Here is a 54,031-nt window from a genome sequence, read left to right on the forward strand (position 1 = left end):
GCAAGGCCTGAGCAACCAGCAGATGAGTGAGGTTTTGGAAAGTTGCAAGTTGCATAATCACAAGATTATATAAATTGTATAAATTATATAATCACAAGATTAAATTAATTGTTTCCTTCCTCTCCTATTTTCCATGTTTGAAGCTCAGCTTTGTGTGGCTGTGTAAAAGCTTTTGTCAAACTTGAAGAAACTGAGGAACAGCTCAATTAGTTGTTGCAAGATAAAATCCCAGGGAAAGGCAGGATACAAAGGCAATTAAAGAATGCTATGTAAATATGAACTATAAATTGGAAAAAAAATTTGTGTATTTCAAGCAGCAGGGAGAGAGTCAAGTGCTTAAACATCGGCATCAAGAACCATCTTAGATGCCCTAGAGGACCTGGAACCTCTCCATGTGGGAGACCCGTGCTCTGCTAACACGGTAGATGGAGCCGAGGGAAGATTCTCTGGGGCACCTAAAATGACATTTGGCACTCTGCATTCTTAAATCTCACCCTGACATGGAACTGGGAGGTGACTAGGATGTACACGACTAGGACTGCTGGGCTAAACATAGCAGTAGTATAGTAATTTTGAGTTACCTCAGTTTGAAGTTTAATTAAAAAAAAATTGACACAAAAAGAGATCTGACATACTACTAACTTCCAGATGCAATGAAATATTTGAGGTACAGCGAAGTGAGTTATAAGCTTGGGCCTGCTCGAATTTGCACAGTCAAAAACGTATCACGTCCTGAGTGTTGAGGCTGCTTGTGCTAGGCCATTCTTCCATACGGAGAATGAGTTATACCGGAAAGTAAGTCAAAAGTGTAAGGAAACAATGGAGTTAAGTAAAATGTTATTAGCTGAGAAAAATACAACCAGGTAGCACAGCAAAACATGGTTGCATTTAGTTGCACCACAAACAACGTTGCAAGAACAGACAGCTAAGCTTCCATGTGTGATTTTAACATTTTAATTCCACACATTTTGAATAATTAACAGTGAAAATTAACATTCTCTTGGATTTTAGGCAATATAATGTATTTTTCTAACTAGATATCCAAATCCAATCCTTGGTTGCCTAAATCTGTACTGGGACGCATAAATGTCCATTTTATGACCTCAGGTGTCAAAGTGAACAGCCAAACACAACTTTAGAATATTTTTTACAGACATTTTACAACTAGTTTGTTGAGGGTCTGGAAACACATTTGCTTGAAGGAAGTTGCACTTTTTTATTAACGAGTTGATAGCACTGTCAAAAGGAATAACCATTCTATTACTTTTACTTGTAAATCTAATTATTTTACAGAATCAGTGCTATGAAAAATTCAACATTAGAGAAACTGAAAGACAAAACCAAAAAGCATTAAGAGATTTCTGATGAAAGAGTCTTTCATTCATTTAAAGAGTACTTGTGAGCAGGGCATGTAATAAACAGTTTACTTTCCCTTATGTGATTTTTACTTTATCTATAAAAGCATCCTCAGTTTAAGAACTATTCTCCTTCGACACATTCCAGTATTTTTATTTGTAATCCTGAAAACAGCAAGGTCAACAAACAAATATTTAAGAACTTTTCAAAATAAGATAATATACCTAGAATTCCATAAATCAGACATCAATTTTGTTATTAACTACTCTATGCAGCAATCCAGCTATTGGTAAATAGGTATACAACAGAAATTCTCTTAACTGGATTTGAAGGCTTCGCTCTGTAAAAACAACTATAACTTTTTTTCCCCACCACTTCAATGTATTTTGTTTATATGTTTTACAAAATGCCATCAAATATTCCAAGAAAAGGCGTGACATCATTGATTTCATCATCAAGAAGACATCTAATGAAGATTAAGCAAACAGAAAAATTAAATCAGGTATAGTACATCAAAACCTATGAAATCAGGAACACTATACAAAGCATAGTCAAGAGATACCAAGACAAGCAAAATAATTTTAAAGTCGTCTTCTTTCTAAGAAAAGTTAATTGCTACCATTACTGTGAAAATTCATCTTTTTAAAATGAAAGTTATAAATTAACACATCACCTAAAGGTTTGTGTTCCATGAAGAACTAAGCACTGGAACACTAAGGCAACAGAAAAACATACAAAACTTTTTATTACCTGGGATCCACTTCTTTGTCCTGTTCTTTTGTGAAAATAAAAAAATCCTCCTTCCTAGTGAATTTAGAAGAATCTGAGATTATTTTTGAGATCGAAGAACACTGTATGTTTTTCAGCTCTTGTGAAGGATTTGAATGCTTTTTTTCTTGAAAACTGAACTGCAATGTAAATGTTAAAAAGTGTATATGGTTAAAATAACTAACCAAAAGAGAAACTGCCAGATTGTTGTAGTATGTAGTATAGATATTTATATTGATATTATAGTACTGGACAAAAACCAAACACATGATAAATATAATTTTATACTTGGATGACTTGCAGAATCACAATCAAATTGAGTAAATAGTTGCTATAATATGCTATATTAAAGTAAATTCAAGTCCTAGTTCTTTGTATCATGAATATCACACTGAACACAGGATGCATGCATGTTTGGACAACACAGAAAAGTTCAGAAATTCAGTGTGTCCAAACTGATTCATAAGTCAGATAAGGTAAATATATTTACATATGAAATACTCTAATATAGGAAATTCTGTTACTGAAATATTTTTACTCACCATATTTATATTTCCACTCTGTACAGATAAATTCACTTTTAATGTGCTATTAATCACAGAAACAACTGAGTTCTGAATATTGGTCTCATCTTGTAATGTGCATGAACTGCAAATATCAAGTTGAATAATTTAAGTATTTTTACAGAGTGCAAAATGACTTACTTTTCAGTTCAGGTTTTTCTATTTATTTCCCTCCGCGCTTGAATTTAAAAAAAAAATTCAAATCATTCAACAATTCGTACCTTTTAAAAGTTGAAATTTCACTCACTTTTATGAGTGAACAACCTTCTATACATTTAATTGTATAGATACATGTGAAATACAGACAATATTTTTAAGTGAATAAAATTGTAATAAATTATATAATGCTTACTCTTTTGAAATATCATTTGTGGCTTTGTTTCTTGTATAGTGGCAAAGTGGTTCACACTCATCTGGAATTTGAAGGCAGGTATTTCCATGTTCCATATAAGAATGAAAGTTTTAAAAACTTAGTCACAAAACAGCTGAAACCCCTTGTAAATATTTTACATAATATGCTAAATAATAGTTTGAAAATTATTCAAATGAATTAACACTTGAAGTATTTCTTCTATGGGTTATGAGCTAAAGTAAAGATAAGCAGAGATAAACAATCAGATAAGTTAAAAATATGCAGTTGCAGGCCATCCAAAAAATTTTTAATTATGACTTTTCTCAACTCTCCCTTCTGTATTAGATTTGTCTCAATATAGGTGACATTCAACGTAGAGTAATAAACCTGGCAGTCAAGTCAATTAACCAAAAAAATTTCAGGTAGTTCTATTCATTGTATACTATAATAAATTATTCTCAAATAACAACCTGTAAAATAATTTCTATGTAGGAAACAAAGAATTTTGTTAAAGTAACCCTACCTAATTCTCTACTGGCAAAGTTGCTAGCAAATACTAATTTCTCATCATCAATATCATCCCAAACATCATCTCTCAGTTCAAAGTCCACATCCAAAGCATCTGAAAAACAAGATCTGCTTTTATCTATATCAGTCAAGTTATGCATTAAAGATTCTTTAACCTTTTTTTTATGCCATTGTCTTTTGGCTCTTCTCAGTCACAAACACTGAATGTTTCCAAGAAAAAGCTGTAATACATTCATAATGGACAAGTACAACAGAAACTGTTCTATGTTTTACAACCAGTTGTTCAATCTGTTGAAAGGAGGATTGTCACATATGCACTTTTTCCTCAGCGTTATTTTGAGAAAAGTTATCCTCGGTGTAGATTCTAGAAAAACAGGCCTTATAAAAATCACTGCAATTTCATTCTTTCCCTTTGTCAGAAGCATCATTTGATCCCAAATTTAATACTTTTACTTCAGTCCTTTCTTCTCTGCATAGTTTTCTAAAATACTCTGAATGCTGTTTTCCTCCCATACATCTAATGCCTAAGAACTAGCCATGACAAACTCATTTTCAAGCATTGTTGTTAAAATTCTTAATTAAAATGTGATAGTTAATGTTTTAAAATACTTTTTGTCTGGTGCAAAGACGACTTTCCTGTTTCCTCTCTTACTCTCTTTCCCTTTTGTTTCTTGTATTCTCTCTTTTCATTACCAGTCCAATTCTCTCTGCTAATTTTTTTCATCTCTCTTCTGCCATACTACCCTCCAGCATCAGAAGGAATCTTCAGTGATGGAATCTTCATTCTGTTGTCATAGCCCTAATATGCCTAAGAAACCCTGATCCAGGTCTCCCTGTCAACAGAAGGGGAGCAGGACAGGTTCAAAGCAAAGATCCTGTTCCACAGACACTGGCAACACCAGGAAGGCACTGCTACTGTAATTTTGGATGTGCACAGTCAGCATGGTGCATTATTGCACAGACACACAGACTTTAAATAAATTATAGGTTTAGGTTACTACAATTTCACAGTATAGTCTTAATTACCCACTTTTTTCTTTAATGGAATGGAAAGATACCGTATTACAGATGCAGTTAACCCTATAAAAATCATATGAACTGACGCTTTACTTCATTAGAACTATTTTTGGTGCATTTTTTAAAATGCAGCCAGCCCAATCAATATGGCCAAGAGGTTACCTTTTCTACTATATTCAATGGAGATGGTTTTTAGTCAGCAATATCCATTACGTCCCCTTGATCCTGTATGATTTGCCTCAAAATGTTCTTGAGCATAGACTATAGCTATACTGGAATATCCATCTGTCTTCCCATGACCTTATTTTAACACAGTCATATCAAACACTAACTGCCCGCCCCCCCCCCAGCAACTGATGATATGGGTATGCAACAGCCTTCCATCTTAAGACTAGATAACAACTATAGATAAATTAGTATGGCAGGAAAATATGAAGCATTAATTTAAAGGAATAGGATTGCAATCCCATCGTCAAAATATTAAGTAAAAATGAAATTATGCAGTATAGCTGCCAATACTTAAGGCAGTATGAACTAAAAAACGTTTCAATTCAGTTCAGCACAGTGTTTCTTATATGTCTGAATATGATCTAAACATTGGAGCTGCTACTTATTAACCAAATTAATCAGAATCTGATTCACATCAATCTACTGTCACCAAATCCAACAGCAAAAGGCATGCAGTGAGAACATCATAGTTATACACTGATAACGAAGACTGATCATTTAACACCAAATGTAAAAACATTTGTGGCCTTTCCAGTGGAAGAGAAACAGAAAGAGGACTTTTTTTTCCCCAGATAGAGATGTTTTACTAGTTATGAACTCAGTTACTGAATGGTCACATTTTGACAACTACCAAAAAAAAGCTCGTATTTCACTAACCTCTTCCAGCAGAAAAGGAAAAGAAGAACATGTATAGATATAGGGGTAAAATACTTCTTGTATTACAAGCAGCTTCACTAGAAATACATTATAGTCATACCTTTCAGGAAGTATTTATAGATTTTGACCCTCATATACTTGATTTAGTCATTACTATTTTATTTAAAGGTACATTTAGATGCTTAGAGCTACATTAGAAAGTCTTACTGATACCAGAAAGAAAGCCAATCAAGGCCGCTATATTTCCCTATACATTCAGTGTTCTGTAACGCTATACTGGTGGCTTTAGTGATTTCAGCAAGTTTGAGTTTACAATATATTCAAATCAAAACAGTGAAAAATCATAATTTCAAACGTTAGCAATAACTTACTACTCTTTCCATAATTCCAGGATTGCAGTTGTTTCTGAGATCCTCCTAAGCTATTAACATTATCTACCTGGTCCACTGAAGGTGATGAAGATGACTGTTTATTGCTAGACCTATTTTTTTAAAAAAAAAAAAAAAAACAAAACAAAAAAAACACCAGTGACATTTCAGTAAAACAGTTCCAGAAAGTTGCAAAATAATTTTATTCAGAAAACAGTTTTTAGTTGTTACAACTTAACATACTATCTGAAATAAGACAGATTTCTTTTTTGTTACTTATATTAATCAGTACCTTGGCAATGCCGGCAACAAAGATTTAGGTGTAAAAACAAATTGTTTGAGATCCACATTTTGAGCTTGATTTAACATCTGCATCTAAAGAAAGCAGATTATTGTAACTGATAAGATAGAAACATATTGAAAACCGTTGTTTTTTAACAATCTTAATCATTAATCATCATTAATACTGTATCAATTAGCATAATTTTTAAAGAACATATATAAAATCTTTCTGATGTCTGCTTATCTAACGTAATCAGTTAAAAAGGTTTGAATTACATGCTTCTAGTGGAGTTATCCAAGTACCCTGGCAAAGTCAAACTGGTTATCCCTAACTCTCATCTGTATTAGCCATAGGCTAAATCATTCTCTATTGCAAACAAACATGCAAACAAAACTGTGAGAAGGAAATAAAACGCTCCAATATCTCAAATGCCATTCTTGCTGCAGAAAGAACTAGTTTAGTACTACATTCAAAGGGATAAAGCATAAGCCGTGAAATCTTTCAGAGGTTAAAAACTAACATGGTTGGTTTTCTTGATAAACAAGTGGATCTACCTGTCAATGCAAAAAGATCTCTTAGTAGCATTACTCTGATAGATACCACTATTTGTTTTCGTTCATGTCATATTTTGCCAAAACCAAGCCACAGTACAGTACCTTCCAACGATGCCTCTGTACCTCACCCACCACAATCTACCAAATGCCATAAAAGTAAAAACAAAGAGCACATGCACAGAAGTGGATCACTGGAAGCGTTCCAAACAGCAGCAGAACCTCTAAAGATTCCTGGACCTTTGGTACCTTTGTACTTCTTTGCTTTTTGCATTCCATACAGAAAAGAAAAACTTGAATGTTTGTATTTAGTTATAAAATTCTCTCTGCAAACAAATATATACAAATACATAACAGATTAAAATAAATCTATTAAATGGCTGACTGTATTCAAATGAACCTTTAACCGTTTTACTGGGAGTACAGATGAAATTGAGTTCCTGTTCCTTAAATCAGCTAGGTACAAAGAAAACTTTGAATCTCCATTCATCTCAGACTTTGGAGGTACTCCAGTTTTACCTGGGAAAAGGAATTAGAAAATCTTCAGATTAGTTTAGAAGGCATAAATCCTAATTCCTTCCAGATCAATAGAAACTTTGCCACTAAGCTTAGTATCTTTTATTAAAAGATCCTAAAAGATTTAACACACCGATATTTATATACGAGTGTAACAAGCTTGACATTACTCTTAAATCATATGCTAGTTGTTTTGAAAAATAATATTAATCATTATAGGCATTTATAGTGCCTATAAAAGTGTTATTGACAAAGCTTTTTATTACTGCTTTTATGACTGCATCATAGCAGCAACTCATGCCTGATTCTCTTGCTTACATTGCTTCTGTTAATGTAGCTATTGGTATGAAGCTATTCTAAATTATATTTGTCTAAAAGTAACAGAAATAGTAATTTTATGAAACTCACAGCAATCATGTCCACACATATCTTTATTTTTACAGCGATGGTTGCATTCTCTATTTCCATATTTCTTGTAGGTAATCTCTTGTTTAGATCTGCCTCCTAGATAAATATAATACAGAAATGCTCATTTTTTATTTCATATGTATTGTTGAGAGAGTACTTCATGCAGTAAAAGATGGGCTAGAAGTAATCTGGGTCACTAGAATTTTCTTGCCTTCACAAAACTATGGGCTGCTCCAACAACATAATTGGAAATAAATTAATCAATGCTACTGAAAAGAGAGGCACTACTACATTCCCGAATTCAAGCAGTAATATTAGATACCAAACACCCACGATTTTTCTTATTTTCAAATTCATGAAAGAATTGCACTGTAGTACTTGACAAGTGGAAGCAGCAGCATTGTATTTTTATTATACTTGAGAAAGGAAATAAAGATCTAGCTCTCTACTGAAAGCAAAATTCAATTTTCTATTGACTTTGGTATTAGCCAGATGTTGTGATCTGACCATTTACCTGTATCTACTTTTGCTGCTGGCAGACTTTGTGATGAGCCGTAATACATATCAAGTGAAGACTCAGCTTTCAGTTTTTGATTTGTAACCACTTTACTTCCCACTGTTTTTGGTGTTAAGTAAAAGGCTGTATATGCTTGCTGTATATCAAGGCCAACTTTGAAAAAAAGACAAAAATATTTAAAATTGCTATAAACTTTCTAAACTACTGATTACTTTCAGTTTTCTAAAGAGTTTAAGAAAGTATAAATGTTTATTAAAAGATCATGGAAATTTGTTACGATAATGTACCATTGAAAGCACACTATTATATGAACGGATTGTTTATGTTTGAGATTAAAAAAACCAAACATTTTCAGAATTAAAGACATGGTTACTAGATGAGTACAAAATTAGTCCCTTTAACAGAATTTTTCTGTATTGTTTTAAAACTACATTTATCTATGGCTTTGCACTGCTGATATAATTTTAACTTTAAAATTGTACTACAGTGTGTTACAGGAGTATCAGCAGCTCTGTATTGGCAAAGGCATAAAATGAGCATGTTGATAGTACTTTTGAAGTTGAATGCCAGTAACTAAGTTCTAATTAAACTAAGATTCATCTGAGACTACAAGAGACACGATTTGTAAAAAGACTATTTTTGTCATTAATTAAGCAAATATTCCTGGAAAACCAGACAGGCTTTTAAAAAATGAGAGATTTCCTTCACGTCTGAAACAGAAGCAGACTTTAAAATAAGTAGAGTCTAGGAAGACCTGCTTTTAGTCTAACTTCACCGTTCCCAATTTCAGAGAAATTAACTGTTGTGTTGAGTTTTACTGAACTCAGTACAACTTGTAGATAGCCAAGTAGTAATAAAAGGACAATTTTTTCTTCATCTCTGTTTGGTTAGGAAACCCTCCTTTTCCTGAGCCACAGGTTTAGCCATAGGAATACAGATTATTCCAGGCTTGATTATTCTAATAGTCTCAATATTCAATGTTTTTAATGGAGGTACCAAATATACTTCAGTTAATCCAGCACACAGCAATCTTCTTTACAGGTGGGGCATGATGACAGAATTTAATACAGCCAGTCTATTTTTAAATTGTATTTCAAAGTTCTATGTCTCAAGGTCATCACTATCTCTCCTCATCTGCTGCTATAGTTCCAATTGTATGGAAATTGACACTGAGGGAACCAATATTTAAATGTACACACGTTAAGGCACAGAATTTTCCACTGTAGAAATTTCTTGCTACTGAAGTGGAGATGAATCCATATCCAGTATTGTTTTATCACAAGGCAAAACCTAGCCATTCACAAAGACAGCTCTTCCCAGCATAAATAAGCTTTCAAGCTGATAGGTTATCCCTACTGAAAGTTCATTCAACTTGAAGGCAAAGGACAAAAGAGAATCCTAATCTGTACAGAGCAAAATACTGTCACCTAGTAACAGTTTTGATGTTTCCCAGTTCATTAATATGCTAGTAAATGAAACAAACAGATATGTAATTAGGACCGTTATGTAATACTCAACCCAGTAAAAAACATGTAATAGAATTTTGTTTCCAGATCAGTTCATTTTATTATATTTTTGGCTTGATATAAAGTGTTTTATTAATTTATTCAAAATTCTTATGCAGTTGTTTTTAAGTTAAAAGCATACCAATCAACCTACCATAATCAGAACTAATTAAATTTATACTAATGTTCTCTGATTTAAGAGCTCTTTTCACTTCAATTTTCTTCATCCAATTTCCAGTTTTCAGCAGCACAGAATCCCTGTAATGTATCAGTAAAGTTTTGTTAGACATAGAAAATGAAAACAAGACTGTATACTATAGCATATGTAAAGAAGTGAAAGAGCCTTTATTTGGTCTTAGTTCTTGGATTTTGCTTGGTAAGTGGCCTAAGAATAACCTTCCAATAATACATGATTTGCGGCCATAAGAGGGCCAGGATCCTGCAGATCAGTTTTAGTTCTGCCAAAAGTGCCAGACTTCGGCCAGAACTCATGTGAAGGTCACACGGTTGGAAAAGATTTTGTTTCTCTTTTCCCATTTGCTCCAAGCATATCTTAGCCAACTGGAGAATTTAATTCCATCTCTGAGTGAAAAACAATTTTGACAATATGCTATAATTAAAGAAATATAGCTAATAAGAGTAAGTAACAACTTCAGAATGTATCTTTTTAATAGGTATTTTACTTGTTTTATATTTATGTGGAAATTATTGACTTCCATAATATGACATCAGTGTTGTACAGATATTTCCACATACTCTGTACTGACAAGCACATTGGCATGTTTTTGGGGTTTTTGAATCTTGTGCAGCATTTTAAAATGACAACAGTGACTAGGAAATGCTGTAGGATAAAGAATAATTTTGTGCCATTTGGCATCAGTAGAAAGTATTGTAAAAACTGCAAGTCACAGAAAGGATTAAAAGCCAACACCCTTAAAAGATGCAAGGCAAAAAAACCTGATCATACATACATAATTTTCTGAATAAAAATGACCTGGTTGTCAGCATCTCCTATGACCAATGTAACATAGTGAAAGTCTGTTGCTGTTCTCTTTGTCTGTAGCTGCTCATAGTTTGTTAATTTGATGGTTACTAAGATTTCAGCCAATGTATCACTGTATTTTGGAAGCTAGAAAAAATAATATAGAAGAAAACATAACAGCTAAAATATGCGAAGTAAAATATATGCCCTTCCATAAATTTTTAGCTGTTGACACAAGCACAAAAACTCGATTCAAGCAATTTCAATTTGTGGTACCATTTTTATTTGTTGTTCTGAGACACTATTATACAGTACTAACTTGCCCATAGCTAAATATCCTAAATTTGATTAAGTATGGAGAATAAAAGACAGTCTACATTAAGCCCCTGAAAAATCCTCCTCTGTTCAATGCAAAGAGAAAGATGCAAGAAGAAAACTAGGTATATTTTGGCATCCCAACATTCCTCTATAAGAAATTTATAATTGTTAAATCTTTCTTCTAGAGTAACTTTAGAGATACTCATCTGGTATTATGTCAAATGAAAAACTAAAATAGAACTGATCATTATAACAACAGTATTTCACACATTTATTGAGTTTTTAAACTTCAAAGGTGTCTTCATTTGTACCAACTTCACAAGACACTTTAAGGCTATTTTTCAAATTCTGCATTTCAGAAAGGTAGAGTGGCTATTTGACCTGTTTAAAGCCAAAATGTGTATCTGAACCTCAAAGCTCTTGATTGCATATGGAATTGCACCCTTCTTTTGAAAGGGTACCAGCTAGGTTAATGTAATAATTTACTGTTCCTCTGTATTCCTAAGTGTGACGTAGAAAATAAACATGAGTTAATGCTTCTTCAGTAAGTTTTATATGGATGTTTTTCTGTCTCTAGGGTTTATTTATATTCAAGACAGAAGAGATCTCTCAGACTCACATATAGTGCTAGAATGTGGAATATACTGGTTTGCATCTGTAACATAAAATGCTATGAGAGAGAGCGAGCGAGAGCAAGGCCAATGTATTATAGGGAATGTCTATTCCAAGGCTCTCCTTTGATGTTTAAGAGTTTGATTATACATGCTAAGGTGGAAGGAGGCCACAATATTGTGTAATCTTCTATCAGTGAAGGCTCAAAATTTCTTTAAGTCAGTATTTGCTCTTTCATTTAATAATATCAGCATAAAAACATAAAATAAATGGAAAAGCATTTACCTGTTCAATGTCAAGTTCATATTTTGGAAGGTGCAAAACAGATTCTTTTATCTGGTTTCCAAAAGGAGGATGTCTGTTTAAAATCTGCAAAGATTTAATTTAATTTCTGATACATCCAGCTGATCAGACGTGCCAACAGATATGTAAATCCAAGGAATCAAAGTCACCAGGGTAATTATGCTATCAACAAAAGCCCTCATCACTCCTGGTTCTCTACTGTCAGCGATGCCCAGAATAGCAACATAACCAAAAGAAAATTCCAATACTTTTTATATTGCTACCACTTCTGTTCAGGTAACAGCCAATGAACTAGCCAATGACCTCAAAACCTGATTACTCAGGTTTTATATGAGATGACCCTTCTATAGTGCCCTAACTTTAGTCACAAAACAAGTGACAGGAAAACTGCAAAAGGGGGCAGAAAAGAGAAATCAAATTCCTAAAGCCAAAACAGGAAAACCCAAGTAAGATCAATTTCCTTTAGAAATCCGTTGTATCTTCCAGAACACTGGAAAAACAGTTTCCTCAGAAAAAAAGCCAAGAGCCGAAGAACTTGTCCTGGGGTAAAATCTAACTTCCCTAAAATAAGACGTGCTTTGTAGATGATTCAGAAGAATTTTCTATGACTATCTTTAAACTAAAACTAGCAACAGTAGAAATTCAGGATTCTCATCATTAACATGCATTAAGAGAAACTGTAAATACATATTCCCTTTCGTATTTTTTCTAAAACTCCTAAAAGGGAAAGGCATACTGTCCCTTGTTTCAAACCATGTTAGTGATTAAATTCTGCATATTTAAGCAACTGCTTTCCAAAACCAGCCAAATCAGTGAAATCATCCACATTAAATTTGCTAGAACAAAACATCATACACATTTTCAAGCAAAAATAGCAGTAGCCACATTCTTTTTTTTTAAATTCACTAGTATAAATGAATAAACCACTTAAAACATGCAATTTGTCTGACAATCATATAGCAGATATATATTAACCATATCGCTTTTACTGGTAACAGTATTAATACTCAATATTTTCGTTATCATTATTTATCTGCATACAAAATAATAAATTACCAATTCAAGTTCCCTTGCATTTGTGTCTTCTATTTTTTTAAATGATGTCAGCCCAGCATTTACCATAGCGTTTGACAGTGATACACCTGTGAAAAATTTAAGTTTTATGCTGTTAAATGACAATCACTAATCTCAAATTGTTCTCAACAACTGCATTATAGCAAGTAACACCAAAGCAGAAATCATTTTATAGTACATTTTTTCCAGCTTTTTGCCCAGCAAATCACTAAATTTCTTTTCAGTTGATTAAATATTTTAGGATTTAATTTCACTTATCCATTAGTAAAGAGAAAAAGAAATGCAATACAAATCAAATGTGAAAACATTGAATATTTCAATACTGACAATTTTTAGTTACATTTTCTAGAGTGAAACAGATTTTAGATCACTTTCTACAAGAGTCAAGAAATGTGTTCTGCATATATATGATGAAAAAAAGCACGTCACACAGCATTCTTTGTCTCAGAAATTTTTTCCCTATCCAAGGAATTACTTAACTATGTTAAAGTCATAAGGATAACTATGTTAAAGCCATAAAGGTCTCAATGTTTTTGAGCAAGCTAATAATGAAATTCACTCAAAAAAATATTTATTATAATCTAGGAGTCTTTCAGATTTAGCAAAAATTTTTCCCATGGCTTTATCTGCCACAAAAGCAGGCTGGCAGAGAATTCTATATACAATCTTATTCCTCTTCATGATTCCCAGTTCTTTCAAACTTCCAGTGAGATTTAGAGTCATCACAGCATATGAAAAGGTAAGTTCCCTTACTTGGAACTACAGCCTATTACAATAACTGCAATAATTTTAGGTAAAAGATAGTACCAAATACTTACAATGAATATGTGGATTCTTCATATGTAGTTCTGTAGAATCAGTAAAAGAGATCTGAAAATTAAGTAGGAAACCTCTCAAGAGAGTCTTAGATTGCTTCTTGGAAGACGTTACAGCAATCTTATAAGAAAAGACTCATTTCAATTCAAGAATTTAAAGATTTAGAGAAACAGAAGATCTTTCGTCCTTTTTTGTATATTTGGACACCTTTTGGGTCTAACTTAGGGAAAGCATCTTCTACCATCTCCCCTCTCCTTTGCAGAAGCTCTGCAAACAGTCTGAAGACTCGCACTTATGAATTCTGCAGCTACTTCAGTTAGAGCTGTTGCCTTGTTTCTTTATAAGTTCTTAAAATGGCAGAAGGGTTTCCACCAGTGAAGAAAATATGAGATATAAATAAGACTTTTTCTCTGTGTCTTCACCTATTTCTGAGCAAGAAAAAAAATGGAGGTGGAAATCGAACTGAACAAGTAGTAAAGGTGATAAAATCCTGTACGGCAACTGATCATTATCCTGACTGTCAGAACAAGCAAGCAGAAATCAAGCATATCATACAGCAATAAGAGGGAGTATGATTATTGGACAAGAGTAACAAATTGAGATAGTTGTAGAAATGCAGTAAGAATTCAACTGAATCCTCAATCTCAGTAAGGCCAAATGTCAATTAGAGAACAGTCACTCTTATAAAAGAAATATTGATTACTAAGGCTTTTTTAAGATTCAAAAAATAACATCCTGAGATAAGAGTTTAAAAATTAGGGATTTCTGAATATGTTACATGGTATCAGTAAATTTCTGTAAGGTCAAACAATTCACTTAACGTCACAAAGACATAGAGTAGGCTTAGCAGCCATAGCATGACAGAGGTCAAGAATCAGACATCATAATATACGCATCAATTCAATATTTGATTCAGGAAAAGAGAGTGAATTGTCAGCAGATGGTTCAAAAGAAGCCTGTGAGCAGAACAAATGGAACTTTGGAAATTAGCAATTCTTTGTAACATACGCTGCAAGAGCAATGACAGCATAGGAAAAAATACAAAAAAAAAAAAAGGAAAACAGGACGGAGATGTGTATATATAGCACTTTATGATTAAAAAACTAAAACTGACTTTATTCTATTGAATATAGTGTACAGGAAAGGATTTGTCTACACTGCAAGTGCTGTGTTTATTCCACTCATCCTAACGCCCTAGAAATGCTGAAGATGAGGCAGACTCCTCAGATGACCGTGTGTACATCGGCAGAGATCCAGAAGTAGTGGAAATGGGTTCGCACCACACTGTACTGTGCTGCACACAAGCTAATAAGCCCTGTCCCTTGCTTTGAATCCACATGAATGAAGCAATACAGCTTCTGCACCTGAGCTGGCAAGGCTCTAACGTACTGTACCATATGGATCTTCTTAGCTGTTCTCTAATTTGCACATCTCTCTACTATACTGTTCTGTACAGAGTAGATGTGTCTTTAAAGAAGAAATACAGAGAACACTGCAGTGAATTCTGAAAGCATGAAGGTATGATAAGACCAGACATCAAAGCAGGAAGCTATACAATTACCTCAAACAAGTATAACTACATTTTTGTAATACAGAGGACTCCAAATTTTCAAATAATTATGACAAGTCTGTACTTCCAGCCAAAATCTCATCCAGTAACAGGATACAGTGATAGGAAGATTATTAGAAACTTGTGATCCTCATGTGTATAAGAACCTAATGCACAGTAAATTTATTTCTATTTAATGATTCCTATCTATGTCAATGCAAATTAAAGGGCTTTCATGCATATAAGTAATGGTGACAGCTGTTTGGAAAGGAAGGCATAGCCGAGTCAGAGATATGCAATCACACAAATGTGGAATATGCTCAAGATACTGAGATGAACATTAAGAAAAAAGAACAACTCTGAAATACTTTGAAAGCCTGAAGAAAATTACTAAAGGGATTACTTTTACTTTTACCATGACAGACTATTCTGACAACTGTGGTACTCAATTGTAGCAAGTGAGTAATTAGGAGACTCATTTAATTATGTAACCAGACATTCCAGAAATTAGCAGGCTAATTACGAGTTTTGATTCTGTATCAAATTACACCTTTATCATTTCTGACTAGTACCTACCAATTTTTTCCAATTGTTTAGATACATGAAGTGAATTTTCCCAAAGTTTGCACCTGAAACACTTTGCTAAAATCAAAGAGTTTAATAAAGCAGAAAAGTTGTTCCTACATGATGCCAGAAAGTCAGATAACCCTGTAAAAATAAGATTGACTTGTATTAATCAAATAATATGTAGCTTATTATTATATGTACCAAAAAAGGATTAAATTTTACCATACATCTAGTAACTCTTAAGCCATTTCTAAATATTCTGCCAGTATCTTGTGTCAAAGTAAAGTCTTGAATAGGAATGCATCCTAGCTGAGCCTGAATAAGACTGGAAAAAAATATTTTTTGGTATGTAAGCCATACTGTAAGAAAAGTATAACAAAATAAAAGTTTCTACTGGAAAACAAAAGAAAATTCAGAATAGAAACAATGAAATGCAAGATCTGGTCCTCTATAAAATGATACAAATTTTAGCAGGGACTTCAACAGCCATAAAGTGACAGCTTTTCAATAAAAAGTAAGAACACAATATAATATTTACCAGTTTATTTTCATTTCTCTTGTTTTTATCTTCCCCTCCATTGGAAACCTATGCAAGGAAATATACATATATACAGAAATGTATATAAAATAAATAAATTTTATTTATTGCTAAAAAGATATTTTCCTTTTTCAATGTATTTATTTTTTATACCTGATAGTTATTTTGTCCTTGTCTTTATTCAAAGTGTTCAAGATTTTCTTTTCATTTGTTCTTAACTTGACATCCAGAAATTCTGTGCAGTTGGAGATCATTGTAATCTGTAACAATTTAAGTTTTTTATTAATTGTTTTTCTTTGCCATTTTTTCTACCACTTCAACTTAAAAAAAAAAAAAAACTTTTAAAAATTTTTGATTGTCTCAGCGCTATGACCATGAAAAGATGGTCAATCAGTTCTAATACTGACGAACTTTCTTTCATCTTCCTATAAAGGCTATTATATAACAAAAGGGGAAGATTTTTCTTTCAGTTTTTAGATTACTATTCCACTTGAAATTATCCGAAATCCACTGCTAACACTTTATGACATACAAGGCAAATATCAATAGTTTTTGCTATCTGTTACGTATTTCACTTTACTTTCTTCATATGTTAGTAACAAAGATAGCCATAGAACAGGCATTCCATTCTTTCATGGTCAATCTGTTCTACCATAGTATTTGTTTGAAAACAAAATGCCTTTTGTGACTTAACAGTAGCAATAACAACCTGTTATCTGACAGAGGAAAATGACTTAAAACAGAAAGACAATAACATTCCTTTAAAAGTAAAATCTGCTCTGCATGCAGCTGGTTTTTGCAATAAAAAATAACTACTAAACCACAAAACAATACAGTGTTTAATACATAAACAGAACAGCTTCAGCAACTTCACATCTTCATAACCAAAGTTAGTGAGGGGAGAAAGAGTTGGAAATTGAAAGATCTTAGAGTACAAAGCCTCAAAAATACTTCATATGGAATTTATTTAGAAGTATTTTCTAAAACTTTATACCTTATATAAACAAAGCCTAAGCTCTTTAAAAGAAAAAAAGTTCTGCTTATCATCTTTGATTCTGTTTAAAATCAATTCAACATATGTAAATTTTCTCTAAAAAGTTAAATTACCAATTCATTTAAGGTCTCTGTTCCCTTCATTGTGAAAAATTGTTTCACTGTATCAAATGCAATATAATACCACGCCATTAATCTTCCAGGCTCTGTAAAAGAAGAATATACACCTTAAAAAATAAACATGCCAAGTATTTTTTTAGTGTATCTTTTTTAAAATCATAAAAATGAATTAATTTTCTTATTACAGGGCTCTATGAGATTTACCACCACTGACTCAGTATGTTATTGCCCCCAGCTGTCTGGTGGTTATTACTGACCCCATCATAGAGTGGCAGACAGACATACACGCCAGTTACAGTTTTCTCCAATGGAGATGAATTCACTACTATACCAGACTGTGAATTTTGGTTGCTGAGAAGCCAACCACCTCTAGCAGAAGATGGTAGAGAAGAGCAGGTATTGATAAAACCTGTCTTTCATTGCACTGTGTCACATCCAATTATCCTGTGATAATGTTCTATAATTTTCTCCTAATCTGCCACAGAAGTTCCAGCAACAAGAGAAGATCTATTCATGGATCAACATTAAGAGAATGAAATCCCATGATTTGTTAAAGAAACTTGCTCATATATTCTAGTCAAACAATCTCTTAGATTCTACTCTCTACTACATTTGTGTACGCCTATTAATGGGTCACAAGAATAGTGGTGACTCTTTGTAGTTCACTACTATCTCAACATCACTTCTGCAAATGAATTTATTTTAAAAAAGTAGTACCTGTTGGTTTGAAATTATTTGCTTCATCCATCCTGATCAAATCAAAAGATGATAAATCATTTAAGTTCTTCAAACACAGTTCTGTTGACAATTTGAAAATATATGTATTTTTAGTACATGCAGAGAAACTTAACCTATGTACAAACCAGAAACATCATCATCAAATTGCAATGAATGTCTACCAAAGTAATGCCACTGAACTCAAGTAAGGGTTTTAGAATATGATCCTGCTTCTACTAAAGTTGGTGGGTAACTTCTGCCTGGGGGAAGCTCACTCAAAGATATTTGATACAGAACAAACCAACTCTTCTTCAGTAAAGCAAAAGCAGCAAAGTAAAAGAAACTAGATGCATGGAATGTAGGCTGCCACATTCAATTCTGAATGACAGATCGGAGAGCCCACAGTAGTTACATAGAAGATTTCCGCTAAAGTGTTAACACTTAAATGGTTGAAATTTCAAATAACCACAGGTATTTATGAATCCTTCATCAGAAATTTTCAAACTGCATCAGGTGCATTTGTATTTACTTCACTAAACCTATTTAGTCAGATATCTGCATGAGGATGACCAAAGTGTTTTCTTTTTCTCTCTTTCAAAACCAAGGTAATTAAACGGCAAAAATTACATTAATACAATGTTCAGAATTTAAAAGTAAGTTGGGAAAGCACTCAAAGCGATAGTTCCCACAGCAACCAGAAATCATTCATATTGTATATGAAATGTATGAGAACATACGAACTATATACATTACTACAAAATATTTTGTGTGTGCAGGGAAAAGGAGCTAGTTTCTGTAAGAACTTTAAAAAGAGGTTGTTTTTAAGATCAGAGCACTTCAAGGAAATATAATCCACACCTGAAAAGCATTTGTAAGTAAGTGAAGCCTTCTACCCTAGCACTATCTGTAGAGGTAATTTCAAACCATGCCTTCTCCCATAAAGGCTTATTTAGGTAATAACATGCGTCATTCCCTCCATTCCTTTCAACCTACATTCCAAAAATAGAAATGTCCTGATCTAAAAGACAAGAAAAGGTAGAAAACAACTGGAAGAGCATATGAACTAGGTAACTTTTCTTAGTATCTGCAAGTCACAGTCAAGGTCTCTCATATTTGGAGACTTCAAGCAGCAGTATATATACTAAGTGTATTCCTGGAGATGAGTCTTTGAAACCCTTACACAACAAACAGCCTCAGCATAGTTCCACCAAGCCCAACACCAATCAGAAGTTTTTCTACACAGTTGTGTAAAATTTAATAAATGTGTAAGTGGAGTTCAAGTATTGGCTCTACAAATTTCAGGGCATATATCAGTCTGTGTTTTCACATACCAGGCCCCCCTCCAGATATTTAAGCTCCAAATGGTCTAGTATACAAATATACAGAATTATGATGGACATGAGGACTTTCACTGAAGAGAGAAAACTGTATTTGTAGATTTGCAGAACTCCATTTACAATCTTAGCAAGTAGTCTTTTATTAATATACTTATTTTGGATCTACCAGAAAACTTACATTCAGAAAAAAAAAAAAAAAGGCATTGTATGCTATTTTCATATTTAAAGATGAGAGGTACTGATACCCAAACTATTTAGTCAGCTGTATGTTTTCCGATGGAATTGTAAATAACTGAAAAGCAATATTTAAAAAAAATTCAATAATTGGGTTTTATTAAAGTCTTAGCAAAAAAAGCCTCTTAAAAGTAGTCCTCCAGTAATTTTACAGTATTACAGGAAAAACATGGTGCTGCTAATTTTTTTTATTTTTTCTTTTTTCTTGGTATCTGTAAAGTTGGATGCCTCATTCTTACATTACTGCTTACTTGAAGAGCAAGTGCAATTTTTTAATTATGTATTTGCATTCTCTTAGTTCTTTGCTATTGTATTATGCATTTGCTATTCACATGCAAATTTTAAAACTAAATTTAGAATTAAAATAGCAAAATAATTCTTAAGAGGATCTACTGAATCCATACACCTGAGATATGACTGATATTCTATGGAATGCTTAATGCACAGAAATCTTCGAAAGACTGCAAGTCTTCCCTTGATGCCCCTAAGCAAAATGAGTAATTCAATCCATAACGGCCAAATTTCAGGTAACAAGCAAACAATACACTAGAATGTACATTGCCAATGCAAAACGTCATGGTCAGAGAGTGGAATTCTCAGATCATACCAGTCCAGATGTCTGAATAACAAACCTATACGAGTATTGTGACTTACCTGTACAAAAATACAGAATTTAAGATTCGCTCCTATCCTCCAATTCACCGAGTCCATCACTGGACAAGATGTGCCACACTCTGGAGTTCTCTAAAATTCCTTTTTCACATTATTTATGCATTTTTGAATGACCAATGTAAAAATATTGATCATGAAAAAGCAATGTGTTCTCTCTCTCTCCACCTGGTCTTTATTATTGCTGCCTAACATGCTATAATCATGCAATTTTAAACTGTTTCCGAAAAAGGTGAAGATGTTTACATTTTACATCCTTTGTTTTCAAGGCTAAATTTATCATGAAGGGAAAATGACAATTTCTGAAAAGGGCTTTTTTGAAAGTATAGTAACAGAAATTAATGAAACCAAATGAGATCAATCAAAGGAAAATTAGAAAGAATGACAAGCAATCAAAATTAAAGTGCTCTGTGTGTAGTTTTATTGCTGATTATGTATATGGAGATGAGGTAGATAAAGGCATTTAATTTTTTTTCTTTATACAAGAAAAACTTTTCCACCAGTCAAAATGTACTGATAGTGTTTCAAAAGTATTAATAATTAAATAAAATCAATAGCACAACATAGTAAATTACATTTGTTCTGTGAATGGATCTATTGAAATTAATGGAGATGTATAATAAACATGGATGAACCTGCCCTAAAATGTAACATTTTACTGCAAAAAGCTTAAAAGCCACTTACCTTGTAATTTTGCTTCAATTCCAATTTTATCCAATCCAGATGAAAAACCTTCATGAAAAGACAAATGGCTTTTTAATCTAATACAACTATATACCTCCTCCTCAATATCATTACCCATCAAAACTGATTTGCTGATTTTTGGGAGCCAGACAAATCCCCAAAAGTGAAAAATTTGTAAATATTTATTATACTGGGAACAAGTCAAAAGCACTACATAGTGTAAGTATCTAAGTATCAGTAAGTAGCTATTAGAACAGATGTGCAAAGGTAAAAGCTGCAGATAATCCCCCATGTAAAATATCAGAGCCCTAAAAGCTCCAGAAATGTCAGTGAGCAACTTCACATGTAGAGTTTTCCTGTTTTAGAATACAGGAAGCCACCTAAATTGTAACACCCATTCAAGTAATAGATGTACTATGTTCCAGTCCCAGCTATAAATCCTTAAAAAAATTGTCTCCAGCAAATGCCCAATGACTTCATAATCAGGTGAGAGCAAGTGGACAGGAACAAAGATATGGTCAGGGCTGGGGACTGAGAGGCTGTTCTGAACAAGACAAATTGAAGACACCAGCATTAAGATTATTGAAACTTTGTTTTAGAAAAACTATGAAATACTAGACAAATTTTTTTTCTGCAGCGCTGGAAAGTACATTATGGCTTGCATTAATACATGGTCCAGTGTATTAAGATCAAAAGAAATAGCTCTTTATGAAGCTGTAAATGTCCTCTTCATAGTTTTTAAATGTTATACCATGCTGAAACTCCTATGACTTATACTAAAGCAACTGAAACTGTTGTTCCCAAAAATGTTATAGGCCATATTACACATCTTGTTTTCAACCCCTTATGAAATAATAGTCCGTAAGAAAACAAAAGAAACAAATAATATGGATCTAACACATGCTAGTGCCATAATTTAGATCAATTAAGAAAAAACCAACAAACCATAATGAGTTGGATTTTTTAAGGCTCTAATGTACAAGAATGTTGATCGTATCCATTCCAAAGCTACAGTGACATCTGTGACAGTATGTAGCACTATTTCTGCATTTAAGTGCTCGACAAGATGCCTGTGCAAGCTAACAAAAGAAGAAAAAAAAATGGTAAGTACATTTACCGATTATTAGTACAAACAGTGCTAAAACTATTTTTTTGGGAAAAAAGCAGAACAAACCAACCCTTTCCCCAAAACCACAACAATCTTTTTTTTTTTTTTTTTTTAAACTGTCAATTGTTCACTTTACTCAGTGAAATCAATAGAAAACAGTAAAGAATATGTAAATAATCAACGACGTAATTTGTTTGTTATGGCTTAATGTCCAGCAAGCAAAAATAAAACAAACCTCTGTCAACTGCGAAGTTTCACAATTATTTAGAAAACAAAGCTACATACATTTAAAAGTTACAGCACAGTGTTGATATTTTGAATATATTTGAAAAATTAAACCTTAACAAAATTACATACGCAAAATTTTCTGGTTTACCCTTTAATGTCTTAAATTTCCTACATATTTCTCTTGATATTCTGTTCCTATCAAGTGAATTCTGTAGTCTGGTATTTTCCAGACTCTATCATCTAAAAATTTAGAGACACGATCTGGATTCAATTCTTGCTTTTTGTTTTTGCAATATGTACTATTTCAGTTTCTTCAGTTTTCCAGCAGGAATCTACAACTATTTTTTTTTGTTAAGTTTAAGATGTTCTAAAGATGTTTTTAGCTGATAAAACAGAGGCTGTTAACTTCTGAATAGCTGGATTTGATTTTCCTTAAATTTTTCTTAAATTTCTTCTAAATAGACCAAAAAAACCACCCCAAACCCACCTGAAAAAACACATTCTGTAGAAACTATGAAACATGGCTAGCATCTATATAGTCTTATAAAAAAATACTTAGTTACCTGCTCTCTATTATATCAGCACTATTTAACATCTGTATATACTTCTCCCTTGTACTCCACCGAGTCATAATAACTGCTGTAGCTGTAGTGTCAAACTGAAAATAAAGCCACAAACAAAAACTGCTCTCCAGTTCTTAGCAAAAAAAATCCAGTTGAATATACATCATATATGTGTTGAAACGATTAAAACTGTTTTCTTAAAACCCTTGTTGAAATGGCTGTTGAATGCCAAGGCCTCTCTAACTTAAAGGCAAGTTCTAACTCATTTGAGTAGCAAGCAGGATTCCAGCCATAGCTGGCAGGCAGTTCAGCGCACCAGCCTAGATGTGCTAATGTACATATAACAGACACATGTAGAGAAACAACACAAATGTGAACCGTTATTGACCTCCTTACAAGGTCCACAGCTAAGGAAAGGATTCCTAACCACAACCACAGAAAATAATTTACTGGTACAAATTCTCATCTAATTCCCAAACATTAGAAAGTCTTGAATGACCAGTCAAGCCTTTTATAGTAATTTCTTATAATCATCATCATCTACTCTCAAGCCATCTCACTTAGATTATTTTGTTTTGTAATGGAAAAAATACTGTTAGACTGATTTGTTGTTTTTTGTATGAGAAGTTTCCTGACTTTTGCATTTTTTAGATTAAATTAGTATGCAATACTGAAAGGCAGATCTTGGTAAATATTTCACATATTGACTCAGAAAGTTAAAGCAGCTTAGGATTCTGAGTCACAACTTTAAAAATCTTACTGAATTACAATCTCTAGTTTAAAAAAAAAAAAAATCAGTTAAAGTTAGGAATATACAAATTTCTGTACTAGTTTAGATCTTAGGTCCAGATAAAATACTGTCATGTACACAACACACCACGGTGGCTAACACAGGCAGCCTCTGGAGACAAATGTGGGGTAAGATATCTCCCGTATTAGGCTTTATCTGTATTTATGAAAATTAAAAGACTTAAAAGTGTAAGATTTAACATAAATGATTCAGAGATTTTCAAGAGGTATAATTAAAATAACCATTTTTAAATTCTGGCCTCCCCTCCCCCCCTTTTACAACCAAATTGATGTCTAAACCCTTTCTTAAATTCTGGCCTCCCCTCCCCCCCTTTTACAACCAAATCGATGTCTAAACCCTTTCTAAAACACAGCATTCTTAGCATCAGCAACCTCTTGTGGAAGCTGTCCTGGTTTTGGCTGGGATGGAGTTGATTTTCTTCCTATTAACTGGTATAGTGCTGTGTTTTGGATGTAGTGTGAGAATAATGTTGATGACACGCTGATGTTTTGGTTGTTGCTAGGTATTGTTTACGCTAGTCAAGGACTTTTCATCTTCCCATGCCCTGCCAGATGTGCAGGGGGCTGGGAGGGAGTGTGGCCAGGGCGGCTGGCCCAGCTGGCCAATGGGCTATTCCATACCATATGACGTCATGCTCAGCATATAAGGCTGGGTGAAGAAGAAGGAGGGGGGGTGTTCGGAGTGATGGCGTTTGTCTTCCCAAGTAACCGTTACGCGTGATGGAGCCCTGCTTTCCTGGCGATGGCTGAACACCTGCCTGCCGATGGGAAGTGGTGAATGAATTCCTTGCTTTGTTTTGCTTGCGTGCGCGGCTTTTGCTTTCCCTATTAAACTGTCTTTATCTCAACCCACGAGTTTTTCTCACTTTTATCCTTCTGATTCTCTCCCCCATCCCACCCGGCAGGGGGGGTGAGCGAGCGGCTGCGTGGTATTTGGCTGCTGCCAGGTTAAACCACGACAGAAGCAAAATGAATTATAGCTTTTTGAAGGCAGTGTTTCTGACCCTCCCCCTCTACCCCACTTCTAACTTAATTAGATGTTTTCTTGTTCTGATGTTATGAGAACAAAAGCACATTGCTCTCTATACTATTCAATATTCTAGAATTTTTATCATGCAATTTATAAGTTGTTTGCCAGCTTTCTACTTTTTCTCTAATCCCCATTCATTATGCAACCCAAATGTAATCTTTAGATTTTTTTCCACAGCAAGGTGAAGCAGTACTTTTTAGTGGACAATACAAAAGCAAACAGATTTCCTTCTTAATTACGAAGTTACCCAGGAGTAATTTAACTATTAATAACAACCCTTTAAAAACCAAATGCCGCAGTAAAATTGCTGGCCTTGTAGTTTCTTTGCCAAGAACAGTTTCTAATCATCCGCCTATAGATAGCATCAATATAATATAGCATTAACTTACTTGAGGCCTTCCTGCTCTCCCAATCATTTGCAGAATATCAGTTTCATTGTACTCCTGGAACACTCCTCCAACATAGTGCATCGTGGATTTTATAACCACCAGGTGTGCAGGTAGATTGACTCCCATAGCTAAGGTGCTAGTAGTAACTAGATCAGATTAAAGTATATTGATTGCAAGATGAACACCATTGAAATGCCTGGCAGACATTAAACAAGCAGCAAATAAGTGGCTAATTCTGATTCCTAAGAGCTCTTATTTTCTAGTGAAGTCAGTGGGCATTCTGCACCACAATGAATAAGACCTAGATTACAGACATGTATTTGCATAACAATTTCTGTGTATCTGATCATCAACATTCATTTACTATTGAGTATTCTTCAACAAATTACATCCCAGATATTTTTATGTAAACACTCCTTAACATTTGAAGATAATCCAGAATCCAATCCATCTTCAATATAACACACACACACACTGAAGAAACATTATGCATATTTCTTTGTGGATAGATATTTGAATACAGCCATGACTTTATCTTGCTTTGTAGTGATCAATATCTTTAAGATTTTAAGCCATCAGTCATTAGCATTGTTTATATCCATGGTACCAAACCAGAATCACCACCAATTATATCACAATACTTTACCAATACACACTCTCACATGGAAAACAACAGTGAAGTTTGCAGCAAATTATCTCACACATGTTTTTTAATTCACTTTCTCTAACAAATATATAGGGTGGCAGGCATTGAACGTGAAAAGCCAGCTATACAGGCCAACTGATACAACTATTTCACTGGAAAAACAAAGTATTAATTAATTTTCCAATTATTTTTTGAAATGAAAGGAGAACTAAAATTAGTAATTATAGGTATATCAGGAAAGAAGAATCCGATCTGAACTAAAGGCATAACGATACCATCTTGTGAGAGTATTGTTTTTCATATTGTGATGGTATACAAACTGGGAAATTTGTCAAAGCAAAATGACTTAACCATAAAAAAGTTGCAAAGAAAGGTTACTTACCAGTGCAATCAGATCTTCAGTCCATGTATGCGTGTGTGTGTGTAATACACATATGTATACACACACACACTGTGAGTATATGTACACTCTATTTCAAGACCAAAGAATTTTTCCCCTTTGCAATATCTGTGAAAGATGTGTAAAAACTCTACCCCCCATCATGCTCACAGACATATAAAGTGGAATATGCTGCATACTCTTTCAGTTTCCTGTCAGTTGTGGAAATGTAATTCAAGTATCTCAGATGATTCTTAAATACTCATACAAACTATACATTTCAAAGGACTTAAGTACCAATAAGCAACTTTGCATTCTTTCAGTGGTAGTCCATATGTACATTCACATTGTGCTCAGCTGTGGCCCAGGCTCTCAAAGTTATTTTTGCAAAGAGCAATTGTAGAACCACGGTCTCCTCAGATTTCAGAAATGGCACTGCAGTTGGCAAAGCCATATACAGTGCACCAGGCAGCCAAAGCACAACAGACTGCACGGATACAGAGACTTTTTAATACCATGGACATTGCAACTCCAGCAAGGTTGCCACATCACAATAGGGGTGTCTACCTTAAATTTTCATAGCGAGTCATGACCATTGTACAGGAAAGAAAAAATTCATTAATCTTTCAGTGTTGTATATGAGCCACACAGACAATTCCCCATAAAGTCTGAATCTTTTGAGACCATCATATCTCAAACAGATACCTTCTCATTTCAGGTAACAGCAGACAGAATATTTCTTAGGAACCTCCCCGTCGGTCAGAACACCTTGCATGCGAGTTTGAAAATACCATCCTGCCCATCTAAGAAGCATAAATGTAAAAGATTACCTTCAGGGAAGCCATTGCTGCAAAGGATACAAACAAAGAAAACATCATGTGAACTCTGAGGAAAGACACACTAGCAGAGAGCTCCACCTCAACAGGATGGCTCAGTGGTATGAAAAGGAAATGGACATGGCCAGACCTATATAGACATGTGAGGGAGGATGTCTTCTGTGTATGCTGAAAAGAAGAAAAGTTCTGTGGTCTTTAGTAACAGTGCATATGTATACTCACAGGGTAAAAGTGCATGTGAAACACAAACACATCTTTATCTGGATTTCACGAAGTAATTCCAAAGGTTAAACAAACTATACAATCATAAAATATTACCACTTCCAAACTGTAATCTTCTCAGGATACATTAACATTTTGACTTCAAAGTTAAATTTACTTACAAAGTACTGGTAAGTCTCCTACAGTAAAAGCTCTTTCAATTATTTTTCTGTCAGATATCTCCATACCCGCGTGATGATAAGCCACACCATACATTAAAAGATCTGATAACGAAATAATTGTATCTGTCACTTGACTAAGTTTACTCAAGCAAGTATTCATTCACAGAGCAGAGAAGTAGTAGGTTGTAATTACCTCTCAGTTTGGAATCTTTCAGTGAATTTGCAGACCTCTGTAATCTACGCAACACACAAAAAAATACGAATACTTCAAAATCACAAAACAGATTCACTAATGTAAGTAGAATATACAAAGAAGCAAGTATGTTTTTAAAATGCAAAAATAAAGCTTCACATGAAACTAGATACACAATTACCCCACTAAAGATTGTAAGATGTATTCCTTGACATGTGCATTTTTTGCATACTTTCCCATAGTTCTACTGCATTTGTGCTTTTTAAGGATGTTCTTAGTTTTCAACTACATTTTAGACTATCAAAAGGACATAGTCTTAAAATAACTTTTTAAATATACATCCTTTGGATATTTTCAGCCACCACCTTTCCCATCTTCGCAAAGGGAACAAACTGACTCTCTGGGGCAGCTGTTGCAGCCTTTCCAGCCCAGTCATCTTTCCAAATCACGACCTACAATCTAGATGTGCTGTTCACATAAGGCAAAGATGACCATGTTTGAGGTCCAAAATCAGGAAATAGCTTCTGCAGCTGCGATAACTAGGTAACCATTAAGTAAATAATAATTAATATGGGTCAGGGCTGTATTTATTAAAGGTATGTATATAGATATATGCAAAGATTTCTTATGGCTTAACTTAAAACACAAGCAAGACCACATCCAATTCAACTATTCATATGCTTAATCTTTGCACTACAAGGCCTTATAGGTCCACAGGAATTAACATTTGTATATTGAGAAAGCAGCTTTTAGAAACAACTTAATGTTTGTGAAAAGTATCCTACAATCTGAGAAGCAAATAAAACTTTCCAAGAGTGCCACTTTACCAAAAAGTATGTCAACTGTGATGATGATTTAGTTGCAGACACTCCTCTGCTAGAAATTGTATTAGCTCAACAGCTTTCTTCACAGATGTCACAGGTTTACTAAAACACACAAACACTTATTAACAACTCAAATATAAAAATACCTTTGTTTCTGTTCTATACTCAGTAGAAATTTAGCATCTTTTGCAAGAACAGAAGCGGCCTGCTGTACTCCTTTTCTTGTGGCACAAAACTATAAATAAGAAAAGATTTTTTTGCATCAAAACTTTTAAGAAATAAACAATTTCAAATGTAATGAAAAAAAAGCTGTTGTACCACAAGTGCTGGTTTTTGTTCCGAGTATGTTTGTATAATACTAGCTATCTTGTAGTTAAGAGTTAAGTCAAATTTGAATTCTGTCAGATTGTCACTGCAAGGAAAACCAAGAACAATTTTGCGTAGCTTCACTGGTCGTTGATCCTCATCTATTTTCAGACATACAGCAGGCATCTTACTATCTGAAAGCCATTCTGCAATCTTTAAAAAAGAAGAAATAGAATGGAAATGATAAATTTCTGCTTTTAATCATGCTCTGCTTTAACTGCATCACACAATAATTAACTTAGCTTTTGTCACCTGTAAACTATTAACACATTTGACATTGCTGTTTTCATTAAAATCATAGGTGAAGTTCTGTTTTCTACAGGACCAATATAATATGGACTGAAATCTCAAGTCTATTGTGATTTGTACTTAGAGACAAAAAAAACAATCAGAAATCTAAAACTGAAGCATGTCCATACTTGGCTGATAATTCCATATGGTTGTAGGTAATTTGTTACATTAATATCAACCTCACAGCTGTCTTCAGCTGACAGCTTCAAAATGACAACTTTGTTGTCAATCTGAATTTATAAGTCCAGGTAAATTTTATAAAATACAACTACATTAATTAAAATACAGTTAAAATGTAACTCTTACATCTTCAGCATTTGGGATTGTTGCAGAAACAGCTACAAATCTCAAGGGAGGAACAGCATCATGATTCTCTAAAAGACGCCAAAGAGAAGACTGAATGGTCTTCATCCGACTGACTACAACTTCTAATGTTGCGCCTCGGCTTTCATCCTTTATAACATGCACCTATTAGGAATTTTAAAAGATTTGCAAAATATTTCTCCAGTTACAATCTATACATGCATTAAATAAACGTTACATTTTCTAAGTTTCCTTTTATCTTCAAGAACAAAACCAGTGCATATAAAATGTTAATTTTCTTACCTCATCAATGAGGAACAGTCGTACAAGCTGGACTATAGAGTTGTCTCTCCACCTTCTAGTCATGCTATCCCATTTTTCCTAGGAGAAAAAACCAACACAACAAAACAACAACAGAAGGTGAAAGGTATTTTAAAGGCCAACTTATGCCAGAAGTAGAGTACAGGCAGACATGCCTAAACTTTGATAAATCTTTAAATAAAAATCAGTTAAATTAATTCAAGCTAATGTCACGTATGTTTCATCTGGCACATTATTGTATTATTAATTATTTATATGAACTAACAGTATGCACAGCAGTGTGCACGCAAGCATAAGGATAATAAAATTACTACTTATCAGAAAAAAAGGAGCAGTCGTAGTAGCATACAATTAGACAACTACTAACATCTGCTCATTCTAGGTTTTTGTAAGAATTGGGATTGAAACCTACAGGTGTAGTGATAATAATGTGAGCATGATGTATTTCAAATAAATCATCCATCACTGTATCTCCTGTCAGTTCTTTGCAGCTGAGTCCTATAGGTCCAAATTTTTCTTTCCAATCATCAAAACGCTGACTGCATAGAGCTTTTATTGGAGCCACTAAAAATAACACAAAATAATCAGTTACATCACGAAACCCAAATCTTCAACTGTATTGCTAAAGATGCTAAAGGCATACATTTTCAAGATGTCTTCTTGAATTTAATTTCCCTAATTTTCAGCTTTGCTCCCAGAACCATAAAATTTCTAACTGGTATTATTATTCTTCTTATCCTATTCCATGTACATAGATCAATGTTGAGCTTTGCGCCCCAGTTCTTCCCTATCAGCAATGAGAAACAGAACCCTTTAATTAAGGTTATTTACGCCCTCTCTTAATCCTGATTTTTTCCTCAATCCCACATGGAAACAATCATTCAGTTATCAAACATTTTCTCACAGATGGAAGAAACTACAGGAAATACGTCTTTTCTAATGAAAGATCATCCAAATACCGACCTTTTTTCAGTTCAGAATGATTTGAGTGCTCTGTATTCAGAAAGAAAAGCAATTATAAATGAGAAAGAGATAGAATTCCAGAAGAAATCAAAGTCTATCTAAACCAAATGTACAGTTAAGTGTAGTCAGGGTCATACTGAGCAGCTAACACAGCAGGTAGCAGCTGACACGGCAGATAGCAGTTCTGATGCTGGTCCTCATGAACAGACTCCTAAAACAATCTATTTCTTAATTTTTTTTTTCCTGAGGATACATACTATACTTTTGCAGATAGAGGTTGATTTCTAGAAATCAGAAGTAATGCTCTACAAGGACTAATAGTAGCAACACATGTAAGTCTATATTGGATGGGTCATCTATATGAAAAATGCAGTGATTTAAGTGAAAGAAGAAGTGATCTACACATGATCCGAAAACAGCAAATCTTGCAGTGATTACATTCTAGGCTAGTTAGAGCCACCTGAGTATGAACCATTTCTGCGTATCAGCTGACAAGCAATCCCTAAGATGAAAGAACCAGTTTCTGCTTCAGAAGGAGGTGTAAAATCTCATAAGCATATCAGTGGCATATAAAGCAGGGGAAAACACTAGCTCCAAGAAGTTGATTAAGCTACCAGGAAGTAACTCACAAAATTGCAAAAGTAATAATCTTCTGCTATGCAAGAAGCTAGTGATTGCTCCCGAACTTCAGTCACCAATCCTTAGGCATGTGTTAAAGCTACTGGGAAACAACCCTAATCCACACAACTACTGCAAGCTAATTCACATATACTGGGCCACTGATGAACCAAAGCATTCTCCGGCAGTACATAATATGATTAACACCCATGTTCCAACATTCAGAAAACTGACATGTCTCCTTCTCCATCATTGTCAAACCTGGAAAGGTCAGCAAGATCTAATTCCACCAGCAGGTAACTGCTTCCTTACTGAAAATTTCAACCAGCTAATTTGTATCAATTCTACCAAGGCAATCAAAAAACATTACACTACACTGAAATGCTCCACCTCGATCCGCTGACAGAGAAACTAATACATGCCTGTTTATAAAAGATCTGTTTACAATACATAGTAAACTCTGAATCAACACTAGCTTCATTGTAAGGATTTGAACACATTGGAATTTAGAAAAAAAAAATTAGGCTGAAACTTTTGTAAATTTAAAGATTAACCATTAATATACAAATATATCACTGTATGAATTAATTAAAACTGGGACAAACCCACCAATTTAATCTGATTTACGTGATATGAACTCAATTCTCAAGGAAGGAAAGAAAAAAAAAGTGTAACTGTTGTGACTATCTTCAAGTATTTTCATTAGTTCCTACATAGATCAATTAAACTCATGAAGACCCCAGCTCTGTTGCCTCTGAACTGGAAGACAGAAAGCAAAACTTAGCATGAAACCTTGCCAGGTAAGTGAATATTGGAAAATTTGATCCTCATCTTAGAGCAACAGACAGGCATAAAAAAAAAAAAGATACAGCATGATTTCTGGCTCTGCCACCAAGAATTTGTTTTAGTTTCCTTTGCTTCCTTCTTCCCTTTTCGTGTACATCTTGCCTTCTTAGAGGACAAACCCTTTACAAGATTTTTTGATTTTTATTTGTATAGGCAATGCTGAACACTACAATTACAAGGTGCTGTTAAATACTAATAATAGTTACAATGGTATCACAAATAAACAAACCCTAAAAGAAACAACTTTTTAAAGAATGAGGTAGGTCACAATTTCTTAACATCTTTAATTTCAATATTATTAAAGCACTCACTCCAGATCTCCACATTTACAGAATGACATTTTCTACTGCTGTCACCAAAATGTTTAAAACTGCGTAATACTTACTGTAAACAACTTTAATATTTAACCAAGGCAGTGGGGCTTCCATGAGTAATCTGGTAATAGCTAGCTCAAACATTACAGTTTTTCCAGAGCCAGTCGGAGCACAAATCACAAAATTCCTATCTGTATAAAGAAGCTAGGAAAGAATTGCAAAATAGTAAATACAACACAGCTATCCGTTGTACCTGTTCATACATTACAAAAACATTGTCTAGGGGAAAACGACACAAGGAAATTATTATCACATTGATATATGTAGTCCTCTAAAAAATTTTCTATTAGATGTGAACTTTAAGTTACAGCAAAAGAAAGAACATCATCTGCTACACATCTGCCACAGAAATGTAAATGAGATACTGTTCATCTAAGGTTATCATGTAATGAAGTCTACCATTCTGCGACAAACAAAAAAAACATATCTAGCCTTAGATGACATTGATACAGAATCACTGCCAATGTCCAACTGCAATCAAACATAGGCTCATCAGAAAGAGGTATTCTGTGCTCAAATTCAAAATGCAATTTGTTTTCCTTCTGTAATTCAATCTGCATTCAAAATTCCAACATTGCTGAATATATATAATTTTAAAAGAACGTTAAGTTTTCAGTAATGATGAAAGTAGGTTTTGTTATGACTATGCTTCCTTCCTTCCTTCACCCACATTCCATCCTCCACCATCTTAGAAGCCAGGTATGTCCATGTCAGGTTCCCTCATATTCCTCTGACCAGGTTGACTCTACCCTCCCTCCTCCTCTGCAGTGTCACTCACCCACCCTCCCTTCACGCAGCATGCTCTGTGCAGCTTTACTTACTTCCTTCCCTCCCAACTCCTCATGGATTCTACTATTCTCATTCTTTTTTCCTTTCCTTCTCACTGTTAATGCTTTAAAACTATTCTATGACTGTTAGGAGCTCACAAGGATGAACAGGAATCACCTAGTACTTGATTTATAAATAACTGTAGCAATGACTGACACTGACAGTTGATAACTGAACAGCTGCAGGAATTACCTGTGTTCTTCATCTACCATTTCCAGTTTTCTAATGCTCACAAAAATCAATGAAGTATGAATGCTGTATGAATACAAAATTTTCCCTGATTTTTGTTAAATAATCCTTTGTAATATTCACTGTGAATCAACCAGAGAAATTCTACCAAGTTGAATGCTTACAACTTATTTCTTAGAACCAGAGTTGCTACCAAGTTGAATCTTGCAAGCTTAACCAATAAAAAAAAACCACCAACAAAAACACAAGACCATTATCTTTTTAATATGCTGATTTCTCTTAATTTTTAACAACATGTCATGTCTTATACACGAGTGATAAGCAAACCTTGTCCTTCCTGGTACCGTACAAACAACTTTATATTTAGGAGTACTAATAAATGAGCCATTAAAAAAAAAACAAATTTTTTTTTAATAACTATTGCTTCAAGAACTCTGTTTTTGCAACTTTTATGAAAGTAAACCTTGCTTACAGCTGCGATTTTCCATTTTTCTAGGAACAAAGTGTCATAGAAGATTATTTTACAGGCCAATATGATGTATAACTCTCATCAGAAAATAAACACAAATTTGGAAGTAAGGAAAAATACCCCAAATCTACAGATAAAACTAAAAATGTAAGGAAAAAAAGCAAAATACAGCTCCCCATATAATTTAAATACAAGATTATTCTGCTTATATAAGCACTGTTCTTAAAATCTTCTCTTTATAGAACATTACTTAGTGGATAAGAAATTCAAATAAAAACATTTACAACATAAAAATTAGCTTAAAAAACATACTTAGAAATGTTTGTGAATGACACTGAGATTTCCCCTAGAGTTGAATAAAAATTTCAAATGCTCTGTTGAAAACCCTGATGGAACCTGTATCTCCTCTCTGCAATACCTATAGTACACTCTTTCTCAAATTGGTTGCTTTCAAAATAAGTTTCGGGTTTTAAAGAAAGAGCATAGCTGATAAAAAGGGCAGGGACAAACATCACTTCTCCAAAAGGACAACCTTCTCTAAAGTTCTGCTTTTCTTAATCTTCCTGTGAAAATCATTTAAAAAAATATTACTCATCTGTATGCATAAATACACATATAATTCACATCTTCACACAAATGTATTTAAAACTGAGAAAAACGTTTTTAAAAGTACTTCTGGTCTCTTCTCCCAGCTAAGCAAAACCCTGCTCAACTATTCCAGGAAGAGGTTCTAGATATATTAGAGTTTTCTAACCCCTTTGAAGTTCTGAATATCGAAGTATCATTTAAATTTATCTACAACATACTACTTGCAGCTGCAGCTAATGTTTCATACTTACATCATCCAAAGCTTTTGACTGTGCATAGTTAAAATATGGGAACTCCTTAAAAATACTTCTAAATTGGGTTGCTTGACAGCATTAAGGAATTGAAAACAACCCAGTGAAAATTATAAAATTTATTTTAGAACTGTTCAATGCATCTCTTTCTTGTAATTTAAATGCAAACTTAAAACACATGCAACAATCTTTCGCTGATACAGGCTTGTAAAAAAATATCAAAAAGTAACTTATTAAATGATTCAGTAGCTTTATGTAGATTCTTGGTGTGCCATATATTCCACTTCACCAAAAAACCCACTACTTATTTGAGAGGTCTCAGGATTATACCAATAATCAAAAACCTCATCCCTGGCATAGACTTCATAGAATGTCTTACAATTATGGAATGTGAAACTGAAAGGGACAAAAGCTTTATTTTACATGCAAACAAGAGCAAGCAGAGCACTGCTGTTAGCATATTTAAAGTGTCAATAAGTCATATTATATTTGTAACGTAACACAAATTAATTAGCATAACATTGTACGTCCACTCGTAACAGCAGCAAACAAATTCACCTGTCACAATCTCTTAGTGCTGACAGTGGTTTTAAAGATATTTTCAATTCCTAATATTATGTATTCTTCAGACAACAACATTCTTATCTAAAACATGAGTAAGAAGGAAGAGAGTATTGTAACATTACAAATCCAAATGAGTGAATTGATCCCTGTCTGGACTTGCATTGAAGCCACACAAGCAGACTAACTGTAACCACCCGATCAGGCTGAGGATGCACACACAGTCAGACATAACACCAACAGTAACAAGAACAATGAATTGCTGAGGCCTCAGATTGATGTTACATTAAAAGACTAAATAAAAAGGAAAAGAAAAAGGAATAAAGCAAGAAATGGGTAAAGATAAGCAAGTAATATTAGACTAGAAAATAAGGATTTTTTAAAAAAGACTTCTCTAAAATTACTTCTCTGAATAAGTGATCTATTTTCAAAATGCACAACATTGACTACCTGTAATTGGCAGCATCAGAACAACTGAGTCCTTACTCATTTTGGAAATTATGACACTTCTTAAAGCTATTCACATGAATTTAAGTTGCCTAAATTTAGACATTTCCTCTTCCCGATATTTAACCTGCCATTTGACAGGTTACTAGAAACAAAATATTGAAAAGACAGTGTAAAAAAAAGAAAAAAAAAGTTTGACAGATATAGATGGATGGTTAATTATGTTATGGATTCAAGGCAGGGTCAAGAAGGAAAATTATTGTAAAATCTGCTTGAAGAATGGAAATACACTGTATGCACACTACAACATAAATACAGACCTAAAAGGAATATATAAAGTTTATTTTCTCCTGAGAAAATGGGACAAAAAGTAAGATTCCATTTTATTAATAAGCCTAAATACTGACTCACTTTTCCTTTATTTAAGGTGTATGGGGATGTATGTGTATATGTGTCTTTGCATATAAAATCTGGCCTGAAATATATTATGCAAACTAAAAATTTTACATTTCAAAAATAAACAGTTTTGAGGATAAAATTTGAATGTTTGAAATAAGAATAAATTTGCTTAGCAATGAATGATCTATAAGTTGTCTTATTTTTGTTCTAGCTTTGGAAGTTCAAAGGGTAAACACTTATTCATCATTTGATTCCCATTACGTTACAAATCAAAACTATTACAGTGTAATGCATGAGTTCCTATGGCTACAAATTAAAAATATAATTTTGTAAATGTAAAAGCATTGTAATAAAATCAGTAAATCAGATAGAGCAAATACAAGGATACGTATTTCTGTAACGGCCCTCAAAATTTCCAGTTTTCTTCCTGTAGTTCCTAAAAAAATAAGAGCAATAAATTTATAAAACCAGATTTGTTTTCAACCATGAAAAATATCTTCCTGACCCAAAGCTATGTGTTCTGTAAGGAGCTGCAAGGCTATAACAAGGTTCAGGTGATACAAAAGGAGCTGACAGGAAAGGACAGGGAGGTCACAAGCTGATCATTTGAAAGGACCATCTTGGTGGCCCTTTGCTGAACTCGCTCCATTTAAGGATGTCTTGACTGTACCAGAGGCTCAAAACTTGATGCAGTATCTAGACGTGGTCTCAGAAGTGCCAAGAAGAAGGGGATAATCACTTCCCTCAAGTTCCTGGCTTTGTTCCTGTTAACAAAACCCAGGATGCTGTCGGCCTACGTTACTGCTGGGGCACGCTGCTTGCTCACATTCAGCGAGCCGTTCACCACACGCCAGGCACTTTTCTGTAGAGCTGCTCCCAGTCAGTCCATCCCAGGGGAACCCCAGGGGTTCCTCTCTTTCCCTGGGGTAGGACTTTGCATTCGTCCCTACTGAATTTCACGAGGCCCCTGGCAGCTTCCTCCTCCAGGTCAGACCCCTGCAGTACCTCACTTGTGGCAGGCATGTGGGCAGAGCGTGATGCTCTGAGCCGGACCATCCAACCATTTTTTTCCCCATGCAGTTGTCCATCCATTCCTAAAGTCCTAACTTGGATACAAGAATGTTGTGGAAGACAGTGTTTCTCAACCACTCTATGATTCTGTGAAAAGCCTTGCTGAAGTCAAAGTAAATGACATCCACTGCCTTCCCCTCATCCACACCGTTGCTCAGAAGGCAGTCAGACAGGAATTACATTTTCCATTCCTGACTAGCCTCCAAATCTCATCTTAAGCCACAGCTTTGCCCTACAATTTTCTGCTAGAACTATTTTTCTATTCCGTGTTTCTCTAGCAGTTAGTCAGGTACACAAGGTACATTCCACAGATGCAATAAGTCCCTGTCCCAAAAAGCTTAAAATCTAGAAATAAACCACACGTATTTAAAAACTATTAAAAAACAAAAATAATTTCTAAAACGAGTATTTTATCATTTCATCAAAATTCTCACCACTTTCCTCCATTTTCCAAATTTTTCCTATTTAAAATCTATTTCTACAAAGATACAAGTATGAGCCACATCACAAATAAACACTCCATTTTCAGTTTCTGGTTCCAAATGAAGATGAGACTATTTACTATATGAAGGGATGAGGCTGCTCTTTTTCAAATTGTTTAGGGGACTGATTTCAAGTGCCATTTTCAAAAAGGTTTACATGACTTGGCACTTTTAAAAATGTGACGCTTCTTCACAAATTGTTTGCCCAGCTCATATTAAACAACAATGCAATTAAGTTCCATAGAATTGCAATATCTTCTATCAAGTTTAGCCAATTATTTCACCTTCAGCTGGTGGGAAAATGTTCTTCACTCTACCTCAGATTACGGATATCCTTTATTATTATATAGCAAAGACAGACAGTGGACTATTTTTCTTGAAATAAAGTAATAATAATTACCTGTCATATCCAGAATCTCTGAAGCATTAGAAAGTGATTTTATTCCATTTTTAGACACCATGTCCCCATCATTTACCCTCTGCAGAGTAAAATCTGAGTCTTTAGTTACTGGAGCATAATGATTATTTCTCCATAAACCTTCTTTTCTCACTTCTTTCATGTCTTCACTTGTATTTAAGTAAGTATCAATTTCTTTCACATCCATAGAACTATCTTTAAATTCTGTATTTTTATACATATAACCAGACATTTTAAATAAGCTGCAAAAGATCCAGGATTTTCATTAGTTTGTTGTAATGTTACACAGTTTCTCTAATATTTGAAAAATATGTAAGCAGAACTAGTAAGATACAATCATAAGAAAAGTTTGTATCTAATTTTATTTGATCTGACACTCTTCTACCCGAAGACAACTCTTTTCAAAATACATTTTAACTTTACTTTCATTCCAGAAAAAACCTGGAAGAATAAGCTGCCTGCCCAGATGGGCTCTGAATCCCAACAGCAGATTAACTGTCAATCTCTGCATAATTAAAAATAGAGACACACAGGTTCTGAGGAATGAGAAGAGCTGGGCATAGAAGAGGAGTTTATCTGTAAAATCCTTCCTCCCAGGCAGCACTGAAATCATGTTGAGAACTACTCAAGGTATTCCTGGCTGACTGACCTCTGCTCTGAAAAGCAAGTGATCTTAGCCTTCTTGCTTGTTACCATGTGGATAAAGAACTCAAAATAGTATTTTGAAAAACCTTTGTTATCTAACAATTTCTTTAAAATTAAAGCAACAAACCTCATCCTTACTTTTATCATAAAAGAGGCTGAGCTCAGGACACATTTAATTACAGTACTAAAATATTGCCAAAAGGAAACATCTTTTTTCCTTATACTGAAAAGAATTAGTGTCTGGAGCCCTCTTCAAGTCCTTAAATTGAAGGATCCAAAACTCTGCATTTAACAAATGTATCTAAAATAATAATATGATTCTGACAGTTGATAAATTATCAGAATTGTCTAGACACATACCTTTTTCTTAATGTTGAATGGACGCTCTCATCATCACTGTTTTCTGGAAGATTACTTAGTATTTTATTTTGTGAAAAATTTGCACCAGGTTGCTGAGAAACCCCTGTTCCTGTTTTAGATTTATCTTGGTCAGAAGAGAGAAACAGTGAAACCATTTTCAGTCTTTCACGCTGAAAACTAATTTTCTCTCTTTCTCCTACACTTAATTGGAGCACTTCTTTTTCAGAGGCTATGCCAAAATGAACAGGTACTGGTGATTTATCATTTACTTCCTCAGTGTTACTCTTACATTGTTGTATAAACTTCTGGTGCTTTCTCCCTCCTACAAAAACAATAAATTATTATTTCTATTAATATTCATATTTCTATTCATAGTAATTTTATTAAATATCTTCCACATAGAATAAGCCAAATTCACATATATTATATGAACTGATATTTCTATCTTATTGCAAGAACCTTATAGCGTATATTTTATGACTCTTGCTGATGAACGCAATGCATCTGTTGTCAAGTAAAAAGTTACAAAAACAGGGTCACTTTCTATGCTTCCTATACAAAGTAATGGAGTAAAACTATTCCTCAGAACTACAAACTAGTTTGTAAGACAGGAAGTCTTCACCCTGTCCTAGAATAAAGACTGTCATTTAAAAAAATGAAACAATGACCAAGCTTGAAGTTCCTACTACAAACAGCTGTGAGATAAACCCTGCAATCTCAGCAATCAAAATTCGTAATGATGTAGGTGATAGGCTGGTTTCATAGTCATCTTGGTTAATTACCACATTTTGCAGGGTTAATTCTCAGTAGGATCGGTGTCCTGATCTGGCTGACCATACAAGCATTGCTGTCAGCAAAGGGAAGGCAAGAGCAGAACTAAGCAATTGAATGCAACAAGATTACAGAACAGCTCTATTCTGCAGCCTATTAATTTCAGTGTTATCCAGCTAGAAACTTAAAATTACAGTGGCCTGTTTGTGACATAACCCTAACAGTTCTAATTCTACAAACACCAGAAAGCTTATTTGAATGAGTAGTTCTTAATGGAATTGCTCTTGCATAAAATAGAAAAAAACCTGCCTTAACAATAGAATTCCTAAATAGAGAATATCATAAATCAATCACAGCAGCTAAGAAATGCAGAAATCTACCTGACAGAGATAAAGCGACCGAATTCTTTAAAATAAATTTCCTTAAGGTGATCCTTAATGTCTAGATGGAAGGAATACTCGACTTAGCAGCAATTGATGGCGAGATTCAAATTTGGCCTCCTGAATAGCAATTTGAAAATTGCTTCTTCCCCCAAAAGGGAAGAAGAAAATTGGGTTCATATAAACTCTCTGTTCCTTGGGTGGGAGACAGGTCATCAGATCCATGTGTTGCATTATGCTCTTACAGCTGCTTCCCACTGTGTTATGATGCTTCATGGAACAATGTGGAGTAGCTGAAATTTTGGTCATACTTCTTACCTTGCCCACTTCTGCACAGTAAACTTGTAGCTTGTATATGCGCAAAGAGGACTACTAATACTCCAAACATATGTAAGACCATCACTCTCAACTAAAATACATTGTCTCTATTTGCATACCTAGAATATTTCATATTTCACAACATTAAAAGAGAAAGGAGGAATTATCTGTCAAGCTAACTATTTGTTAAGCAATTCAAAATGAATGTCAAATATTATGGCTTAGTGGGACTTGGCAGTGTTAGGTTTATGGTTGGACTCAATGATCTTAAAGGTCTTTTCCAACCTAAATGATTCTATGATTCTGTTCCATGATATTTTACCCATATGAGCATTGGCTGTGTTTTTTTCCAGTTCCCTCTGTAACTCTTCTGCAGCTGGAATTTCAGCAATAGCCGGAGCAGGTGCAATACACCAAATCTTAGGCTCTTCATTTTCTAGATACCTATTTTTAACACACAAATGTAAGGTAAAAGCATTCTTTAAGCACCCTCCACAACATCTAGCTCGAAATCACTAATAATAAAAAACCCACTGTTTCTCCTGCTAAAAAATATTCTTATTCTTTAATTCATGTGATTTTTAATCAGAGAAAATTTAAAAGGCAAAACTTCTGCTAACCCATATTTCTTATAGCCCTGAGATACACCTGCATCATTCAAACTTCAGTGTGCTTAGAAAAACATTTCAAAGTACAGGTTATGAACCTGGAAATTTCTAGCCCCACATTTTTATTGGTAGACAGAAAAGGGAGTTACAAAAAAAATTTCTGCTGTAAAATGAGTGTGGGAAAACTTGGAAAACAATTATATATAATTAAGAATAAAGATTTACCTTTGTCTTGTATCTGGTCTTTCATAAAATAAATTATCCAATGAAAAGACCATGTCTGCAGAATTGAACATTTTTAGATCAAATGTGAAGTCTCTTAATCTGCAAAAGGCAAAAACTGAAATTACTAGAATTGAACCTGTGTAAGCAATAGAAAGTTTATTAGTTGTAAGTGCCAATATTTAATTTCTAGATTTTTTTCTTTTAAAGGTCTTGCCTGCATCCTTAATTCTTCTTCATAAAGAGAATCTCTCTGCTGATAAAATATGGTTCCTATTACTTATGACCAAAAAATCCTGTAGGACAGCACTTTAAACCACCTTTACATCACCACAACATGTCAGGAGGGAAAAAGTGGGTAAGAGTGAAGATCCAGATAAAGTTTATGTTAAATTATTTAATTTCTAAGAGTAATGCTAAGATTCTTTTATACAACTGCAGACTATATATTTTTTTCTCAGATTGTTTCTGTTCTGATGGAAAAATACGGTCTGTATTATGATCAGATTCTGTCAATTCTTACAAAATAAAATTATTCTGTTATCTAAAAAAACCCAATAATTACTTTAATTTACAAGCAAATCAGATTTTTTTTTTTTTTAGCCTACAGGCAAATTGCTTACCTGGATAATTGGAGTATGGGCCCAACTCCTCAACGCTGTTAACAGGTTTGTTCCAAAACACCAGGACCAGAAATTATTTCTAAATTATTTATCATATACACCAGTTTTAAAAATACTCCAGTTAATTTAAGTGTTTTTCATTTAGCACCAACTCTAGGCATTAGAAGACACGTTTTCTTTATGTGTTTCACAGCTCTTAATTTTGCTTAAGGACAACTTTAAAAAGCAAAGATCTCACTAAAAGAATACCACAGAAAGGATTTTATGAGTCAAAAATCTTAGATTCACTGAAACAAATGGTAAAATACCGAATCAACTTCAACAGAGTTTCTAAAACTCAGTTAAGGCCAAATCTGATGATAAAATAACAAAGCAAAGTTATCTTCTTCACTTAGAGATAAACCAAAGGCAACACTTCTTTTGTATTCCAGTTAGCAACATGAAAAAAACCCTTTTAGAGTGCTTTGCAAATAGGATTCAGGTTTGCTTAATTACTATATACTGTCAGCTGTGAATCAAAAAATTTAAAAATATTTTTCTTCCACAGAAGCTCTAAAACTTCAAATATTCCAGAGAAATGTTTCCAATTTAAAACAGAAAACATTTCACAATACTGGCAGAATATAGAGCGTGTAATCAAAACTGTCTGTGAAGACAGTGAAGAAGATAGGTTTTAGAACTTCAAACAAGAAATCTGTCAATGCCCCTTTTACACTCCTTTTCAGAGTAAGTCTGCAACACCACTTCTACCAATTTCTGCCACTCCCCCACCGCCAGGTTTTGCCACTTTTTCCTTCACACTAATATAGAAAGAATTTAGAAATCACACTAATAAATCTAACAAAGCTGGTTAATTTTGCCACCATGCTTTTGCATGCTTTTAATGTCAGTAATCTAAAGCAGGAGTTCTCAGGCTTGGGTATCAGTAGTGGTAGCAAAAATCATCTGTCAGGAGTACTATCAAGTTGTTGCTATTCAAGGAGTAATTATCTGCATTAAGTGCTTATCCAACTGAATAACCACCACTCCATCAGCTTCAAGGAGCTGCAAACACTGCACACCAGTGTGAAATGGTTTTCATACCTCAGGTGGGGAATCATCAATCTGAGATTATGCAACTGCCATTTAAATAATTTGGATTTATGATTCCCATCCTTGAGCAGTCTTTGTTATACACAATATTTAATCTCCCAGACCCTTCAAGCCGCCACTCTCTATACGTCATTTATTCTTTGACTGGCTCCATTAATGCCAATTGCTTGATAATGTAAATAAAAATTATAGATGTCATGGTCATTGTAAGAGACAGGAAAACCCTGGCACAACAATCCTTTATGCAGTTCTGCATTCATCCACCTGCTCACTGTCAGCTGGGACATCCCCCTCAAAATCCCCAGCCAAGAAGTAGTGAAAAGTCTCTCAGACTTTTAAAGGGAAAAAAAAAGAAAGGGGGCTGGGGGGGGGGGGAGGGGGGAGAAGGAAAAAAAAAGGCAAAATACGTCTCCAAGATGGACAGGAATCAAAGGGTCTTCTCCATATTCTCAATGCTGTTTCACAATGCTGTTTCATAGCACAGGGAAAATGCATATTCAAGATGACAGAACGAAAGAGATGAGTAGGTGTTTGCAGCAGCAGCTGCAGACCATTGATTCAAACAAAGAAATGTTTGCCAACTCCTGTAAGCAAAGACCTCTCATGTATGTGCTTTAAGAAACAGCTTACTACAGACTTACTACAAACACTGCAAGCCACAAGGGGATTTGCTCAGTTTTGAAGCCCCTTTGCTTTTCAGCTCTCTCCTAAAACCAAATCCTTTCCTCAGACCTTTCACCTCAGCGCTCTCTCCAGGGGGCCCAAAGTGAAGATTGCAACCTTCAGGGGTGCAGACCCAAACAAACTGCAACTGCTTGCTCCCAGCTGTGGACCAGGTGCCCTGAAGGGGCAGAGGGCATCCCCACCTCACAGCGCTCCTTCCCCGTTCCTTGCGAGCCCGTAAGGCCCCCCTCACAATCAGGCTCCCTCTCGCGCCCTCCTCCCTCGACTGAGGAAGGAAAACCTGACAGAGTCGCTCCCACCTCACCAACAGCGCTTCCCGCCACCACCGCGCAAAATGGCGGCAACGGAGAGGGCCAAAGCGGTGCCACAGGACCCCGGCAGCGCCGCGCGGTTAATGCCCGTCGGCCGAGCCGGCCGAGCAAGCGGGAAGCGGCGACTGCCACGCATTCGTTTCCTAGCACCGCCTCAGGGGAGGGCCGCCCTCCAGAGCTTGCGGAAGCCGGCCGGCGGGGTCTGCGGGCTCCAGCTGGCACGAAATGGAGGGCGCCAGGCCCTCTCCGCGACGCCTGCTTTTCCTCTGAGGCGCGGCCCGGCCGTAACACCTGACAAACCACCTACACTCACCAATCCTGAAACCACTGGGAAAGGAAGGGGCTAAATTGTCCTTAAAACGGTAAAAAAGGAATGCGGAGGGACTCTGGTGCCAGATTTAGAGCTTGTCCAAACATGGATTCATTGGGAATTACTCTCACTGTTGTAAAGTCCTTATTCACTTTTACCCTGGTATAAATTAGAAAAGGCAGCCGATTCCTGCGCCATATGACTCTGTTATCAGAAGGAATAAATAAGTATACTGAAAATATTGATCCTTAAAATATTTTCTAGTGGATTTTTGAAAATCATTCATATATATTTTTCTTGCTGCTGAACTAGAGCAACAAAGCTGCCTCAAACAATTTATATGAATTGAAAGAATATCACATAAAGTATTTTTAAAATGCAGAAGTAGGTTGCTATTTTTTTTCCACAGAAATACTGCAACTTATAATTCTGGACTTGCCATTACAGCATAGCTTTTGAACTATTAAATTTAAAATAAATTGCAGAACTGTCTCAGAAAGACTAAATTTTAAGCTGGTTCAAAGCGTCATGCCATTCAACAAATACTATAGAGGCAGCTACTGTAAATATGTATTTCCTCATACATAAATAGATGAAAAGGAGACAGAATATTTTCTCAAGTATTGATTGATTTTAACATAAGTAATTTTTATTTAATCAACTTTTTTGTTTTTCTTTCTTGAAAATATTGATTAATTTTTAACTTTCCATTTCACATTCTTAGACATTGTATGTTTACATAATGCAAGTATATTCTCTCAGACTGTACAAGCCCAGGTCAATTAAAAGCATGCAGTAAAGGTTATGCTCATTTTTACGATTCTGTGTATATGAGGTCTTTCCTGTATTATTCTTACCTTAAAAAGACTCACATCAGAACTGTGTTATATTACAGTATTCCAAAATTTACACCACATGTTTAGATGCTTTAATCCACCTCCCCATCTAATTACTGGGCAGACAGCCAAGGGTAAGAAGCACTTCATTCCTACTTCCAACATGACAGGATCTTGGCCAGCACAGAATAACAAAATATTTTACGGTAAAGAGCTTAGAATACAATCAGGATGGCTAATGAACCCATTGTCTGAAATTAAATTCTGAAGCCACCAATATTATTCAGTAATTTGAATAAAAGTGGGGAAATGTTTGTGCTTATAAGCATACAATAAGCATTCATTTTGTGCTTATGATAAATTCTGAAACCAGAAAGCATTTTTACTTCCTACTATTAGAGAATGCCTTCTTCGATTCTGGCCTCAGGCAAGTTTCCATCTTAGTTCACAACATCTGGTTTTGGCTGACCAGACTTTAAAGTTTAAAGCAATAATACAAACAGTTCATTTTTTTAAAGCTATTTTTTCTTCGATTCCCTTCCCCAGATGACATCTCCCTCAACACACACACAAATCACATAAAATATATAGCAAAGCAGTCTCTCAACTGCTCTGAGACAGTTTAATTTTTTATTTTCCCCAAGCCTAACATCTGATCTGCCATATGTTTTGAGTCTTTCCAGCTCATGGAGATCACATACTAAGTCATAAACCTGCATGTTCTGGAGCAATGCAACTAGAAAATCACAAACACCAGACATTGGTCAGTGTTCCATGGGATAACAGAATAATACTCATACTTGGTAAATACAAAGCTGTTAGAAGATTCAGTTTCCTCCAGAACTTACAAATTGAAGAAATCAGCTACAAACAAATTAAATGCAGAGAAGTGTCAGGACATAAGTGGCCTGACAATAGTCGGTGTCTTCTCTCAGTTTCCTTTGTTTGGCTTTATCCACAATTTCAGAGATGTGACAAAACCATTGGTCTCTAAAAAGCACCCTACCTCATAACAGAAATCACTATGAAATAGTAGAAGGTCTTAAAATCACAGGCGACCCCATAAGTGTATGATTTTTACCATACGCTTGAGATGGTTGCAATGATTCATTTATTAAAGAAATTGTAAGATTCAAGAATTAAAAAAAAATATTTGCAGCCGTAACCTTTTCCAGTCAAAATTGGGAAATAAAAATACAGCAAAACGTAAGTTGCTTAGATGAGGAAAAGGAGCTGTTGGCTAGCATTTACAAATGTGGGTCTGATGTTGCACCACCCTTGCAAAAACTTAAAACAGGTGAATAACTTGATTTGTGGCAGCTGAAATTACTCATGTGCATAAGTGTTTGCAAGATTGGGCCTTAAGAGAGCTAAACGCAGCTCCCGCTGGGACCTGGCAATACTGCTCTGCATGTCCGCCGGAGGGGATCTCCCAGACCTGATACAAGGCATTGCTCCCCAGGGCTGCAGCAAGCAGCCTGCTCCTGCCGTGCCCCTAACATATGCTTCCCCAGAAGTTTAGCTCTTGAACTTTGGTTGTTATGTGGCTAAAGTAAAATATATTTAACGCTATTTTTTTTCATGGTGAGGTGGGGAAAGTGTTCTTTTCTGTACTTTTTTACCTTTGTATCCTTTATCAGTTTCTTACCCATACTTTTTTTTTTTTTAAAAGAGATTAACTCCTCCCACTGAATCCCTCAAGCATAGACTAACCACCAAGGGCCATTTTCATTATGTATAGTATTAGCATCTTACTTCAAATTAACAAAATGAGCACATTTCACATTCACAACTCCACCCTGAACAAATATCATTATGTACAAACACCTTATTTTATGTCACATGCTACTTAGAGACATTAGCAATTTTGCACATAGAGAAGGGAGATACTATATTGTTGAGTATAGATTTTACAGTTCACATAGCTGATACTTTTTAATTTTTGTGTATTTAAATCATAGACTCATTTGATAAAATGAGACATACATGGAAGGAAAGGTGATGAGATTAATGCGGTGGTGATATTTACTCCTTTGGAGCGTACCTCCTAGGAGGCAAGTCATTGCTGCTTCCCTTAAAAGTAAAACATAAAGAATGTCCTATTGATACAGTGTCATTTATTTTGAATAAATGACAAATAAACCTGAAAGTCACATCTGCAACCACTGTTTTGGAAAATGACTAACTCGGCTATTTTCATCTTGTCAGTTCCAACAATGTACTTTTTTAAAGGGAAGAAGGGAATGGATGTTTTTTAAGCCAGAGCTATTTTGTTGCAGTCAGATCTCAACAGAAGTATAAGGTACAACAAAATGCTCTTACTTTATTAGCTTTTTGCTCTAAATTATTATGAATCAATGATATTTACTACTATACAATGGCTAACATCTGGATTCCAGATCCTCTGATAGTTCATTCACTTTGACAAGATTTCCTGTCAGCATAATTTCTTGCTTTGGATTGAGAAACTATAATTCTATCATTGAGAAAAATTATTCAGAAACCTCTGAAAAGGAATACATTTGTAGATTTCTTCTTTTTATTAGATAAGCGTATTATAAAATCTACAGATTTTTCCTAGAATAATTTTCTCATTTGTAAAAAATATAAACAGTTCTAATAAAAATTAATGTTATTAATAATCCCAGTTCTGCAGTGAGCTTTGTGCAGGAATAGGGAACTTAAGTGATAATGTTTTCTTATTGCAGTGTGAGCGTATTAATCGTTTTATCAAACTAGTTCCCTGGAGAAAATAAAGTCTCTTTCTGCCCATGTTTTGAAGTAATATGCACTGTTTATGAATTTCATTTTGTGTACCATTTTGGCAATTTAAAAAAAATTTCCTCATAGTAGTCTTCATGTATCACTCTGAATCACTGAATAAATATATGTCCAAAATGTTCCTCTTCCAAATTCTCAGTTCTACAAATACTCCTCAGTAATACTTGCAGACCAGTTGACTTTGAGTTAGGATTGTAAGTGAAAGCCTGCTAACTTGCTGCTGCTCATTAAACCTGCAAGAAAATACATTATGGAAAGAAAAGGTCCATAGAGTAAGTCAGGAAATTTAATTCTCAGGAAAAGTGATGTTTCTTACCTTGGAAAAGCTGCTTATACAGAAATCTTAATATGACTGAGGTATTTGTCCACATTCAAGGGACAGAAGAAAATTTGTGAGTTTCGAAAATATGGGTCTGATATAAGATGAATTTTTAGAATATATTTTATTTTACACGTAGCATTTTTATTCACCAAGAGAGTTTATGTCTGTTGAAATGTTTTTTATTTTGGCAGACAATGGTTTGAGAAGCAGACGAGAGGTAAGGAGACCTTGATTCTTTGTGTGACACTATGGCCACTTAACATCTATATGTCGGATTCTTCCTTAAGGGAATTTATTTTCTTGGTTTTGTGTCCACTCCATTTTCTTTAGGAAAAAAAAACAGAAGCAAATATTTTAGCTGCTGTCCTCTTTGAAGTGCGCATCCAAAGTTTTCTAGAAAAGCTCGTCTTACTCACTTCCTGTTTTCCTTCCCTGGTTCCATCCTAATTACTAAACTTACGTTGATTAAGGTGGAATAAAGCGACTCAGCCATATAAACCGTGTTTAAAGAAGCCATGTGATCCACATGTGAGGTCAGTGGGGTCCAGCCAATATGATTAATGGCTTGATGTAGTCAGGACTAAGACACATATGTATTCTAGAGATAATTCTGATAATTTTAAACTCTTTCCTAGGATGACAGCCTGCTTACTCAGTTATTTCTAGTAATCTTGTGTACTGTAGCTATGCTGTGCATTTTAAGTTAAACAGCAACAATATGCCAATTAAATTTCTGCAGACTTTATAATCTGAATACCCTACAGATCCTTAGCTTTTTCAAAGTAGGTCCATGTATACAGATTTTGTTTGATCTCCGGTTCATGTCAACCTGGTTTTGAAACATACCGCAACTAGAAGATATTTCTTTATGATACGTTAGTTACCAGGAATGCGATCTATACTGATAGAGGGGAAAAGAGTTCATGCAGTGATCTTTCTTCAGAAATGAAGTTTATTCTCCTTGCATTAAAAAGCATACATTCCTCAAAGTTTGTATTTTTTCCCATACTTATCTGTTTTAACTTTTATGATCATAAAGAACATTGCCTTGAGCCTTATAATTTTAAGTTTAATAATTTGATGCTTGGTAATATAGTAGTATTTACTGATTGCATCATAAAAAGGTTAAGTGCAAAACTGTGTCTCTGGTACACAGCTAACAAAGTGCGGTTTAGTCCTGAGTAAAGCTTTAGGATATTATTGCAGTGTAAGTAATAAACAGTAGGAAGTATAAGTGCAGAAGTAATACGTATCCTTGCGGATGAAGGAAGGGACATAAGCCACCCCTCCTGACTCCATATTGGACACCAGGAAAATGTTTGTGTTTTACGGCACTTGGACTGTATTGATTTAGGAACTTTACATGATTTGGGCCTGTGAAAGGTGTGAGGAAACTGTACTGTTATAGATGCAACAAGATGTTGAATTTATGGTACACACAAGAATGATACAAGTATCTAATATTAAAGCATCTGTTTATGTTGAGTTCACTTGAGAACTTGGGTTCGATGACCTTCATGTACAGATCTATGCAATTCTATTGCACAAATCTTGAAAGCATTTGAACAGAATTTTTTTTTTCCAATTTAACCAAATTTGTACCTCTGTAAACTTCAGAGGTATTGTGTTGTATTTTTGGACTGAAAATCCTTGTGAAACAAGTATAATTCAAAACTTCAAAATAGCGAGTGTCTTACATTCTGCAATGCAGTAACTTGTACAGATGTTCAGCTTTCAGTTGGGGCACTTGAGGCAATTGTACCAGTGTCTGACATGTTATCTTCTGAAAACAAAACCCAAAACAAAACAAAACAGAAAATTACATGAGAAGCAGCAGAATAGAAAGCCTGAGTACACTCACATTTAAGAAATTGTCCATCACCAGATGGGTTTGTTCCAAGCAAACTGTGGACTCCACATTGCAGAGCACATCAGGAATGGGCATTGAATTAGATTGAACATGTTCTGGGAAACTTCCAAACTAAGAAGTAAAGGCAGTGACTGAAGCTTGGGGACTTCTCACCATCACAAAAACATTTGAGTTCAAAATCCCACTGCACTTTGTCACAAAACGCTGAAAATGGTTTACAGAGACTCAACTTATCCTCAAAGTAGCCCAACTGCTTTGGTGACAGTGGAGAACCTAAGATATCAACATGTTGCAAAGAAAGAGAAAAACTTCTGTCATACGGAATTTTTGATAAAAATGGAAGAGGCGGCAAGGAACACAGTTGAAAAATGCAGTATGTCGACACTCTACCAAAAGAAAGAGAGTTAGATATGAAACACTTTTATAACAAGCTGACTACTGACAACGATACAGAAAGTAGGTGACAGCATTTCAAAGTCAAGACATTCTACATACTTGTTGATGTGTTTACAACATAGATGAAAGAGCAGTTTCAAGATTTCATAGAGAAATGCAGGCTGACACATTGACATGGATAAAGTTTTTAAAACATCTTCTCATATAAAGCCATGAAGAAAACTTTTTAATTTGCATATTTAGTCCAGCTATTCACTAATCAGCCCTTTCACATATTAATTCAGACTATATAGACTTATTGGTTAATTTTTTGTAAGATATTCAGAAGAGGACATACATATTTAAATACATAACGAAAAGATGGAATGGTCCATGGACTGAGGCTGTATCTGCAGAAGAACTCAGGATGCCATAATGCTCTGACAGTTTCGTGTCTCTTCTGCTGGAATGTGGTGTATGTGTTTTCTACTAGAATGGCCTGTGGAAAATTGAAAGCCTCGGCTTCCTGTGTAATTCTGAGGAAGACTTGGGAACTTACAGAATCTAGCAAGTCACTACAAAGTATGGTAGGGTTCTCCCTTCTCATTTTTCCAAACAGCATTCTAATTACAGCACTCACTCAAGACCCCTTCCCTTTTTATGAAGTGATTTCAATCCACATCTCCCACCTTCTGAGTGAAAACTCCAATTACTCAATTACTGGGTTTTGTGGGCCAGGCCTGTCTCAGCTCTTTCATGGTAAAACCATTTGAAATGGTATGGAATAATTAAACCTTATGTAGAAAGAGTGCATATGTGCCAACACAACTGTACGGCTCAGGAAAATCACCTGAGAGTTGGGAGACCCCCCCAACTAAATCACTGCATTCCCCTAGGCTACAAGAGAATACAGTCATGTGCACTCTTGCTTATCCAAATGTTTAATTCATGCAAAGGAACCCAACCAAATACCCACTGTAAGCAAGCAAAGTATTTCTAGTGACATCAGTGATGTTTGGATCACATTTACAAGGAGAGCCAAAAGGTCAAATCAATATTTAAAAGTGGAAAATGTCATTTGTTCACATTCTAAGAATGCTGATTTGCAGGAGTGGATTTTATGTAACTTTTAAAACTTTAATTTAGTATGAAAGAAACTAAAGATTAAAAACTTGTATCTTAACAGAATACTTTGGCAAATCTTACTAACTTACAAAAAATTAGTAATATCAGCTTAATCTAAACTGTTGCTGCAGTATCGCTGAATGTTAGTGTGGGTTTCAAGTGTTTATTAGCATTCATTAGTTCTTCATACTCATTTAAGCACCTTATTTTCCTGTAAAACAAGCTGGAATTGCAACGTCTAGGCAAATGACTTTCACATTTGGTCTTCATAAGCTGACTACAAAATACCCAGTGTGGGGAAAAAAAAAAAATTTCTTTGTGACAAGGAAGTGTTGTTTGTTTCTTGAGAAGTCACTGATAGATTTCGTTTTGCATATATTTTTAGCTAATTGAAATACTACCTGAATATCAGGAGAATGTGATCTATCTCCTGTCACCTCGTTTTTCTCTTGGCTTTAGCCTCTACCGAGCCACAGTTTTAAGACCAGAGAGTCCACAAGAATCTCCAACATGAGCTCCTGTATGTAAAAAGCCATTAAATTTCACCAAGTCACCCCCTTTTTGAGATCTGTAACCTTTCTTTTTCTCTCCACCCTTTTTTGTTTTCTCCAAAGTGTGACCTTTGGCCTATATTCACGGCCTGTGCATGGACTTTGGAAGCGGAGGGATTTGAGGCAGAAGCATTTCCTTGGGCAATAGAAGTGGCAACAGAAGGAGTACCAGGGAAAACAAAGTGTTAGGATAAATCTCCTCTAAAAAAAAAAAAATAATCACAGTGCCAAGCTATTCCTCCCAGCTACTACATACATATGGGGAAGAGTCTTAATCACCAGCACATGAGGTACAGAATATAGATCTACAGAACTTTAGAATTAACTTAGATAAACTCACGGTATTCATTAGAAATAATAGTAATTAAAAAAAATGGAGTGTGAGCAAGAGAAATGCACCAAAGTGTTAAGACATAAGCCCAGCCTTCATGCAATTTTAGAGCACATATTTATCACATTGCCAGTCAGCAGACTGTGGCTGGCAGCTCTGTTACGTGGGTCTAACCACTGCTTTCCGATGCCAAAGGAGAGCAAAGAGACACAAGGCAGTTGCCGTGATGGAGCTGAGATCTATCACCACAATAATAACTGTGCAATGGAACAGTGGACATCAGCTCAGTGGAGGAGGTTTACTCTGCCAAAGAAAGGGGGGTGGGGAAGGAAGAAGCATAGGGAAGGGCTCTGAGAGTGGCTGAGACTCCTGGAAGGGGCATCTGGATCCTGACTTCCCAACTTTGATAGCACCTGCCTTGGTCAGTTCCCAAAGAAAGATCTGGTCCCATTTACTCACAAGTATTTCATGTTTCAAAAGTAAATGCTTATTTCCCCAAATGCATTCCAAGCTTTTAAGACAGGGTCATTACTAATGCTTCTTGTCCTATGTTTCACAAAGACTAAAGGGAATTCGCAGTGGTCTTTCACAGAGGCTTTCTGCTTTGTCATTAACTCATGGGGTGTGCGTTGTGTGTATTGCAAGGGTTGAAAATACAGCTTGGGTGTCACCTGGTCCTTCCTATCTGACACTGAGAGCATGAAACATGCCTCCAGCACTAAAGACAGACCAACATACATTGGAAACCTAGAAATACAAGCACACACATGTACTAGTACGTAGCGCTCTAAGAGCAAAAACTAATCTACAGCAATTATCTTAGGGAACAAGAGAGCAGCAAAACTCCCCCTTTGAGACCACCACTGCTGCATGTCCAGCCCGAAATAAGTGTTTTAACCATTATTCCTTTCCTGCCAATTAAATAGTTGTATGATGTGTCACTGAAATACAAGGAATTTCAAGGACTCAGACTAATTTCCCAGCAACTGCCGTCTCACTTCTCTGGTAGAAAAGCATAGCTTTATTTTTAACGGTTATAACTAGTGATTCCTTTGTTGATTTCTGGGAAGCCCACAGGCATCATCATCACAGTAGGAGAAGTATAAGATTTTAAGATACATGATACTAGTGCTAGGCAGTTTGGTTGGCTTTGTCTTTACACCTGGACAATTTGGTACAGATTCAAGGTGATGCTTGAGAAATTTACCTTAA

The 54,031-nt window shown here is 34.9% G+C and overlaps 1 protein-coding gene across 1 annotated transcript; it reads right to left on the minus strand.

Moving 5' to 3' along the window:
* Nucleotides 1-939: 939 nt before the first annotated feature.
* Nucleotides 940-41,703, minus strand: HFM1 (helicase for meiosis 1). The gene is made up of 38 exons (XM_075157057.1): nucleotides 41,612-41,703; nucleotides 41,101-41,222; nucleotides 39,310-39,631; nucleotides 38,287-38,546; nucleotides 36,722-36,769; nucleotides 34,927-34,997; nucleotides 32,613-32,745; nucleotides 30,213-30,364; nucleotides 29,783-29,860; nucleotides 29,483-29,644; nucleotides 28,838-29,038; nucleotides 28,666-28,754; nucleotides 27,696-27,739; nucleotides 27,503-27,604; nucleotides 25,259-25,404; nucleotides 23,030-23,124; nucleotides 22,076-22,209; nucleotides 21,131-21,178; nucleotides 18,207-18,287; nucleotides 17,484-17,575; nucleotides 16,530-16,636; nucleotides 16,377-16,424; nucleotides 16,066-16,163; nucleotides 15,848-15,979; nucleotides 12,889-12,974; nucleotides 11,815-11,898; nucleotides 10,589-10,746; nucleotides 9,772-9,875; nucleotides 8,110-8,265; nucleotides 7,596-7,691; nucleotides 7,072-7,190; nucleotides 6,130-6,212; nucleotides 5,841-5,950; nucleotides 3,563-3,661; nucleotides 3,040-3,100; nucleotides 2,667-2,772; nucleotides 2,107-2,264; nucleotides 940-1,822 (listed from the first exon to the last, which is right to left on the minus strand). Exons 1-38 carry the CDS (start codon nucleotides 41,680-41,682, stop codon nucleotides 1,756-1,758), a joined length of 4,323 nt encoding a protein of 1,440 aa, XP_075013158.1. The 5' UTR covers nucleotides 41,683-41,703; the 3' UTR covers nucleotides 940-1,755.
* Nucleotides 41,704-54,031: the final 12,328 nt, after the last annotated feature.

Source organism: Calonectris borealis, chromosome 8 (genome assembly GCF_964195595.1).
Source record: "Calonectris borealis chromosome 8, bCalBor7.hap1.2, whole genome shotgun sequence".
Taxonomy (NCBI): domain Eukaryota; kingdom Metazoa; phylum Chordata; class Aves; order Procellariiformes; family Procellariidae; genus Calonectris; species Calonectris borealis.

Coding starts and splice junctions, on each gene's coding strand:
- HFM1 (XM_075157057.1), bottom strand. CDS start 41,682: ATGTTCAATTCTGCAGACATGGTCTTTTCATTGGATAATTTATTTTAT. Junction 36,770..38,286: donor AGAGATTCTGGATATGACAG/GTAATTATTATT, acceptor TTATTTTTTTAG/GAACTACAGGAAGAAAACTG. Junction 2,265..2,666: donor AGAGTGGAAATATAAATATG/GTGAGTAAAAAT, acceptor TTTACATTGCAG/TTCAGTTTTCAAGAAAAAAA.